At 41.9% G+C, this 70,393-nt stretch overlaps 1 protein-coding gene and 1 long non-coding RNA gene across 4 annotated transcripts; both read left to right on the top strand.

Annotated features, from left to right (window-relative positions):
- The first annotated feature begins 12,406 nt into the window (after nt 1-12,406).
- Nucleotides 12,407-15,197, top strand: LOC122032511 (cytochrome P450 90B2-like). Of its 2 annotated transcripts, none has more exons than XM_042591809.1 (8): nt 12,407-12,850; nt 12,934-13,249; nt 13,310-13,462; nt 13,753-14,007; nt 14,100-14,192; nt 14,263-14,341; nt 14,436-14,542; nt 14,846-15,197. In XM_042591809.1, the coding sequence occupies exons 1-8, from the start codon at nt 12,642-12,644 to the stop codon at nt 15,059-15,061; spliced, it is 1,428 nt and encodes a 475-aa protein (XP_042447743.1). In that variant the 5' UTR covers nt 12,407-12,641; the 3' UTR covers nt 15,062-15,197. The 2 variants fall into 2 exon arrangements, with proteins under 2 accessions (XP_042447743.1, XP_042447742.1); XM_042591808.1 differs by having other exon boundaries at nt 12,408-12,850; nt 14,843-15,197.
- A 21,191-nt stretch (nt 15,198-36,388) lies between these two features.
- Nucleotides 36,389-38,525, top strand: LOC122032738. 2 transcript variants are annotated; one of them, XR_006126209.1, is made up of 3 exons: nt 36,389-36,615; nt 36,711-38,134; nt 38,257-38,525. It is a non-coding gene; the product is annotated as an uncharacterized LOC122032738 (long non-coding RNA). The 2 variants fall into 2 exon arrangements; XR_006126208.1 differs by having other exon boundaries at nt 36,389-36,553; nt 36,658-38,134.
- The last annotated feature ends 31,868 nt before the right edge of the window (nt 38,526-70,393 follow it).

Below are 70,393 nucleotides of genomic sequence, written 5' to 3' on the forward strand. Positions count from 1 at the left end.
TAGGACTTCCTTCTGCCTGGCTTCACTTACCAGGACTTTTCTTCTGCCTGGCTTCACTTACCAGGACTTTCCTTCTGCCTGGCTTCACTTACCAGGACTTTCCTTCTGCCTGGCTTCACTCACCAGGACTTTCATACTGCCTAGCTTCACTCACTAGGTCTTTCATTTTGCCTAACATCCCAGTTAAGACTTCCCAGTCAAGTATCCGGTCAACCTTGACCTACTTGACTCTTCTTCAATCAATATCTTATTTTCAAACATCTAAACCCAAACCAAGACTCAGCTTGGTTACCCATGTCAACCTTGACCTGAGGGATATTGCACCAACAATCTCTCCCTTTTTGATGTTTGACAATACCACAATAACACTTACAATCCCATATGTAAGTTAGGCTAATCCCATAGCCTCCTTCTTCATGCCACTAGGTAATGAAAGCATAAATTAAGCTTTTCATTCTCCCCCTAAGAGGGCAAACTCCCTCTAGGTAATGAAAGCCTAACTTACTCCCTTTCATGAGTCCTTTCATTCTCCCCCTATGACCTTCCCATAGGTAATGAAGGCCTAAGCTTAACCATACATTCTCCCCCTATTGGCACACATCAACCCATCGTTGGACACACATCAACCTATGCTCCAATTCTGAGCACACTTCAACAAATCCATTTGTTGAAGACTCTCCCCCTGAAGAGTTGCTCATCGTGATCACAACTTCACTCATTGTGATCACCCGATAATGAGATCCCATACCCGTCATTATCACCTTAACTTCTCCCTCAATGTTGACAAATACCCAACCTTGAGCATTTTCAACCACTTGAGTGTCCACTTGAAATAATGAGGATATCCACTCCCCATTTCTCCCCATTTCAAGTTTAAATGCTCAACCTTAAGCAAGTCCACAACAGAAGGTTAACCACCTTCCAAGGTTCATGAAAAATAATTTTCATGTCTTTAAAGAGTCCCTCCCCCTAAAGACATGGTGGTAACTTCTGTCATTGCACCAACAATGACTTGGAATCCCTAAAACATTAGGAAACCCAAATTTAGAAGTTTTGAGGTTCAAATATTCAAAATTTGAAACAACCTCAACCTAAACTTCTACTTAGTCTTCGTTAACCAATCCATCCTTGTTTTCAACATGAAAACACCCTTTGTATGTATACAAATGTATTTAAGGGGTTTGGAATGGTTACCTAGACTCAAAGAGGTTCAAAGATGCTGAAATCAAGCCTTCCCAGCCAAAATCAGCAACTTGGATCGATTCAGACTACCTGAGGTTTAAAGATGTTTGAACCTTTCTGAATCGATCCACTGATCGATTCAGACTACCTGGATCGATCGGCTGATCGATCCAGCGAGCTTCTGCTCGCGGGAGACTTGCCTTCTGAATCGATCCACGGATCGATTCGGGCACTCCAATCGATCCATGGATCGATCGGAGCTCTGATAGTTGCTGAAATTCCATTTCAGTCAACTTCAGAAACCCCTAGAAAATTCTACAAAAATCCAAAAATCATGAAATTTCGTGCAGACATTATTTAGGGCATATACTATCAAAGAAAAATAGTTTTCTATGAAAATACATCATATTTTCAAAGATTGACACAAACTTGAAAACTTGCAAAACTTTAGTGTTTTTCTTCAAGTTTGTGTCTAACTATTCAATGGTGATTACTATCAAAAGATAGCCTTCACCAAGGTTTTCCAAAAACATTTTAAAAACATTTTCAAAACCAATATCCCATCACATTCCTTGGGCTTAATGCACATGACTTGTACATTAGCTTTCCCAATGATGGGAAAACACATAACTATGTGTTTTGATGAACCTAAAACTCAAAAGAATGCACTAAATCAACATCTTGAGTTTTGTTCATCTTCCTAACATCTCACTTGTATCTATTGTGGACAAAACACATACAAGTCATCTTAGAGGTCTTTGTGAGATGTAAAATTTGGTTTTGCCCTATTCTAGGGATCATGCATATCTATCTAGGCATTTTAGAGATATTAGACATCCACCCAGGATGTCACTTGTCAATAAGTGTCGTTAAATGCCATTCGTCCTTAATTACAAGGAATTAAACTTAATGCATGATTATGTTATGGCATACATCAAAAGAAAATAATTTTCAAAAGAAAATATCCTATTACTACATGATGTATGAATGTCATGACATGGTATTTTTGAATTTTCCATAATAAAACATGAATGCAAAAACTAGACATGATGTCATGGCATATGATGGGCAAACAATCATGGCAAGATTTAGCATAAATAAAATATACCTAGATTAACTATCTAAGTATCCTTAAAGTCTTAGCTAAACTTACACCTTAAACCTAGATTGCCCTAAAGTGCTACAAGAGAATGCCAAAGCCTAAATTGGCATTTCTAATTTCCTTGATTTAATGTATGCCAATTGAAAATAAACATGTCCTCAAATGTTGGCATATTCCATTTTTCCTCAAGAGTGATTACATAAATCAAGGCCCGGATTGCCTTAAATTTTCAAGAGAATACCAAAATCCCAACTCGGTATTTCTCAAGGTTTTCCCAATTTGTGCCATTTTAAGATAAAAATCAATTCTTCCACCATTAGGCACATTTTACTCTTTCAAGGAGTAAACAAAGATCCACTTCATTTTCAAAAGTTAACAAAAACCTTGAAAATGCTCCTTGAGTGTCAATTTCCTCAAAGTCAGGTTAACTACCCTTCTAATCGGAGTTGACACTCTCTAACCCATCTATGGGGTAGAGAAGATGCTCCTAGGAACCCAACACCTATTGGTGCTCCTTGGATGCTCTAGGTACTCACTAGGGATAACTTCCCTAGATACCTTCCTAGTGACCTTGTTGGGCTTCTTAGAAGCCTTGGTCACAGTTTCTAGGTCAACTCTAGGGATAACCTCCCTTGTGACCTTGTTTGTGACTTTCTTAGACTTCTTAGAAGTCTTAGTCACATTTATTACAAAAATACTCTTAGGGATGACTTCCCTAGTATTCTTTGCTTGACCACTAGACCTAGGGTTTGTTCCATAACTATATGAAACTCTATGGTAAGAGGGCACATCCTTCTTAGTCTTTGGTTTGTATCCCAACCCTCTATGGCCATTAGATGACCTTTGTGCTCCTAGACCTAGGCTATGCTCATTTTGCCCTTTTAGGATATTTTCCATCCTTTTTAGGGTCCTTTCCATTTTATCAAGCCTTGACCTCAAGACTTGATTTTCTATCACTAAGTCCTTAGTTTTAGATTTTTCATTTGATTCATGAGCATATTTGTTTTTGGGTTTGTATCTAAAATCTTTAGAGTTATTGTCCAAGTGTCTATCTACCTTCCTAACCTTAGGTTGGGTAGTTTTGGCATGTAGGGCCACATGTTTTTCCTTAAAGCTCTCATGCTTTCTATTCTTATGGTAAATTGCATTAAAATGATAAAAGTTAGAACTATCATGCTTTTTACCATAATGTAAAGGGGTAGGCTCAATAAATGTTACCTTCTTCTTTACCTTGGAGGCTCCCCCTTGACTAGTGCCTCCTTGAGCCTTGACCACCTTCTTCCCCTTGGGGCATTGACTTCGGTAATGCCCCTTTTGATTGCAAGAGAAGCATATAATATGCTCCTTGCTCTTCTTTGTGTTGGGGATGATCTCCTTGGGCTTCGCCTTGCCCTTTTGTGCCACTTGGCCCTTCTTCTTGGCCAATTTAGGGCACTTGCTCTTGTAGTGCCCATGTTCCCTACACTCAAAGCATATAATATGATTTTTATTTTTAATTGAAATATTTATACCTTTGCTTGTAGGGGTGGCATCTTTCCCTTTGGATCCGGAGGTAGAAGCTTCCTCTTGATCCGATCTTGATTCTCCTCCATTTGATTTTTCTTGACTCGTGGAGGTAGAAGCTTCTTCAATCTCTTCATCTCTTGACCCGGATGTAGAAGCTTCTCCTTCTTCTTGATCCGGTGGCACCAATGATCCCCCTCAATCCTAGAGGTGGAGGCTTCATCATCTTGAATATGAAACAAGGAGTATGCTCCTCCTTGTTCCCTTCGTTGCATTCCCTTGAAGATGAAGCTTCTTCTTGAACTTCTTCTTCGGAGGTTGAGCATCTCTCAACCTCGGAGTCCTCCTCTTGGTCTTGATCCAATGAGTCGCCCTCTTTGGATTCTCCTTGATCTGGTACAGTGGAGGGGATCTCATGAATTCTTGCCAATTTGCTCCAAAGCTCCTTGGCATCTTCAAATTCTCCAATTTCTTCCAAGATGTTGCTTGGCAATAAATTGACCAAAAGCTTGGTCACTTTGTCATTGGCCTCACATCTTTGGATTTGGTCTTTGCTCCACTTGCTCCTTTTGAGTACTTTGCCCTTGGAATTTGTGGGAGCTTCAAAACCTTCCATGAGAGCAAACCATTGCTCTATCTCCATCATAAGAAAATTTTCGATTCTTGATTTCCAAGAATCGAAACTCGTAGAAGTGTATGATGGAGCCACCCTTGTGTCAAATCCAAGTCCATCTTGGAATTGCATCTTGAAGTTGAGCCTTTTTAAGTCTTGAACTTGAAGAATTTGCTCCAACTTCTTCACCCTCTAGCTTTTCTTGTTATACTTGACCCTTCCGGCGATGATTCCGGTGAAGAGCGGCCTTGCTCTGATACCACTTGTTAGGACCAAAAGTAGCTAGAGGGGGGGTGAATAGCTCGTCGCGTTCGCTCGGTGCTTGGCGTTGCTTGTTTCTTCAAGAATATGCAGCGGAAAATACAGAAACAAATACAACCACGCTAACACGGTTGGTTTACTTGGTATCCACCTCACAAGAGGTGACTAATCCAAGGATCCACACCAACACACACACCCTCCACTAAATAAAACTCTCCTTTATGGTAACTACCAAGGGCGGAGACGCCCTACAAGACTCAATACAAGAAGAGAGGGAAAGGATACAAGAAATACAAGCTTACAAGCTTACAATGAGTATAAACCCTAACCCTAGCTTCTCTTCTTGGCTTTGATCCGCCTCTTGACTTGGAAAACTTCCAAGATCCTTCAAGAACTGGCGATCTGAGCTTTGTGAGTGCTGTGGAGGAGCTGGCGAGAAATCTGGAGTGAATCGGAGAAGAGATACCGCAGCCATCACACGCCTGCAGCTATAAACGACGTCAACGGTCGGATCCCGATCGATTCGAATATTCCCAATCGATCGGGGAGGCTTTGGATCGATCCACGGATCGATCCAGAGCGCCTCTGTGCTCGGGAAAAAGCGCCTGGATCGATCCACGGATCGATCCAACGCTTATCGCGCGAAGCAGCCGCGTCCCAATCGATCCACTGATCGATTGGGACCTCTGGATCGATCCGTTCGCTGGGACAGGTCTGGATCGATCCACTGATCGATCCAGAGCCTGGATCGATCCACTGATCGATCCAGAACTTGATTTTTGTCCAAAACCAAGTCCCAAACCTCCCAAACCAACATCCGGTCAACCTTGACCTGTTGGTATGTCATGCCTAGCATCTAGTCACTCCCTTGACCTGCTAGGACTCCCTTACCAAGTGTCCGGTCAATCCCTTTGACCCACTTGGACTTTTCTCTGTGCCAAGTATCCGGTCAATCCCTTTGACCTACTTGGACTTTTCTTTCATGCCAAGTATCCAGTCAATCCTTTGACCTACTTGGACTTCCCAACACCAGATGTCCAATCATCCTTGATCCATCTGGATTTTCCCTTGCCTGGCTTCACTCACCAGGACTTTCACCTAGCTTCACTCACTAGGGTTTTCCATCTGCCTAGCTTCACTCACTAGGACTTTCACCTGGCTTCACTCACCAGGATTTCCATCTGCCTAGCTTCACTCACTAGGACTTTCACCTGGCTTCACTCACCAGGATTTCCATCTGCCTAGCTTCACTCACTAGGACTTCCTTCTGCCTGGCTTCACTCACCAGGACTTTTCTTCTGCCTGGCTTCACTTACCAGGACTTTCCTTCTGCCTGGCTTCACTTACCAGGACTTTCCTTCTGCCTGGCTTCACTCACCAGGACTTTCCTTCTGCCTGGCTTCACTCACCAGGACTTTCATACTGCCTAGCTTCACTCACTAGGTCTTTCATTTTGCCTAACATCCCAGTTAGGACTTCCCAGTCAAGTATCCGGTCAACCTTGACCTACTTGACTCTTCTTCAATCAATATCTTATTTTCAAACATCTAAACCCAAACCAAGACTCAGCTTGGTTACCCAGGTCAACCTTGACCTGAGGGATATTGCACCAACAATCACCGGGGAACCCCTCCCCGGCTCGGCACTGTGTTTGCAGGTTCACGGCGACAGAGGATCTATATATTTGGAGTATTCGACCAGTCAACAGGAGCGCCACGTCCCCAGCGTCCATCAACTCAGCACTCGGACATGATCAAATGACTAATATTAATTTTATCACATTGGGTGGCTAAAAATTGTTGCTAGACGATTGCTTTAGTCTATGTATGGATTTACACTACCTTCAAGTATAAAATCTAGAGGGTCGCATGCATAACACGTAGACATCGACATTATCTATAATTGATTATTTTAGTGGATACTAAAATTAATCAATTGATTATTTTAGAATAAGAATTAATTAGATTATTAATTAATTCTGAAATATTGGAAGCTAATACGAGTCAAGATCAAATATGATTTTATTTAATTTAAAGAAGAGGGGGTAGAGAATTTGGATAGACATAATCATGGTGATGATCCTTAGAAATTTGAAGAGTCATAACTCTTCATCTTTCTTGAAGAATTAATAGAGGTCATAATTCTACTTAAATGAAGAATTAATGGAGGTCATAACTCTTTCTTTATCTTCCTAATTAATAGAGGTCATAAATGAAGAATTAATGGAGGTCATAACTCTTCATCTTCCTAATTAATGGAGGTTATAAATAAAGAATTAATGGAGACCTTAACTCTTCATCTTCCTTGGAGACTATAAATAGCCACCCTTGGAAAGGTTGTGATAAGCTCTTTTCACTTCTCTCCTTCCATCGAAAGAGATTTATAGTGCTTCCAAAAGTTTTGTTGATTCAGGAGGCTAGCACATAATAGACTGTATCAAGTTTGTGATCTAGTGAGCGTGGATACCGCTAGAGGAGTCAAACGTGGGGCTTATATTTGCTTGTGATATTATTCACGTCTATCGAGGACTCAACGTATATTTTTATATTATTTTATTTAAAACTATATGTACCATGAAGAGATCCATGATTTAAGGAAACATTTTGAATATATATATATATATTCCATTGCACTCCGATTCCAACAAAAACAAACTTGGATATTTTTGAAGAAACCCCCCCCCCCCCCCCCCCCCCCCCCCCCCCTACGCACATTGCAACCATCGTCGTGTCATGTGCCACCATCGTGTCTTCGCTCCGTCCTCTTTTATTTTTCCCTTTCTCATATTTCCTATTTCTTTCTTCTCATTCTTTTTTCCAAGGACAGTAAACCTATAGTTTCTTCTCTTCTCTTTCAAGCACATGAGCTTTCTTTTCTTCTCCTTTCTCTTCTCTAGCAAGTAAGAAATGCATCATTAGTTGCTGCCCTCTTTCATCAATAAGAGCTACCTTCAACCCTCGCATCTTCTTTCCTTCTCATGTTTTCCAAGGTTTTGAGGGATGAATGGTCCTGTTTTACTTTGTTTTGCTCTCTTTGTGTCATTGTCAAGCTCGCCGAAGCTAGTCAAGATTACTAACGAAGAAGGTAAAGTTCTCTTTTGCTTCGTCCTCCCTATCTTTTCTTTTCTATTTTTTTCTCAAAAACAATGGTCTTCCTTTTATTTTTTCAATGAAGAACTCTTTGCAAGCAACTTTTTTCCCCTTTGTCCAACCACAAAAAATAAGTTGTTCCTTTTTTCTTTAATGCTCATTAGTTGAAAGAGAGCTATATAATATAAATTTTATTTTATTAGGTTACTAATTAGGATGGTAGATCAAAATGAGGATCTTATATGTAAGAATATTAAATAATATAAGGAAGTGAGATCAAAAATGATTTTCAACTTTGAGTCATAGATAAACTTTGAAGATTGACATATCATTATTTCAACTAAAATAAAGGATTAAATATTTTGTGTTGTATTAATTTTAAAATTTTATTGAATTCGCCATTAAAATATTGTATTAATTGAAAATCCTAATTAAGCAATTTACTACGCTCTGAATTTTTTTATTATTAAATGTTAAACTTCTCATTAATAGGGGGTTAGTACTATAACTTATATCAAACTAAAATGAATTTAGCATTATAATTCAAAGTTATCATTATATCTATTTTTCATTGATAAATTGTTAACAATTACTCAATTAAGTTTTGTTTGGCCATATCTTTTAAACATTTGAATACAAGCATGTCGAAAAGACCTTTCAAAATCTTTGCATGACATGATAACTTTTCTGCCTTATGGATTTCATCACAGAATTGACAGACACATTGGTGTAAATATAAAAGACTAGAAAATTGAAACTTTGTTTGGTTGAATGAATAAATGTAAATATCTACCTAATAAGATATATCCGCAAACTTTACATTTTTAATGACTAAAACTAATATTGATCTCATTCCACTACATCCAACTCTAATTGGAAATATAAAATCTTCTTCTTTCAATGGTTGCAACCTTCTTGATCTCGCAAGTTGATGGTAAAGAAATTGAGAAAACATACACATTCCCTTCTCAAGATGTTTTTTTTTTTAAATTACTTGGGTAGTCACTATATTCTTGATTTGCCCTCATCTTAGCCAAGAAAATGTAATCACTTTTCATAATTAAAAAAAAAAAACCTTATCTCTGAAATCTCACTCATAAAGAAAATGGTATTTTTCCTGCACTTATCACTGTCTTCATGTCAGAGAGTGCATACCATCTCTTCCTGGGGCAGAGTGGCCGTCCCTCCATAATCATTATTCCTTCCTTTGGGATTATGCTTCTTTTCTGCAATGTCAAGACTGAGACACAATGATTCTTCTTGCAGGCACTAATCATCTAGGATACACAGATTATTTCCAGAGATTATTATTCATCCCGGATGACACTATTTATCTAGATGCCATGGTTAATCACCTATATTGCCATAAATGCTATTTGCAATTGCTAATCGTACCTATGAATGAATCTTGACTAAGGTGAAGGACAATGACTGACTGTATTCCAAGTACAATAGCCGAAGGTTTTATCGACAGAATATCTTAAGCAAATAGCTAGCATGCGTTGGCATAGAAATCACAAACTCTAAGAAGCAGCAGTTGGGAAAATATTTTTCATTTCCATCAGTACCAAACCCCATTCTTAATCAAAACCTCAGTCAAAGAAAGATGCGGTAGCTTGTTCAAAGATACGATTGCAGGTTTCAAATATCTTGATTTCTCCAAGGAGCAGAAACAGTCACAACTTTTACTCTCGAAAGGAGGAAAAGAAACTGCAAAAAGTTGCTGCTCTCAGGTGGGATGGTCGATGATACGATCACCATGTCTGCAGAACACTAATTCATTCAAAGGCATGGCCGCGATTCAGGGAAACCCTTCGCCTTCTCATGCACGCATGGCCTGTCTTCCTCTTCGGCGTTGACTGCATGATTGAGGTGAGGAAAAACAAATTGTAAATTAAATGCACGTGCGCTCGCAGCTAAAACACGTCTGAAGACCGGTTTTTGTCTTGGATCCTCGACGAGAGTCCATGCATCTGAGCTTAGACTTATGTAAGATTCAATTTAAATGTCTACCACGAGCGTTTCTTGTCTATTTTTATTATTATTATAGTAAATTATATATTCATTAGTGGGATGGTTCATGATACGATGCATGTTCGTGGAGTCAGTAAAATGATGTGATTAAGAGTCAAGATCATAAGATGATCAGAAGTCAAGCTTACGTGGAGGTCAGAAGGTCAGCCTACATGGCTGATCAGAAGTCAGGCTTACGTGGAGGTCAAAAGTTCAGCCTCCGTGGCTGGTCAGAAGTCAAACTTACATGACCAGGATCCAAGTCTGAGCTGATGGGACGATCAAAGGATGGGAATATAAGTCGGACAAGGGTCAGCCCTGATAGTGATCAAGGACAGGACTCACAGGCCAAGTACAGCTGAGGTGTGAGCCCACAAGCCAAGTGAAAGTAAAGGAAAGAAAGCCCTTGGCGCAGAATAAACTAGGTGTATAGGCCGGAACGTACAGACCGTAGATAATAGCGGATAGATGCGGGTCGAGAAACAGACCTGGTGTACAGATCGAGACGTACAAACCATGAATAATAGTAGGCAGAAGCAGGTCGGAAAACAGACCTGGCGTACAGGTCGAGGTGTACAAGTCATGGATAACAGTAAACAGAAGCAGGTCGAGAAACAGACCTGACGTACAGGTCGGGACGTACAAACCATGGATAATAGTAAGCAAAAGTAGGTCGAGAAACAGACCTGGCGTACAGGTCAGGACATACAAGCCAAGGATAACAGTAGACAGAAGTAGGTCGGGACATAGCTCTAGCGTACAGGTCAGGATGTACAAGCCATGGATAACAACAAATAGAAGCATGTCGGGAAACAGACCTGGTGTACAGGTTGGGATGTACAAGTCATGGATAACAGTAAACAGAAATAGGTTGGGAAATAGAACTGGCGTACAGGTCGGGATGTACAAATCATGGATAACAGTAGGCAGAAGCAAGTCGGGAAACAGACCTGGCGTACAGGTCAGGACATACAAGCCAAGGATAACAGTAGGCAGAAGCAGGTCGAGACATAGCTTTAGCATACAGGTCGGGACGTACAAGCCATGGATAACAGTAAATAGAAGCAGATCGAGACATAGCTCTAGTGTACAGGTCGGGATGTACAAACCATGGATAATAGTAAACAGATGCAGGTCGGGACACAGACCTAGCGTACAGGTCGGGACGTACAAGCCAAGGATAACGGTAAACAGAAGCAGGTCGAGATATAAGCCTAACGCACAGATCGGGACATACGAATCACGAATAATAGCATATAGAAGCAAGGCGGAGTACAAATCTCGGAATACAGACCCAGCGGTCAGTCACTACAAGACAAACAAGCTAAAGAATCGTAATTGCTTGTCAGAGAAGGTCAGAGAACAATCAATGTGTCAAGGAATATGCTAACAGTTGGGGCTCGCTACGCCGTTGGTTTCGCCGCCAGCCTATTAAGAAGAGCCACGTGTCAATCACCGCCAGACAAAACCTGACAGCCGACATTCCCTGACACTAGCCAGGTCCCAGAAATATCCACTGCAGTATAAAAAGGGATGTTTTGTCCTTTATGCAGGTACGCTCACTCGTCATTTTTCACTAATCTTTATTTTTCGTCTTTTTCCTGTATTTTTTGGAGAAAAAGTATCTGACTTGAGCATCGAAAAATCTGATCCGAGGATTTTTTTCTCTGATTTCTAATCTCTAACGACTTGTAGACTTCCGGACAAGATCGTTCACTTATTGGTCAACATGCATACCACCACACGGAGCAGAGGCTGGACAACGACTACTACTACTGCTGTAGCCACAACAACAGCATAAAGAGGGCGAAAAAGAAAGGGATATGGGATCATATGTGGGATGTGTGGAGCACGTGTGGTCACGTAGGTGGGGACGACGCAGGGGCACGAGGCCATCAGTGCGCGCAGTGGGCACGTTTCAGCTGGCCGCATGCATGAGCTCGCTGGTTGCTGATATGAAAATGGAGCAATTGCTGGTCCTCTGTTTCCATCGAGAAAGAAAGAGCAGCAGCAGCGATTATTCCTTTGGAATTGTGTAAGCCAAAACAAATGCAACGGGGTGTGAATTTCAAAGTTACTTCTCCCTCTCATAATGAGGCTCCTTCATTAGGGTCGGCAAATACCTAATGCCTGTCAACAATGGCCGGATAAAGTGAAAACTGAGAGGACATTGTTATTCTTATCATCCTTAATCATTGTTACATGGCGATAATCTTTTTTTATAGATATAATTAAGCAAAGTTGTTGATTGGCGTGGGGTAGGTGGAGAGAATGGCATCGATTCCAGCTCCTTTTTATGATGCAGCAGTCCATCTTATGATTCCATGAAATGCTCGTATGGAAATGGCTAACTTATACTTAAAACAAACGTCTGCGAGATGAGAAGGCGACATCAGACGGTAACTTGAATCTTTGCCTCGACAACGATTAATTACACACTAAACCTTAATTAATAAATAAAGAATAAAAAAAATCTTGGAATAAAAGAATTTATTAATTGAAATCGATTTTTAATCATATAGTATGATTGGCACCTTGCTGAGTTAGTCCAGTTGGTTTACTAGATTTTGCTAATAAAATATTCTGGCAGATAGAATTTATATGGATTCTTTCAGGTGATCTAACAAATCCTTCATCATTAATTTGTTTGTTGACATGATTGTTCTTCGCAGCTTCAATTTTTCCTCCATGAATAGTGGCCGATCGAGTCTTTCCTCAACTACTGGATTAATTAGCAAGAGACGGGAGACTTTCCAGCTAATTCCAATAAGGAGTTCGGTTATTTTTGTTCTATAAAGTAGTGGAATACCGACCCCTCCCCACTCCAGCAATAGTATGTATCCTTGTTATACATCAAAGATTCAGTGAGAGGCAAGCCATGTCCATGCTCAAATTCTCAGTAGAATTCCTACTCATCCTCCTGACTGTGGCCCTCTTTCTCTCTGTTAAACTCGTCAAATGGAAGAGAAAGCAGCTAAAGCTCCCACCTGGTCGACAAGGATGGCCTTTCGTCGGCGAAACCTTCGGATATCTCAAGCCTCATCCGGCTACTTCTGTCGGCCACTTCATGGAGCAACATGTGTCGAGGTATTAATTGCTTGCTAATCCGAGTTCCTGAATCGTAAAGTGAATGCAGCTAGCTGATGGCGAGGCGTGCGCTGAGGTTCCAGGTACGGGAAGATCTACCGGTCGAATCTCTTCGGCGAGCCGACGATCGTGTCGGCGGACGCAGGGCTGAACAGGTTCATACTGCAGAACGAGGGGAAGCTGTTCGAGTGCAGCTACCCTAGCAGCATCGGCGGCATCCTGGGAAAGTGGTCCATGCTGGTTCTAGTCGGCGACATGCATGCGAATTATCTCCTCAACTTCATGAGCAGCGTCAGGCTTCGATCGCACCTCTTGCCGGAGGTCGAGCGCCACTCCCTTCTCGTGCTTCGCTCTTGGATTCACGGCTCCCCTTTTTCAGCACTAGAAGAGGCTAAAAGGGTACTTATCATCTCTCTGTTTGTCCTTCTTTAACATGAATTGATTGGGTTTTATCTTCAGTTCACCTTCAATTTGATGGTCAAAAATATTATGAGCATGGAGCCATACGAAGCAAAGACAGAGAAGCTGAGATTGGAGTACATAACCTTCATGAAAGGAGTCATTTCGGCACCTCTGAATTTCCCGGGGACTCCATACTGGAAGGCCTTGAAGGCATGCATATCATCATCCATTGCCATGATCACCTGTTTTTAAAATTGCTAACACATTATCATAAATTAATTAATTTTTTTATAATTAATACATGGAAAGCTACGGTGACCTACTTATAATTAGACAGGATTGTGATGATTCAATGTGAGGTATATCTTTCATTTCCTTGGAAGCTAACAAGTCGATGGTCACTTTCATTGGCAGATCGGCCATACTGTGTATTAATTTTTCATCATTGTACCAGTTTGTTTTCCTTGACAAAAATAGTAGCAGCTCTCTTTGATTTGCAGTCGCGATCAAACATCCTCAATGTGATTGAACAAAAAATGCAAGAAAGGATGGAAGAGATGAGAGAGCAAGAGAGGGATGAGGAAGTGGATGATGATCTCCTTAGTTGGGTTCTAAAGCACTCAAAGTTGTCAAAAGAGCAGATCCTCGACCTTTTGCTCAGCCTACTCTTTGCAAGCCATGAAACCTCATCAGTCGCCTTGGCTTTAGCCATATTCTTCTTGGAGAGTTGCCCCAAAGCTGTTCAAAGACTCCAGGTAATTAATTAAGGAGCCATCAAATGATATATAATATAAAAATGTCTGTCTTATTACTTGTATAATAGTTTTATATGCCTAAATGTTGCTAGGAGGAGCACAAAGAAATACAACGCAAGAAGCTACAGAGAGCAGAATCTAGTTTAAATTGGGAAGACTACAAAGAGATGGAATTCACTCAATGCGTAAGCTCTTTCAGTAACCAAACTTCATTAATAGTCTTCTCCTTTGAGCTAATTTTGTTCATAAATGAAGGTGATAAATGAGACCCTACGACTGGGCAATGTTGTAAGGTTCGTGCATAGAAAAGTTCTTCAAGATGTAGAATATAAAGGTACGGCATCTAGAGAGATTTACTCGATTAGTTAATGTTCATGCATCAGTTGATGAGAGTAATTAACAAGTGTGCTGTTCACTTGAAAATTAAGGGTACAAGATTCCATGTGGATGGAAAATTCTACCTGTTTTCGCTACAGTTCATTTGGATGCTTCTCTGTATGATGATCCTCACCAATTCAACCCATGGAGGTGGCAAGTGAGTCCTAATTAATCTAGTTTATTGTCATTGTTTAAGGAATGGATTTTTTTGATGTTATGCTCTAAACTGTAATCAGCTTTTTGAGAGAATAATTAAAAGGAAGTTATTGGATCTTAAGATTAGAATATATAGATGCGGTACACGTTTGCGAAGATGGCACACCACTGACAACCAAGTGCTTAATCCCTGTCCTAAGCGACGACGTCCGCAAGACAATTTTTCCCAAGCGTCGTTATCCTTGTGCTTGGCACTTATCAGTCTATCTAACAAACAATGCGACGAACACTTTGCGTGCAGAAGAATGGCGTGACATCGGCGACGACGAACAACTTCATGCCTTACGGCGGCGGCCCCCGTCTATGCGCGGGCTCGGAGCTGGCGAAGCTGGAGCTGGCGGTCTTCTTGCACCACCTCCTGTTGAGCTACAGGTGGGAATTGGCCGAGCCGGATCAGCCGCTTGCATTCCCCTTCATCGAATTCCCGAGAGGACTCCCTATAAAAGTCTACCCCATCTGAGGATTCCAATGAAAAACGAATTTACTGGGACAAAATATATACTCAAAACTAATGTAAATTCGGGGCTGGCCATTGCTGATGAATGCAGACAAGTGAGGCTTCAACATTTGGGGAAATGATTATTGTTGTTAATTAATCTGATATTTTGTGTGTATTGTGTAAATAGGCGTAGGCGGATGAAGATGATACAGAGTGTTAAACAAAAATTATGTTGAAAAAAAAACATATATGGCTAATGTATTGATGAACTCCTGGGTAGCAAAAAAAGTTTCTTCAACTAAATCTTAACCTTAACATGCATGATGGTCGGACACAGGTATGTTTTCTTTTCCAAATGCATAAGGCTCTTTGATCAGTTTAATTAATCCTCTGTTTACACGAACAGAGGTGAGATGTGAGAAGAAGAGAGAGGATAATGAAAGGGTGAAGAGAGGAAGAATTCTTTGATTTTATGTTTACCCAACGATTAGACAAGGGAGAGGAATCCCTCTCAAATATCCCCATTGGAGGGGATGTTTGAGAGGTATTTAGAAATCATCGGCTTAGTGAAATATTTAATTATGAGTTTTGGAATATTCGAAGGATGAGGTATTCGATGTGAAAATAAGGAGCATAAATTTTGAGAGAAATATCTCCTACACAGTATTCTTAGTGCGTCGTTGGAAGTTATACTTGATAATCTTGATTATTCATCTAAAGTTATCAACGAAAATTATGTTTGATTTAGGTAATCGATGATTCTCGAGTAATGTTTTATGTATGACGCATCAGGAAAAGGGGCATGCAATCCGGAATTAAAAAACTTAGGGTGCGTTTAGTTTATACATGTTTCATTTTCATTTTCTAGAAAACATGCGTTTTCTAGAAAATAGAAAATGACTTTTACTCATTCTCTATTTTTTCAGAAAATATTATCTATTTATTTTAGAAAAACAGACATGGACAATGTAAATCAAACACCATTTTTCAAAAACGTGCATTTTTCAAAAAATGGAAATAAAAAATGTACAAACCAAACGTACCCTTAGGTTTTTCTTGATTTCGAGATTAACTAATTTTTTTTACTAAAAGTACCTACCTTTCTATAAGAGAAAAACATGAAAATTAAATAAAAAACTTTAAAAAATAAAAAAGACATAAAAATTAAAAACATTAAAAAATATGGTTGGTTTTGTAAATGAGGTAATACAGTAAAATATTAAACTAGTTTATTCATTAAACTATCAAACAAATAAGTTTTTATTGTATTACCTAGGTTGAATAAAATAATATTTTGATTATGTTTTATTCTTCATAATTTTGATTATGTGATTACCTTATAATCATATAATCAAAATCATATAGGATAATTTGAACTAAACGCATAGTCTCTTGCGACCATCTTCATCATCTCCTTTTAACGGGTTGCTTGGGACGTTAACTATATATGCTGTGAACTCTCAAATTGCTTGAGAAAAGACATGGCCAATTGTTTATCCACATTGCAGCCACCCACGCAATTGTAAAAGTGAATGTTTATTTTTTGGTATTGCTCGCAACCTTCTTCTTCTCCTCCCGCCTACTCTCGACTTGCTCTTTATCTTGTTTTCATCTTCCACGCATTTCATTGTCATCTTCTTTTTATCACTAGGTCATCCATCACAATAAGAAAATAGAGTTTCAGAAATGAAAATTCCGTCTTTAAAAATTATTTTTCCATCTCTTGATAATATTTGAGACGAAATATTTCATCTCAAAAATCCATTAGTGAAACTCTAGTGACTAATTTTGAGATAAAAATATTCCGTCTCTAATTTTAAAAATAAGTTAAAAAATTATCTATGAATCTATTTTTAATTTAACTAAATAAAATTAATTTCAAATATTTTTTTTCTAATTTAATTTTAAATCTGTGTTAGTTTCTCTTTCTATTTATAAATCCACTAGAAATTTATTTTCAAATTTAACATTAATTTTATTTATATTTCATATTTATATATTATTTTACCATAAACAATCACAAATTTCAAAAGTATTAAAAATAACTAATTCCTAAATCCAAAAGTATAATATAATTACCATTGAGATAAATAAATATTCACATCGTCTTCATATAAAAGTAATCACACATTACGATTCAATTTTCTTTTCTTTTTAATAATTTTCCCTACTATCTTCTTGCTAGTAGCATGAATGTCTTTAATTTCTTATGATAATTCTTTATTCTTCTAATTAGATTAAATATGTTGAAACTTTAATTGTTTGATCTTCTAAAATGTCAATCCCGTTAAAATCCATACACCCTCCCCTTATATGAGTCACTCATCACATCATATCATTGTAGTAAATATATCACCCTCTATTAAATTTGTCACCCATTACATCACATCATGATTGAAGATTGAATGAAGAATGTGTTGGCGTAGGTAGGCCAACAAGAGGGAGGAGGTGAATTGCCTGTGATGCGGATGTAGTCTGGGGCATAGGAGCAATTAGAGAAGGAAGGGAGGGCAGTTTTGTCATTTCATTGGGCGAGGGTCTTGTCTCCTCTCGAGCTTCGGCGTCGGCCGCCAGCCTTAGCATCTTCTCCTCTCCTTCCGGCCACCACAGCCCCCTCTTCTCGTGCATGCTGTCGCGCCACCTCCCTGTCATCAAACACCGTGGACAACCGCCCTCCTCGTCCAGCTCCCTACACCGGTGGCACCCTCCACCGGCAGCACCCCTCGCCGGCCCTCCTCCCTCAGTGCCGGCAATGCCAGTACTACGTCAGCTAGATGTCGCCCAGTCTTGCTGTCTTCAGTGCGGATGCGGAGGTCGCTGCCGCCTTTGGCCGTCACTGGCCCTCCTCCCCTTTCTTTCTCCACCAAATATGGTCGTCGCCACCTCTTCCAGCGTGAATATGGCTGCCGTTAGGTGTAGATCACGTTGGTATCATAGATCGGGCCCCCTCTTTGTGCATATCCGCTATATTCCAGCCTGCGAGCCGCTGCAGTGGTGCGGCCTTCATACCGCTCTTGTATTCCGGCCGGCGAGCCACGGTGGTATTCCGACCTTCATGCTGCTATTGTATTCCGGCCTTCGTGCCGATATTGTATTCCGGCCTACGAGCCATTGTAGATGGACCGCACACCGTCTTGCGGATCCACATCATGTCCGGTTCCGAGTCGCCTGAGTCAGCTCCTCAGCTGGCTCATACTCATCTACCCTTCACGGTCGCGACGACTCGATCAGCACCGCTACCAACTCATCCATCCATCTAAGGGCGCCCCCGTGGCCAGGGTACGTTACCGTACCTTTCTTGCATTTATTTCACTATTCTGTTATCAGTATTCGGCTGCTTATATATCTGTGGGATTCGCCTCGAGCACCGAGGTACCAGAGGCCGGGGCGACCTGGTCGCTGGATACAGGTACTGTTGATCGGAGGACTTCTGACGACGCGATCAACACAAAAGACAGCTCACCATCCGGTTCATGGGGATGCGGTCAACCTTCCAGACACGTCACACCGGCAGGTCCGTCTTCTCAGCTTCCCGATAGGATCAACCTGTAAAAAATAAAACTGAACCTTTCCCGATCTTTCAACTCATATTAGCAGCACAAATATAAAAAGAAAATTGAACAATTAAAAATAAAAGAGGCGGAAGAATTACTTGGTTACAACTTAAGTGGTTGTTAATCCAAAGTAAAATAAAGCACTAAAAAAGTCTCCTTCATTGAAGGTAAAGAAGTCTCTTACACTCGTTGAATGCTCAGAATTATATCAGGAAAATTAATACAAGAGTTGTTGAATATTTCCTAAGTCCAAGGGTCTTTTTATAGCTCTTGGAAAATATTATCCCCAGCTTGAAGGTGCCTTCAAAATTATCCAAGGCGCATTCCATAGGATAGATTTTATCTCCCAAGGATAAAATTTTATCCTCGGGTAACGGCTAAGGAAGGCACTTCTATGAAGCATTGAAGGCGTCTTTCAGCCCATGGAAGGCGCCTTCCACAAGGCAATCAGCTCAATAGCTGATTTCTTTGTGTCGGTGATTTTTCGGCTAATCGGAGTTGAGCTCACCAGAACTCAATTCTGACCTTCTCCTCGAGCAGACTTCATTCCCAGCTTATCGTCTCTCGAACGCCGCGCACATTCTTCTCATTTATAGGTGTATTCTTCCGCAGCATCTCGTCCCTCTGATGCACCGAGGTCGTCGGTTCCTTTTTTGTCATCATTTTCGCTAGCTATGTCTTCCGTTCGACTTATTATGTTTCTAAGCTCCTACATACTTAAACACAATGATCAAATACATAGAACATAACTTAATATAGTTGACCACATCAAAACTGACACAGGGTACTTGCAATCTCCCTTTTTATGATGTGCATCAACTTAAATTAAAGTTAGGGTTAAATAAAAAAAATAATAACATGATTAATATAATTATGTAAAGAAGTTGCAATTAGAATAAAATATTACAATGAATTAATCAAGTTTAATAAAATTGTAAAATTCGTACAAAGATAAAAATGTTCTCATTCCGCTTTAACTTGTATCTATTTCACCCTCTTTGATCACATAAAAAAATTTTGAGGAAAAATAAAATAAACTCTTAGAAAAATTTAAAATATTTTTTTAGGGGCACATAATAGAAATTATTAGTAAACTAATATTTTTGAGAAATAATTTTTAAAAATATTCTATTTTTAATAATTAATCTTCTATTTAACAAAAATAATGTTTAAAAATTAATTTTTGATTTTGAAAACTCATGTAACTTTTTGTCAAATATAAACAGAATAATTTATATGAGCAAAAAAATTATCACAAAAAAAAAAATTAGTTTAACGAACAGAATTGGTTAAGTTTATCAGAACATTCGAGTTTTTGAAAATAAATTTTAAAATTATTTTTCAACTATGAAGATGCTTCTAAAATTTTATGGATATGGAAAATAGATTGTTAAATGTGAGAAGAATCAAAGTTCCTAAATTTCTATTTTCCTCTATTTTTAATATTGAAAATTAACTTTTCAAAAAATAATTTGTAATAATTCAAATAAAATTCAAAAATATGTCACAAATTTTTTATTATCATAGAAGACATTATGTTTTATCAAAGAAAAAATAAAAGTTTTGAAAAATAAGTCTACAAAATATTTTAAAATTTTAAAATATCATTTTTGTTAATAAATTCATAGAAAAATAACTTAATGGTAAAAAAATTTTAATTTTTTTTTTGTAAAATATAGTAAAAATTTTTAACTCGAAATACTAAAATTAAGCATTTAAATAATTTGTTTAAATAATATGGAAGATAAAAGATATTAAAATTTAAAGCATGCATAAGATTAACTTAAATTATATTAGACATGTTTTGGGAATCTAATATAAGTTATTTTCTACTAGATTAATCAGGAATTTTGGTGTAACATAATTTTAGGAATTTTTCTAATTTGACCCCTATGGCTCCTGATATACCAATTGAGTCATCTGTAATTTCTATAATTTAAATTTTATAAATCTTTTGAAGTTGAATATGCATAGTCATTTTTTAAAGATTCTATTTGTCCTTTTAATTTATCATTTTTATTTTTGAATTTATCAAACAATTCTAGTGGGCATGCATTAGTTAATTTTCTTTTCAAATAAACATTTCTTTCATTAAATTATTATTTTTAAATTTTAGTTTACATAAAGATTTAGTAATTAATATTATTATAGAATAAAGTTGATTAGAAGGTAGAAGACATATCTCACTTACCATATCATGTTTGAAGTTGGACTCTCCCCACCTTCTCGGAACAATCGGAGGTGGAGAAATCTTGTACAAGACTCAACAACAAGATACAACTCAAACAAGAAGTAAATACACAAGAATACAGATAAAACTTTCTTCTTGCTTCATCTTGTTGATGAACATTGGCTCTTGATGTTTGGAAATGCAACAGCAACTTACTCAAAGCAACTTCAAGAACTGGCAGAAGAATGGGAGGTGTCGTGTAAGCACTCTGTCATTTGAACTCGTCGTCACCTTTATATATGCATTTTTAAGGCTCCCAATCAATTGGGTCTGCTCCCAATCGATTGTCACACCAGATCCCAACAATCCTAGCCATCCAAACCCTATATCCAGCGCAATGGTCATATCTCAATTGACCGACTGATCGATTGGGGAGGCTTTGATCAATCGACCGATCGATTCATAGTGTCTCTGTGTTATTACAGATAAACCTAGAATCGATTGACTGATCGATTTAGGCTGCCTCGTAATCTCACGAGAAATGAATGTTGAATGATGAAAGGTAAACTTGGGAGTACTATTTTTTTTTTGAGGATCATCTCTGATGAAGAAATCCTCCAACTATTTGTAATGACTTTGCAAAGGAACCAAGAAAACACACAGACACATTTAATGAGTTCAACTTAAATAGTGTTGAAAAATTATTCATACTTGAAGTAGCAGAGAACAAAGCCACATACTTTGCACACGAAATCAACAAAACTAAAGACAAGGACCCCATAACTCAAGAGGAAATATAACTATAAGTAAAAGATTGCAATTGCAGAATGATCTTAGTAACTAATTTAATACGTTATTCAAAAATCTTGTGAAATAAATGAAGGACACAAGTTAAATTAGTTTTCAAACCTTTGATAAGCAAGTTGGCACGCCATTGACAGTGAAATGAAGCAAAATAATTAAGCAGTTGCCTGTAAGCAAGGTTCTAGTGTGTGGAACTCATCCTATTGGAGAAGCAAAAGCCAAAATTTGTAAAAGGAAATGGAGACTAAAACCATAATCAACTAAGCAAAAAAGTACTAAAGAAATATTATGTTGAATAAGTGAAAGGAGAAGAAATGGAAGAGGAAAGAGGTTCCATTGTAAATGAGACTTTAGTCCCACATTGGAAGTTTCAAGGTATTTTTGTTCGTTTATATTGATTCACATACATTGAGGATGTGAACAAATGCATGGGGAGAGACTCTCTTTCACGCGTGGGTGCGCAGGGGGGTGCAAATTTAGGGTTCGGATTGTACTAAACCAAGTTGACTCGTGTGCGAGCGTGACCTGCGCACACGTAGATCTTTTGCAAACTCCTATATAAGGAGGCTCCGATCATAGGCAGATAATACACAGCAAAGCAAAGGCTCCAATCTCCTGCTCGGCGGAGCGCATTCAGGTACCACTCGTAGGCCTCGGTCAGCTCGCCCGGTCGGTCTCTTTGTCGGACTGATAGACTTCTCTGCCTGATCGGCTAGTCTCTTTGATAGCCCGACCTGTTTGCTCGACTCGGCCGACCTCTCTGACAACCCGACCTATCTGCCACCCGGTATGTCTGCTCGACCCGATTGCCCTCTCTTGCTCGGCCTGTCTGCCTCGTTCAACCGGCCTCTCTTACTCGGCCTGTCTGCCTCGTCTGACCGGCCTCTCCTGTTAGGCATGTCTGCCTCGTCCGACCGACCTCTTTGCTCACTCAGTCACTTTGAGGTTGACACTTGGATAAAAACCAGCCCCTGCTGGCAGCCTGAGATCATCTGCTCAAGTCAGTTCAATTGTAAGTTGAATTTAAATTCTGTGGAATTTTTTAAATTCAACTAAGTTTTCTAAAAATCTCCGACAACATATTGTTTGTATTCCAACATATTAATCAAGAAAATGGCACATTAGTAGAATCAAAATTGAAGTAAATAAGAAATGTCAAAGAATAAAAGGTTTGTCTCGACAACGAGCATTGCTATTTGAAATGGACGTATGCTGAAGTTTAAAATATGGAAAAAAATCAATCTTTAATTGGAAAGCAAGAAGAAATAGAAAATGTAGAGGAAGTAGATGTTGATCATCCAGTAGCCAACAAACACAGTAGCAATCACACCAAAATCAAATCCTAATCTAACACGAAAGGAAATGTCGCCCAACAAGATTTGTTCTTGGCGAAGGTGACGATGTTGAGTACTGGAGACTTACCAATGGCGATTTTAAATTGGTCGTGGGTGTCCTTGTTGCCGTCGGCATCCTTACCAGTATGACCCAAGTGTCCTCATTGCAACGTGAGGTGTGGGACCTTGTCCTCGAGTGAGGAGGCTCGGTTACGAAAAGGAATTAGGTTAAAAGTGAGATTTAAAGGGAAAGAGAAAAGAAATTGATTAGAGTTTAGTAAGTTAAAGGGAAAAATAAAATATTTATATTTATATGTATTTAATATTTATTTCTTTATAAATTTATATGAAATATTATTTTAAATTTGTTTTATATTTCATCTTAAATTCTTATTAGATATTATATTTTTTAAAATAAAAAATGTTTGTATTTTCCAACAATAAATTTGAAATTGATTTTTTTTCATCTCAAATTTTCAATAAATTATAAATGAATTTTTATAAAAATTATATGATTTCAAATTTTATTTGAAATTTATATTTATTAAAATTTAATTATAGTTTTGTATCAAATTCATTTCAATTTTTGTCCTATTTTTTTAAATATTATATTTTATAAACATATTACTAATTCGGTAGCAAATTCTTCTCTATTTATATAAATCTAAAATGAATTTTATTTCTATCATAAAAATTGTCTTTAATTTATATAAATTTAAAATAGAATTTCTTCTGTCTCAATTTTTATTAAATTGTAAATATTTTTTTTTGACAAAAATTATACCGTTTCAAATTTTATTTATAATCCATATATATTTTAATTTATAAAAAATTATTTGTAGTTCCATCTCAAATTATTTCAATTTATGTCTCAATTTATTTTTCAAATATTATTTATTATTAAATTGAAATAGATTAATAATTCTATAATAAATCCATCTCTAATCTAAATCTAAAATAAATTTTAATTAGGTCTTAAAAATTTATTTATTAAGCTTTGTTAAGACAATGAGAATTGTCTTTACATTGTACGCCCAAGGTCCCAAGCTCCACCCTCCATTACCCCCCAACTCCAGGTGCATGACATACCTCTTCTTCGAGTCCCTTTCACTGCCTCGTTGTGGCCCACAATCTAACAATGAACTAAGATCAAATCATGCTAGTACTCTTTCTATTAATAAAATATTACATTTGTAAGGCCTTTGGCTATAATCGAGTTGCTTAGAGCATCTATAACGCTATTAACATATGATGCATTAATGATAATATATTATTATATATATAATTTTTCAGTATTGTAGTCATTTTAACATGTTCAATTTGTTGAACGCGTTAATACTACAGTGCGTGAACAGTACAGCCACGTAATACTACAGTACGTGAACAGTACAACCATGTAAATATTAACGTTGAAATTTTAACAGCGTTGCAGATGCTCTTACACATAATATATTTATAGAAATGGACAACGATCTATTTTAACGAAGCTAATAGAAATACCCTCACCTCGATTTCATTTACCTCTGTAAAAAATGTGGGACGCATGAGGTCAGTATATGAACTTTTATAGAAATATTATATTTGTACACCCCACACTATTTGCATGAGTATTTATTGTAATAAATTTGAGATAAATTCTAAGTGAATGTGAAATTATCTTATTGGACGCATCTCCACCATGTAAAGGTTGATTGTGATTGAGGAAATGCCCTCTTGATTTATCTCTTTTCATGTGGGACTGTCTGTAGTTACTAGGAAGATGTTGATTTTATTTTTTACTATAATATTACATTCATATGATTTAGAGACATCCAAAGGCTCTGACACAATAGTGTTGTCTTCTTAGTTTTTTAAATATCTAATAATAGAGTTTTAATTTTGATGAATTAATATATAATTTTTTTTTATGAATAATTGATTTAATAATATTAAATTGATAGATTATATGTAGGAACACTTATTAATTTATCCTAATACATATTTAAAATATTAGATGTCCATTAAAAAAATATTACATTTGATGCCATTTTTAAAAAATATAAACTCTTTTTTAAAGAGTTTTTCATTCCTCTTAGTAGGATAAACAAGGAAAACTCTTATAAATCAAACCTGCTGTTTTCTCTGTCTAGAAGAATCCAACGAATAATTATAAAACAGTAGGGCATGAGTGACTTTAAATAAATCTGTCTTCTGTGTCTAGAATCCACTATGTATATTATTATTTGAAATATGATGGTACAAATAAATATATTCGTCTTTAACGCTCTTATCAAATCATCTCAGAATCAATACGGAAGAGATAAATTATGAAATTTTTAGAATAATGACTAATACATAAAGAAAATATTTACCTCGATTTTATTAAATTTGAATTCTAAATCTTATGATAATAATATTTCATGTACTAATCATTAGACTATTTAAAAAAAATATATTATTCAAAACATGTAATAAGGACAAATGACTTTAAATATAATAATATTCGACCACTAGATTTAGTACGGTGGTAAAAAAGTATAATGTATTTTTGATTTTTATAAAAATATTGAATCTGATAGCATTACATTTGGAGTAATCGATTGGTTCTGTATTTCTCAATCTGAGAGGAGATAAGTGAAGAGGAGAAAAAAATAAATAGAGGACGGATAATTTTTATTCTTATTTGAGAGGGAGCGAGTTATAAAGGAGAAAGGTCAAATTTACACCTGCATATTTAGAAATCAATGTAACATACAAATTTATTTTTTAGAAAAAGATAATTTTATAATTTTATATACTTAATGTTTATTGTCTTCCCGTTCATTCCGAATCAACCTTCCTCACCTCCTAAACACGAATATGATTAAATTCGTTACTTGCTCGTCCTTTTCTTCCCTTCCCCTTCCATTACTAAATGGTTTTTCATCCCACCATCTAAATAGAAAGTAAAATTTTCTATCGTTGAGATCCTTTAGACTATAATCCTAATTCACTTTTAGACTAGGGTTGTTCATAGGTAGAATTTTATAGATCTCACTTATATAGCAGGTGGGGTGTCACGCCCCAGAGAAATTCCTATTAAAAAATTTCGGCAGCATCTCCCCTGTATCGATGACAATCTGAAACAATAAATACATACATACTCAACATATAAACATAATTCACAGCCCACACGGCTGGATATAAGCACACAACCACGCAGTTTAAAAGATACAACCCACTCGACTGGACAGAAATGAAAAACACAACTACGCAGTATAAAAAGTAGCCTACACGGCTGAAAGTAAACTCAGCGGTAAAACACAAAATAGTACAAATAGAAAGTGAGCCAAGAGTGTACAGTCTTAAAAGAGGAATAGCAGATACTAAAATAAAATCATAATAAATGCTCATACCTGAAACCATATCCTAAGCTAGTAATAGAAGGTCAAAAGTAATACTAATTTGTTACAGTATTGCTCATAACTACAGAGAAATTATGTAAGATATATACAAACTTCCAATAAGTAAACTAAAGACTAAACACCTACATAGAGGGTATATCTCAACATAAGCAAGCATAGCAACATAAGTGAGCAACAACAGTAAGTAAGCAATAACAACATATGTAAACAGCAGCAGTCAAAGCAAGTATAACAACAGCGTATGCACGGATGGTCACTCCCACCCACCCCTCTGCACCATGACTCCTGTATGGTCGAGAGGCCGGGTCAGTGACAGACTGTACACCACTCCAGCTACCACTCTCTCAAGTGGCCGAGGGGACAGTTGCATAGTAGCTAACTAGTTACATCTGCGACGAGGGTCCATGCTGCTCGCAACTCCAACTATCACTACCTATGAGTGACCGAGTGGAAGCACGACAGGACAAGCGGCATCATCTCCAGCTACCACTCTCTCGAGTGGCCGAGGATGCGGCCCTGGTCAACGACTCTCTGGCCGCAAGGGAGAATTGGTCGTTGACATGCATGCCATGATATGATGCGCCAATTGCAACAATCATCATACAAATATAAGCAGAAATTAGGTATGTTACATGAAGCCAGCATGCTCAATATGGTACATAAACAAACAACAGTCATTATACCTGATCCTGTCCGAACCAGGGGTCAACGAACGCTGGGGATGTGGCGCTCCCTACTAGATCCTCAGGTGCTCCGGCGAACCTGCAACAAAACCGAGCCGGGAGGGGTGTCCCGGCGACGGCCCTCCGACGCTCAAGTCAGGCGAGGAAATAGATGAAGTGGCTTCAGAGATCCAGACGCGCGTACCTCCGGTGAAGAAATGGAGGCCTTATATAGAACTATCGAAAGAGCCCGGGCACGCCAATCGAAGCAGTCATCTGCTTTAGACCATACCCAAGTATGGGCCTGTCAGAAGAGCATATATGAGGCCATACTGCTACTGTATCCACCTCTCCCTGATGTGACGGCGAGATCTTCCATCGTGCAATCTTGTGTACGGCCTAATCATCAAACATGCCTTCTCTGACATCCCATATCCCGAGACAAGCGCATAGGCCGCTCGGCTACCTTTGTATCCTCGCCCTTATCTTGGCCGAACGGACCACCCGCTCGGCCCTTCGATCCTCCTGCCTTGGCGTCGGAAACCCAAGCCCATGGATGGGTTATCTCTAGCTCCGCTCGGACCATTACTAGCCTTCCGTCCGTCCTTAGGCTGGGACCATTCAGAGGGTGGGCCCCCCATTCTTACCGCCGGATCACTTGCCTTCCCTTCAAGTCTAGTCGAAAGAGGCAGTGAGTCCGACTGACTGGACTATGTGTCCGAGCGGGCGGTCGCCGCCTTTCAGTCGCTTATAATATCCCTGGGGCCGATCCGCTCGGCTCTTAGTTATAGTTGTCTTGTCGCTCAGCGTGGATGTTTGCTTGTCTAAATCTTCTCGAAAATCACGCAAATCCTCTTCATTAAGGCGAAGCATGCGTGGTATGGGCGCATTAATTGCGCTTGGTGACAGCGCCACGTGGCCCCCGTTTAAAATGGACGGCCCGATGGCGTCCTTGTCTGTCGTGACCTGGATCGGACGGCGGAGGCCGACTGATCCCGGCTGTATAAAGCCTCAGTTCTCCTCCTCTGCCGCACGCTCGCTCGTGCTTTCTCCTTCTGCCTCCTCTGCCGCTGCAGCCTCCGGCGATCCAGTTCCACTTTCCGGCTGCTACCTTCTCCCCGGTGATCTTTTCCGCCCATTTCCTTCTCAGTGAGTCTTCTTCCTTCACTTACTGAGTTTTCCCTGCTCATTTCGCCTCTTTCGTTCCCATTCCTTCGATTTCTTGCTATCCTTTTGCCTCTCCAAGATGGCAAGCTCCTCTGAACCCGCCACCAACGTTCACGGTCCCTGGTATGTGACCATGGAGAGTCGGTTTGATGAAGAGGGCGCTCGGCGTCTTGTTCGGACGTATGGGATCCCTGATAACCATGAAATAATTATAGCCGACCCGTCCGATCGGCCCCATAACCCGCCGATCGGCACCATTTACTTTTTTCTAGACCAATTTCAGGGCGGCCTTAGATTTCCTACCCATCCCTTTATTTTGGAGGTTTGTAATTATTTCCGCATCCCGCTCGGCCAACTTGTGCCGAACTCCTTTAGGTTGCTGAGCGGGGTGGTTGTCCTCTTTAAGCTGCACAGTATCCCACTTGACCCCAAAATATTCCACTTTTTCTTCTACCCCAAACAATCCGAGCCGGACACTTTCATTTTCCAAAGTAGAATAGGCTTTAAATTTTTTGATAATATGCCGACCTCTAACAAGCATTGGAAGGAGTTCTTCTTCTACATACGACTTCCCGAGCGGTCAGCATTCAGAACCAAATGGCAGACCGCTGTGCCGACCCAGCCGGAGCTCGGTAAATTCAGAAGAAACCCGACTTACCTTCATGCGGCGAACTGGTTGTCCGGTCAGCGGTACAAGATAGACCAGTTGCTTCTCAAGGGGGTGTTGTATATTTTCGGATTATCACCCGTTCGGGCCAATCTCCCCTACCGCATGAGTAAGGACTTTTTACTCTCCTCGCCTTTTTTGTTTAACTAATTTTAATTTCTTCCATTACAGCTGAAGTCATGTGGCGCTCCAAGGCCACCGATCATCTGAAGTTGAAGTCCGTGGAAATTGAAGCGGCGACTAAAAAAGAACTCGCCGAGCGGGGTCTTATCCCCAGCCGCCCGGCAGCTACAGGAGAGGGGGGGACGCAGTCTGCCCCTGAAACAGAGGATCCTGTTTCCTCTGCTCCAGCAAAGCTGGGAGTCCCCCAGGTCGGGGATCCCCCACTGGAAGTTCGGCGGAAACGTCGAAGAGACCCCAGCCTTCTGACGACTCAAGGCGAACCACAAGCGCCGATCGGGGTAGATTCGCCGGACCGCACACCGCCGCAGATCAGGACCCCCGTGGCTTCGCCTACCGCACAGCCCTCTGGCTCTCCTCCCCAAACTCGTCGTCGCTTACGACGGTTGGGCGAAACCTTTACCATAGGGGAGTCCTCAGGCCAGGCGACTGCGGCTGAGGAAGCGCCGGCCGGCCACCCGACCGTCAAGACTACCCTTCGATTCCCGTCGGAGGAATATTTATTGTCTGCTGATCGGCCATCAAGCCCCGTTCATGAAATAACCCTAACGGGCCCGCTCGCCAAGCTCTTCGAGGACGCCCAAATTCAAGTGGCCCTCATGACGCCTAAGCAGCTCGGCGATAACAACATGCAGCAGGTCACTCAGGTAAATTCATTTTTCTTTCTGTGCTATGCTACTGTCCGGTTCCTCATTTTATTATTTCCCTTACAGCGCTGGACTGAGTAAATCGCCACTAGCCATCGGCTAGCCGAGCTGGAGGATCTCCTGGAGAAACTCCAAGTGTCAGGGGGTCCATCGGCCGAGCGGGAGAAACAAACCCTTGAGGCCGAACAGAAGAAGTCCGCCGAACTGGCTACAGAGGTGGCTCGGCTAGAGGGCCAAGTCAAGAAGCGCGAAGCGGATGCCAAATGCGCTACTGCCCGGAAGAAGCAGGCGATTGCTGATCTGGACAAAATGAAAGTTGAAGTCCGAGCCCTAGATCAGCAGTCTAAGAATCTGGAAGCCCAACTAGCTGCCGAACGGGATGGACGCTCAGCTGAACGCACCAAAGCGGAGGTGGACCAGAAAGTTCTTCAAGATTCGCTGATTGCCTCCCGGGCGGCGCTCAGACAATATAAGGAGGGAGAGTCGAGTCGCCTAGCAGCAGCTCGCCAAGAATACCTCCGCTCGGAGCGATTCGGCGCAAAATTCGGTGGCAACGTCTCCTCAACTTTCCTCGAGGTGGTCAAGGTCACAACGACATATTTTAAGAAGGGGGGGCACCTTCCTGCTGACCTGAGCATTCCCCCTCCTGATCTGGCGGCCATGATTGACGACATCCCGGACGCCTTTTTTAATTTTGAGGATCCGGAGTGATGCGGGTTCCTTTTCAAGTACTTCCTGTATTTCATCCGCTCGGCGGATGTAAACTTTTTGTACATGCCGGTCGGCATAATTTTTCTTCTAATGAGACGCTGCTCCTTTGCCTTTGTCTTCGTACTCATTATCTATAATATTCTTCTGTTTGCTTAACGTTTATGCTTAGAGTCAGTCATGCTCTTAAGCGTTCTCCGTCACGCGGCCGATCGGCTTAACCCATTAAACAAATTTCGAGCGGGGAAGACTACTCGCGCTGCACGTATCTGGCTTACATGAATTCAGCTAACGCTAAGTATCGAAGGACCAACCCCCGATCGGGCCTGAATGTTTTAATATTCGTAGTTTCCGCGGTTTCTTATTCTGATATTCGTTCATCCACCCGGGGTATTATAGTCGCCGGACCGACTCGATGTTTAATGACGGGGCTCGTCGGCGCGCATATTTATAGCCGGTCGGCGCGGCTCTCGATTTTTAACGACGGAGCTCGTCGGCTTTTCCGCTCGGATCATTTATAGATGCCGGCTCGTCTCTCGATTTTTAACGATGGGGCTCATCGGCGCGGATATTTATAGCCGGTCGGCGCGGCTCTCGATTTTTAACGACGGAGCTCGTCGGCGCGGATGTTTATAGCCGATCGACGCGGCTCTCGATCTTTAACGACGGTGCTCGTCGGCGCGGATGTTTATAGTCGATCGACGCGGCTCTCGATCTTTAACGACGGTGCTCGTCGGCGCGGATGTTTATAGCCGGTCGGCGCGGCTCTCGATTTTTAACGACGGAGCTCGTCGGCTTTTCCGCTCGGATCATTTATAGACGCCGGCTCGTCTCTCGATTTTTAACGACGGGGCTCGTCGACGCGGATATTTATAGCCGATCGCGCGACTCTCGATCTTTAACGACGGTGCTCGTCGGCGCGGATGTTTATAGCCGATAGACGCAGCTCTCGATCTTTAACGACGGTGCTCGTCGGCGCGGATGTTTATAGCCGATCGGCGCGGCTCTCGATCTTTAACGACGGTGCTCGTCGGCGCGGATGTTTATAGCCGATCGGCGCGGCTCTCGATCTTTAACGACGGTGCTCGTCGGCGCGGATGTTTATAGCCGATCGGCGCGGCTCTCGATCTTTAATGACGGTGCTCGTCGGCGCGAATGTTTATAGCCGGTCGGCGCGGCTCTCGATTTTTAACGACGGAGCTCGTCGGCTTTTCGGCTCGGATCATTTATAGACGCCGGCTCGTCTCTCGATTTTTAACGACGGGGCTCGTCGGCGCGGATATTTATAACCGATCGCGCGGCTCTCGATCTTTAACGACGGTGTTCGTCGGCGCGGATGTTTATAGCCGATCGGCGCGGCTCTCGATCTTTAACGACGGTGCTCGTCGGCACGGATGTTTATAGCCGATCGGCGCGGCTCTCGATCTTTAACGACGGTGCTCGTCGGCGCGGATGTTTATAGCCGATCGGCGCGGCTCTCGATCTTTAACGACGGGGCTCGTCGGCGCGGATGTTTATAGCCGATCGGCGCGGCTCTCGATCTTTAACGACGGTGCTCGTCGGCTTTTCCGCTCGGATCATTTATAGGCGCCGGCTCGTCTCTCGATTTTTACGCGCGGATATTTATAGCCGGTCGGCGCGGCTCTCGATTTTTAACGACGGGGCTCGTCGGCGCGTATATTTATAACCGGTCGGCGGGGCTCTCGATCTTTAACGACGGTGCTCGTCGGCTTTTCCGCTCGGATCATTTATAGGCGCCGGCTCGTCTCTCGATTTTTAACAACGGGGCTCGTCGGCGCGGATATTTATAGCCGGTCGGCGCGGCTCTCGATTTTTAACGATGGGGCTCGTCGGCGCGTATATTTATAGCCGGTCGGCGCGGCTCTCGATTTTTAACGACGGAGCTCGTCCGCGCGGATGTTTATAGCCGATCGGCGCAGCTATCGATCTTTAACAACGGTGCTCGTTGGCTCGGATGTTTATAGCCGATCGGCGCGGCTCTCGATCTTTAACGACGGGGCTCGTCGGCACGGATGTTTATAGCCGATCGGCGCGGCTCTACGGTTTAACGTCTGGGCTAGACGGCCTTGAAGGCTAACTCCTTACCAGGTCGAGCGACCTTGGCCTTCATAACTTTTCTCGCGCTTGGACAGTCTTTGTGCCCGGCCGAACGGCACGGGTCGTTTGCTTGCGAATCCGATCGGCTGGGAGGCCTTTACTATTCGGGTGCTTGGTTCGGATAATCCATATGCCCTTTTCACCTAGCTTGGAGAACGTACTCCTGGCAAAACGGCTTAGGGTCTGCTTCGTCGAGCATTTTGGCTCGGATAATTTACCTCCATCCGGAGGTAAAGGGCCCACGAGCCGATCGGCCGGGAGGTTTATATCCGAACCAGGGGTCAACGAACGCTGGGGATGTGGCGCTCCCTACTAGATCCTCAGGTGCTCCGGCGAACCTGCAACAAAACCGAGCCGGGAGGGATGTCCCGGCGACGGCCCTCCGACGCTCAAGTCAGGCGAGGAAATAGATGAAGTGGCTTCAGAGATCCAGACGCGCGTACCTCCGGTGAAGAAATGGAGGCCTTATATAGAACTATCGAAAGAGCCCGGGCACGCCAATCGAAGCAGTCATCTGCTTTAGACCATACCCAAGTATGGGCCTGTCAGAAGAGCATATATGAGGCCATACTGCTACTGTATCCACCTCTCCCTGATGTGACGGCGAGATCTTCCATCGTGCAATCTTGTGTACGGCCTAATCATCAAACATGCCTTCTCTGACATCCCATATCCCGAGACAAGCGCATAGGCCGCTCGGCTACCTTTGTATCCTCGCCCTTATCTTGGCCGAACGGACCACCCGCTCGGCCCTTCGGTCCCAGCCGATCGGGATCCCGCTCGGCCCTTCGATCCTCCTGCCTTGGCGTCGGAAACCCAAGCCCATGGATGGGTTATCTCTAGCTCCGCTCGGACCATTACCAGCCTTCCGTCCGTCCTTAGGCTGGGACCCTTCAGAGGGTGGGCCCCCCATTCTTACCGCCGGATCAATACCAATATAAGTAAAAATTAGGTATGCTACATGAAGCCAGCATGCTCAATATAGTACATAAATAAACAACAATCAAAGCATACAAACATGATATCTAGTATCTGCTACTTATCATAGACGACAACAAGAGACTGTATAGATATGGAAACGAGTTTCTTAAAGATCATGTGGAAGTATCAAGCGCAGGAAAATAAAAGTGGAGTCAAGGTAAAAAACAGTTTCTTATCAAAAATAGTTCATGCACTAAGGTCAAAGTACTAAAAGAAACAAAGCAAGAAGTATCCGCCTTTATTGTAGATCGCGCCGGAATATCTTCACACCCTAGAGTTCGTTTCAAATCAGAGTCAAAACCCTACAATATAGGATATATATCATAACTAGATTCTACCATACATCAAGTAGAAAGCCAAATCTAAATCTAATTACGTAACACCAATTAATCCCACTCATAACATAGATCAAATACTACATTTATCTCTAACCAACTTAACAATTAGCTAGACTACCATAACCTAAACATGAAATTGATTACAACCAATTAACTTGCAATCAATCTTATACCTTGATTAATCCACCAAATCCAATTTTACAATTTGATCCCTCTCAAGGTAGCAATTAAATCGATCTGCCAATTCCCTAAACAAATTGATTCAACATCACTGATACAACATGAGATCAAATAAGACTCTAGTTGAATCTATCTCATTTCCTTCTATTTTGTTAACCTATGAACCTACGTCTCCACAGGAAATTAATGAACAACACATAGAAGGTAGGAAGGTTTTATTACCAATGCTTCTCCACTTTAGCGAAAGTTCACAGAGGCAACGAAGATGAAGGTTGTCTAGATCCGATGAAAGGTTATCGGTGGTCACGCGGCTGGCCACCGCTGGGTGCTGGCACTGGCGACCGGGATACCACTTCAATGAAGGAGGAGCAAGGCGGTGGGGTGAGCGATGTCCCAAGGCAGCGCTAGAGCAAGGCTCGAAGGAGAATCGAGGGAAACAGGAGCTGGTCGGTCGACACTAGGGCAGAGGCGGGGAAGGAGGTGGTAGCTAGGGCATGCTTGGAGAACTTCTTGGTGCTCGCGTGAGGAGGAGAGCCGGCAGCGTCTTGGTGCTCTCGTGAGGAGGGTCGGCGGCTAGGTTGCAGGAGATCGCGAGAGGGGAAGGGAAGAGAGGAGTCGACGTGGATTTTGAGAGCTAGGGCACGGGAATGTTTTTATAACTTAGGGAAATTTTGATTAAACCCTAAGCATGTTTCTCAATCAATTTCCACCTCCGGATATTCCAAACAGACTTTTTCTCTGGCCATTAGTGCATCCCCTCTAAGTACGCTATCCGAACTCCGATTAAATCCTAGAAAATTTCTAAAAATTTCATTAAAGCTATTAGCCTATTAAACCTTGTTATTTAATTATTATCTAGTACCGTATTTTACATTAATTTCTATTGTTGAGATCCCTTGGACTGTAATCCTAGTTCACTGCTAGTCTAGGGTTGTTCGTAGGTAGAATTTTATGGATCCCACTTATATAGCAGGTGGGGTCTATGAAACCCTACCAATAAGTGAGTTAGTCCATCCTCTGGATCATACTTTACGGTCCAGAGAATTCGTGGTCTCATTAACTATTTTGGGGGTGAACGGTCCGATCCACGGAAATTTTCCATTGATGATCTGGATAAATCAAGAAGTGCACATGACAACTAATCCATAAACTCAATATCCTCTTAGTTGCGTCGTCATTTAGAGGAAATTTTTTTATAAATATACCATAACTGAGGATCGAATCACTTGCACCTGAGTGACAATCTAAATATTATACGATGATACTATAGCTCCGGGGATGAACATCTACGAGTCCGAGATCTTATTTGCATGTCCTATTTAAAGATAAAATTTTTATAAATATATCGTAGCTAATTCTGGACATCTTTTTAATTTTCATGGCGGATATCTTTACAATGATTAAATGGTTGATAATGTGATCAATATGTTCAGCCTTTATATTTTTGTGAAATGAGCCTGGCTTTCTCAAAATTAAGGTCGGATCCTCTGAACCGCAAAGTGCGATTCAGAGGATGGATCACTTCATTCATAGATAGGATATCATGGACCCTGCCTGCTATATAGATAGGACCCATGAGATTCCACCTATTAGCAACCATTAGTTCAGGAATAGATCAAGAATTACGATCCAAGGATCCTGACGACTTAAAATTAACGAGATCGCAAAAATACCTTATTTTGAATATATATATATATATATATATATATATATATATATATATATATATATATTACTATTCCAAGTATTTAAAATATTCAAATTTTTTGTGTGCACGTCTTATACAATTTTATTTAATCAATTTTAATATATTGCCATGTGATTGAAATTATTTTTTAAAATAATATTATAATAAATTCTTAAATTAAGCTAATGTTTTAACAAATCTTGTAGTTCGCGGCGCCCCATTTTCTTATTTTTTTCTTCATTTTTAATAATAATGTTATTTAATTATATTTAATATTCAAAATTTAAATTATGGTAATTTATAATTTTTTTGATCGTTTTTTTATTGAAATAATCTAATTGTTGGCTCCGCATTGGTTGCGGATGCAAAAACGAAATTGCTTTCTTTCGTTGCCGTGGGTCCAAAGAAATTATGGCCGGTAGACGCAGGTGACAACTATATTCGTCTGATTTTAGCATCGTATAGCAACACAAAACAGCTTATCTCACTTATCACATCCGACAGTCATCTGAGATCACGCCCATCCCTTGGTCGAAAGAAGAACTGGTATGTTGCCATCGCACTGCATCCTAGCATCAGACGTGCGTAAGCAATGACGCAATTGTGCAAAGTGGTCCCCGAGAGCGTCGGCGTACAACCCACGCGAAGAAAGACCTCCGCTGGCGCAACCAATAATAATGAGCCACGTGTAAACATCTCATCCGTTCCTCAAAACAGATCTAGCATCCAACCGTCCACTTCCTATCCCTGGTCAATAAATAACCATGGGACGGCACGCCTTTCTTTGCATTCGCTTCGTTGCTTTTTAGGTTTTCGTCTATTGCACGCCTTTGTGCCTCTGATACGTCGTCCGGTGATTTCTTCCTGCTATGTGTTTCCTCTTTGGAGTTTGGTCTCCTCTGTTCGCCGATCGTGTACTCTATTGATTCGTCGGTGAGTCGGATCGTTTGTTCTTCTGTTATGGCGATTTTTCTCCCGGCTATTTCCTAGATAGAGTAAGTTTGTTTGGTTTATCTTGCTTCGTGCTGGTTTTGTAGGATTTCTGTTTTGGATAGAATAAATCAGCATATCTGTTGATTGCCTTGGACAGCATGAGCTTTTGAATTTTCAAATTGGTTTTGCGTCTTACCCTCGTAAGATCACGGCGTGGATGGCCTTCTGGTGTTATCTACTTGCGGAGGTTGCCCATCTGCTGCGAGCAGCGAATCCTGGGCGATGAAGGCTTACGAGGTTGTGGATGGATGGATTTCATGACGTCTCTCGTTTTAAGTACTTAGAACTTGAGATGTGAATATGGGATTCTGTCGTTGAGTGCCATTTGGGAATTGTGGATCAGCATGGATGGTAAGGTACAATTTAGGATATTTGTTAGTTGCTTCCTGTTCTCTGTTACCACGACCTTTGCCAAGTTGGGTGCGCTCGCTTGGCAGGTCAAAAAAATAATAAAGACATTTTTTTTGTTTTTTGGGGGCTCGCATGGGGTGATTTTGAACCCCGGGTTCCCCCTGTGTGCCTTGCGTTGTTGCTGTTCTCTACTTGCTCCATTGTACGCCGGATTTATCTACAAATGCATCTGCAACGAAACTACGATCGATTCCTCAAGGTACAAAGCAATACGATCTTTCCAAATCCACCAGGTATTAATTTATTTCTTTTGGTCAAAAGAAACAGCAGCAAATCCAAATCCAAGGAAATCATGGTCAATTCCACAAGGTACCAAGCAATTTTATCTTCCCATTCACTGAGGTATAGATTTTAGCTTATGATTAATTGAAATAGAAGCGCAAGTGTCAATTTCGTCATCTTAACTTATTGTTACCAAACGTTCCTACGGCGTTCATTTACACAATATAAGTATCATTGACATTTGTGCAGTGTTTTTAGTAAAGGTTAATATTGTCTAATTTACATTTGCTGAATCTTTGCATATTATTTTCCTCAGTAACGATTGTTTATTTAGAGACCCAAGTTCACTGTCCCAAGTTATTTAATTTGGTATGTAACTCTTATCGCAAAGAAACATTTATTTAGCTATGTAAGACTAGATGTTGGTGTTTTTTAGTGTTGCGTATTTGGATACGCTTGCTTGCCTGTCGTACATGTATTTGTAGATTATACACTGCACGTAGAAGGATTTGGAGATTGACGGTTATAACAATGGGTGACATTGAAGAACTGCGTTGACGACTCATCCTAGATTCAGATCCAGAGATCCAGTCGTGGCTTGTTGCTTGTGTTTGTCATCATCCTTGCCGTTGACGGAGATTTAAAGATCAAGGAAGTTGAATCTAATGAAGTTGATCAGTGATAATTATAGATTTGTATGGAAGGCTCATCCAAGTTCTACTACTGGCTCGATGGTTCTGTATGTCAATCTTCTTATGTCTAGGTGTTGGCCGAATTTATCTATCTGCCCAGTCGAATGATGAAATTTACAATTATCTGTGGTTGCTCCATCGGAAACCAGATTTAACCAACTGTCAATCTTCAACAAAAGCTGACCATTTCCCCGAGGTACAATGCAATCGTTGAGGGTATAAATTTATTGGCTGTTCAAATGAAATCGCTGCAATCTATTTGTTAGTCATCTTTTCAATCTACCGTTTCCGTTGTTCATTTTCTTTACTTTTCATCAGCCGTGTTGAAGTAATTGCTCAGTAATTTCTTTGCTCATTCATCATGGTGAACGGCTTCTGGTGCACATGCTGATCATACCGCAATTATGGTTTGTGTTCAACTATAAGTAATTGAGATTTTGCACATGTATTAGTTTTCTTATTTTAGATGTTCCTTCTAAGATGGAACATGCTTTAGTTTTTAATGGATCCCAGGGAAGTGATAGTTTTGAACTCCTTGAAAAACATCATCACGTGCTATATACAATTTGTATGAGTTAAAATTCTGACATGCGGCTCACTAGGTCTTGATTCATTTGCGTTGTCAACAAATTTCGGGTAATGACGAGTATTTATTTGGCTTGCTCAACTTTATACAAATTGTTGTAATTTTCCCAAGCTTTGTTGTTGTACTTAATGTTAAATTTTATCAAAGGATTTCTTGGCGTTCTTAGTGATAACATTTTTTATAAACTGCTGGCGAGTTTATTTTGACATTTACTTCAACAGAGCTTGGTTGTTGTTTTTTATTTTATTAGCCGTTTGACAATAAAATTGCTTGCCTGTTTTTATTCTTTCTAAAGTTTTTATTGGAATCAGAGATATTTATTGCGATTCAGCCAATTTTTTCGGGATAGGCTGTTTCATAGCTAGATTAGTCGTATCTGTTACATTTGATGAACTTGCAGTTTAATTGAATGTTTATTTCTGGTGGAAAATTAATTTATTTAAATAACAGAACTTGTTTAGGAAAAAAAAAATATAATTATAGGATTATTGGACGCCGTTAAATTAAGAATAAAGTTCGGAAAAACTCGAGATTATGGGAGCTCGGTTATTATGTGAATTTAGTTTAATGTATCTACAAAATTAATTTTATTGGTTTACCTTGGATTTGAAATTTGAAATTTTTGGCAATTCGATCTATCTTCCAAAAATTGCTTATGATCGGCTTGCTGGCTTACGTTGTTATTGAAGGCGGTATTTCGTTTATAAACATGGTTTATTTTTGTTTAAATAATTGGAGCAAGTATAATTGTGAATTGTTTTGAAATATTTTTATCAAAATTTATTTTGATAATATTTTGTATTTAAATTATCCTTCCTATGGTTTATTCGTGTTTGTTTTCGGCATAGTTCAATTCCGTCTGATGTTTTTGAAAAACAGAATTCGAGCCGATGTAAAGCGGACAGATGTGAGTTTTTTAATCTGTTTAAAGTGCTTAGTATGCTTTTCTAATGTGTTCATTTGCTGTAGATTTTGGTGTGTGCAATTTCTAGTTTATTGTCGGAATGGCATATAGGCTTTTTCCCATTCGAATAACAATGGCCAGCTTCTCTTACGTTGGATCTTTAAGCTCAAAATGGTAGAGCGCTCGGTCTGATTACCCGAGAGGATGATGGTTCGACTCCATCAAGATCCGTGTGCTAAAAATGGTTAGAAAATTGTTAATGTAGGTTTAGATTTGTTTTAAAATATGCAATTTAGTTGAACTTCAGGAAAATACTGGAATATAGTTTATAAAAAATTGTTCAAGTTTAAATTTTCTCGCGTTCGAAAACGCACAATGGACTTTGCTACTTTCTCTTTCAGAGCCATTTTCTAAATTTATTTTTGTAAGTAATTATAATTATCTCAAATGTTTTTTTATTACGTTAGTTTCTGATTTCATAATACTATTTTTCCTTGTAATACGACAAAAAAACAGGATACTTGCAATCGTGACAGATTTGATAGTTATGTTAACAAAATAGTATCTCTAATCTTTCCTTTATTAGAATTATATTCATTGTTTTTGAATTATGACAGAATTTTTTAAAAATATTTTCTGTGTAAAAACAAATGTAGATTAATTCGTTAATATGACAAAAGAAAATATAAATAAATTATATATATTTATTGATAAATTAACATTATAATATAATAAGATTCAGAAATAAATTACGAAAATGGCTAAAAATTCTATCGGAAAACTTTGTTCCAGTAAGTTTTCTATGCTGCGCCGATATTTATTCTAAACTTCCTCGCTTTTAGCTTCAGTAACTAGAGGCTCTATGTCACTTTCAATTTATCTAATGTCCCTTTGTCTTCTTTGTTGTGCTGGTTCATCTTTTTTAACGTTTATGGGATACGGTGCTAAAAAGTAATCTACCTTTACTCACCGGTGGAGGTCGGCCAGTCTAGTATATCAAACAACACTAACTGAGGGATCTCTCCTCAAGAGCGACCATTGCCCATGGGGAGTGAGTGGTGATGCCCTGCAGCTGGTGTATTCCATTCTAGAGCTCCTACTCTTCATATTAGTATTAGAAATAACTGGTGATACTTTTTCTATTCGCTCGGGTTTCCTTTCCAGAAAGATTAGATGACCTCCTCCACTTATGGGATCCGGCAAACTAAGAGATAGCAAGTTAGTGCTTAGCAGGCTCTATTAGCACTGTCACCCCGACGTTCATATTAATCATCAGTACAAGAGATTTAGGATTTTGCAGAGATATGGAACTAGAGGAGGAAGAAGAAGAGGGTTTAGTGGAGAAGAGTTGTCTTTCTTACGAAAGAGAGATTATCATAATTGTGACCTACATCTCCACGTCAGCTACCTCGTACTTCTCCCTTATTGTATAAAATGGTGAAAGGACCACATCTGATACTCATTAATTGTCTCTTCACTCATTAACAGGGTCGGCCCTGAGATATATCATCAGGGGTGACGGTCAAAGACTCCCAATTTTTAGAGGACCCTTAATTTGACATACATATATAATATATATTATATATAATTAGATTGTTTTAATAAAATCTCTCAAAAAATTTATTGGATTAATAGAAAAAAATAAAATAAATGATCATTTTTTCTCTTTCCAAGATTTTATTATTTGTACAATTCTTTCTTCATTAATTTATTTACAGAAGTCATTAGATTTTAAAGAGTAAAGTGTAAATCATGAATGTTAATTTTCTCCTTTTTTCTTCTTCGAATCTATTTTAATTAAATTAGAAAAGTTTATTCTCTAATTGAAATGTTAGTTTCATCAATATCATCATTCAGCAATATATAAACTTACAACGTAAGTTACCTACTTACCTAGATTTTTTTCTTATTGTCAATATTCAATATTGATTTTTAATATTGTATTGGAGCCTTTTTATGATTTTTTTTTATAGATTTGAAAGAGTTAAAATAAATCATCCCAATTTTAACCATCATAGAATATATTATATCGATTGCTTCAAGTATAAACCAAGTTTTATTGTTCTTCAACTATTATTTTCACTACTTGTGTTTATTTCATTGTTAGCTTTGTTGCTGGTTTTGTGTGTTTTATTTTTACACTTGAAATTAGTAGTACAAATATGTTTTCAAAGAAATATTAACCTTGGAGTCAGAAAAGAAACAAAAGAAAAAGAGTGGAACATATTATTAAAACTCACAAATGTATTGTTTGTAAATTTTTTAAAGCTAACTCTTCAATTGAAGATTCAATTGATGAATTACAAGAAAAAAGTCAAGAAGAACTAAATGATCATATAACAAATGAGTAGCAATTGAGTAATTAAAAAGAACTAAATGATAATACAATTAATAAACGAGAAGAATTGAGAAAAAATGATGATCATAATCATGCAACGAATGAGCAGGAAGAATTGAGAGAAGATGATGATAATGATTTGCATATAAATAGCTTAACAATTTTATATATCGAAAATAAGGTGCTAGAAAATTTTGATTTTGAAAACCGAATTGATGATTTTACTTCTCAAAATACTAGAAGATATATATTTTTTTCAATGATTATTTCATACTTATTTTTTTTTGTATTCATAGGTATTATATTTTTTTGGAGAAACTTAAGAAATATATTTTGTACGGTGTTGTACTTTTCGAAGAATCTTGAGAAATATATTTTGTATGAAGTTTATCATATTTTAAATGAAATATATTAATTTTTAAATTTTCTTATTAAACTTATTCAGATTGTATGTTAGTATATATTTTTTTTTTCCTATAGAAGTCCATTTTTTTTTCACTCAAGGGCCCCAAAAAATCAAGACCGGCCCTGCTCATTAAGCGTCACATATTTCATAGGAGGCATCTAGAAGAAGACTAGATCTGATATCCATTACCATCCCCTTCATTCAATGAATGCCACATATTCTTCTATAGTAAATTAGGAGACTAGCTCTGACATCCACTGCCTCCCCCTATTCAGGAGGCGTGACATACTCACTCATAGGTGGTTCGAGAGTTGACCTAGAATATTGAATCCAAATGCATAGTGTAAGTTGGTTTTAGTGCTTGGTGACACCCTTGCCTAATATCCAATACAAGCTGGATCTAGGCACCAAGGTTGAGTGTTCGTTAGAAACTGGATATGTGCCTTAAGGTTGGTGCCCGGAGGAACCTTTATTTGGTGCTCGGTGTAACCTGGTTTTGGTGCTCGATGTAAGTCAAACCTAGTGCTCAGTGTAAGCTGGTCCTGGTGCTCAATGTAAGCTGGTTTTGATGCAAGGTGTAAGCTAGTTCTGGTGCTCGATGTAAGTACGTGCTAGTGCTTGATGTAAGCTAGTCTTGATGCTCAGTGTAAGCCGGTCCTAGTGCTCAGTGTAAGCTAGTCCTGGTGCTAATGTAAGATGGTTCTGGTGCTGACAAATCACCTGAGTATCATCACATGTTCCTCCTTTAAGAGGGGGTTGAATGCTCAGTATGAGCTTGTTCTGGTGCTTGACAAATCACTTGGGTATCATCATATGTCCCTCCTTTAAGTCAGACTGAAGAGTATAATCAACTAAAATTTGATTAAGTATGAGGTCCACCAAGGGTTGAATGCTCGGTATGAGCTAGTTCTAGTGCTCGGTAAAGCACCCGGGTACCATTAAGTCAGACTGAAGAGTATAATTAAATGAAATCCGATTAAAAAAGGTTAAGCAGGACAAAGAACACTAAAAAAAATATAGCATTAGAGATGAATTTTCCCGTCACTAGATGAGCTTAGCGACTGAATAGAGCAAGAAAAATCATGTCGATACTAGTTTTGTCCCTGACTGTATTTAGAGATGGAATTTTAACTTCCATTGCTAATTAGCTATAGAACATAAATTCCATCTCTAAAATTAGAGATGGAATATTACAACTATATATGTAAACGATGTTAGTTGGCATTAGTGACTGAATATTAATATTTCGTCGCTAACTAGAGACGAATTTTTAATAGTTGGTCGCAAAATATGTCGATTACGGAAGTTAAAATTTCATCGCTAATTAGAGATGGAATTTTAATATTCCGTCACTAACTAAAGATAGAAATTTAATATTTGGTCACAATATATGGTGATTCCATGTATTCTGGTGCCAAGATTAGCGACGGAATATTTAACTTCCGTCGATAATTAAAGACAAAAATTAGTTGGTCATAATATATCGTGATTCCAGGTATTTTCGTTGTCCAGATTAACGATGAAATTTAATTTTTCATCGTAAATTAGCGACGAAATATTAAATATCTATCGCTAAATACTAAAAATTTGAAATCCAAATCAGTTTCTACATTTATCTTTGTTTACATTTCATATCAATCTAAACCATCACATATGATGATTTTCAGACAACACAATACATTCATAATTAAACAAACACAACACAAAATATTATCTGAATGTAAATATCCAAACACAAGTATAATACTATAACATCTGCAACAACAATAATCCAAGCACAAAACTAAAACTAAATATCCAAGCAAAAAACAAAGGTAAATATCCACACATTTCCAACAACATCTGAATGTATAGTACTACAACATCTAAATTTTAAAAACACAATACAACACCTCCTAGCAAAGAAAATATAATCCAAAACTAGCAAATAGTAATCAATCCTGTAGAAATTTTAATATAATAGATTATTAATAAAATAAAGAACAAACTATACACAATTATGAATAGCATATTAAATTTAATAATATGAAATTATTTTACATACCTAAATGCTAATTTGGATATCTGATGATGGTATTATATAGAATATATATCAAAGTTCTTAAAAAGATATAATATAACGTTAGATATAGTTTATTAGTGAACAAAAAGAGAGAGTAAAAGTTCAAGACACTTATGACAATCTACTGATCAGGGAGTTATTAAGGTCCTGAGTCTCCTGAGAGACAAAATGATACGACATTGCACTCATTTGAGCCAAGAAATTCCGCATATCCCGCCCAATTTGCTCAAGATCCATTCGGGATTACCGCTCCACTTGAAATTCTCTCTCTAGGCTCGAGAGTCGGTCTTCAAATCTATGTTTTCTTGCTCTAATGCTCTGTTTACTCTAAAGCGCGGATGAGGAACGGAAAGGAATCTATGGTGGAAAATTATCCACGGAGGGAGAAGAGAAAGGGTAAATAAATCTCTTATTTGCATTCTTGTTTATCTTGATAAAAGAAGGTGGATACATGCGATGTAATTTTATAAATAAAAAAAGGTACATGTGCCATTTTTTAGATACATGGTGTAATTTTATACGTTAAAAAGGGTACATGCGTCATTTTTTGATATATGGTATAATTTTGTGAATGGAAAGGGGTATATGCATCATTTTCTTTTCCATCTGCTGTTTTCCGTCCGATTTTGAGGTGATCAATTTTAGCTCTAAAACTATCCATTGATGGATTACGTTTCTCTTCTATCTAAAAATTTTAATGAAGTAAACGATAGAAACTTTTTTACTGTGGAAACTTTTCCTTAGTTTTGCTTTCCGCTCTCCCAAGTAAACTGACCATAAGGCATTTACTTTAGCAGATGATACAGATGCGCTAGATGATGTGCTGGGACGACCCCTAACCCTAGGAGTCATCCCCTGATCATATACGACTATCGCTTAGGGCCCAAGACCATAGAGGGTGGAGGTCTTTTTCCTTCCACCGACCACATCATAATAAATATCATTTATTTGGTTAGTGGATAAAGTCTGCTCCTCACCTCCCTCTAAACTAGGCCGAGATGCGTGTGCAACCTTAGCAGCAATTTGTTCCTATTTATATTAAAAAAAGCATGCTTGACAATCGATCAGGATCTAGCGGTATGTTTTGTGGATCCGGTACTAGGGCCAACAGCTCACTCTTTCTATTGGCTTAAGCTATTCTTGCATTTTCCTACCATATGTTTGCAGCCAGATGGCTCGCAATGCATTCCAAATATCCTCAGGTACATAGGATGATTTTATTCTCTTTTGTCTTGCTTTGTATAGTATGTCTTTGTAGAGTTTGGCACAAGCTGCGCTCTAGGTGGCATAAAATTCTGCCTCGTCCCCTGACTCTCAAGTATATCTTTTCTGCAATAATATGTGTTACAAATTATTATAAAAATATAAAAAATCATGATGATTAAAATTGCTTACCAAAAACTCAGTGTAATAAAATTTCTTCATTTCCTGGTTTACCCACTTCTATATAGTACCGACAGGGCTAAATCGCTCTTTAAATTTGAATGTGATGTAGGCAGCTACTCTAAGACCATCTGGGGTAAAACTGCATTAAACAAATAAAAATATTAGAAATATTTTTTTAAAAAATAGATACAGTGAATAATACAAATAAAACCAATACTTACTAACCTCCAATAATCCATAAAACAGTCTGGTCACCAACATCAGACATGTATATATCTGCACAATTACATTATAACACACACACATGCACACTAATTTTAATTATAAAAATAATAATGACTAATAGAGTAAGACTAGTGATATAACCAGGAATATTTAGATCTAAATAGAAATTTACCTTAACATTAATGAATAATAGAGTATAACTAGTGAGATATAAGAATCTTAATCATTAACATTAACATTTTCTAGGTTCTCCTCATTAGACTCTGTTAGTTCAATAAGCTCCTCATTGTTGGACATCTCTCTATCATTTATTTCCTCATAAGGTACATTAACATCTATAAATAATTGAGATGTTAATTGAATATAAGAATCTACTGAATGTATCTCCACTATATTATTTTGAAATACATCATGGTTTTGGGTCTTGATAGAGTTTGACATTTCTATGGTAGAGCGAGACTTTGTTCGGCAAACTGCTAATCATTCACTAGCTCTTCTCTTCATGGGATATTCAAGATAAAAAACCTGCCCTACTTGTACCGCGAAAATGAAAGATTTATACTTGTTGAAGCTTTTGTTTGCATTTACCTCAACTAAATTCTAGTTTGGATGTATTCTGGTACCTGTTCTTGGAGTTGGATCATACCAAGAACATTTAAATAACACATATCTTTTGATAGGTAAGGTAGGATATTCAACTTCTATGATTTTTTTAAGTCTTCCATAATAATCAAACTCAAAATTATGTTAATAGATCCTTTCACACAAACTCTCAAATTAAAAGTTAGTCTGTGTGAATCTCGTTGTGTCACGTAAAATTTAAAGTCATTAACATAGTAGTCAGAGTACACTATTATCTTATGGAGAGGTCCAGATGCAAGATTGATTATCCTGAAATCTTTCACATTAGATATTCTCTGATCGGACACCTATAAAAATAGTTATAATATAAATTAAGCCTCTAATAATTTAACATGGATGTAAAAAATTAAAATTATCCTCTAACTTACATAGATTTAAAATCATAATATAAATTTGGTCTCTAACTTTTCAGCTATCTCACTTGCATGAATTGATGAATTTTGTATTTGTAGTTGTTGTTCATACAAGCTGGAAAATAAGGTAATTTTAAGAAAATTGGGATATCGACAAACAACTTAAATTGGATAAATATTTGATTAAAAAAGTTAACTTACTTTATGTTGGGTTTGACTTCATTATAGTTTAAGAGTATGTATGTCCTTGTAGTATGATATTTTTGTTGAATTAACCATCTAGAAACAAATGCTCTCATTAGCTTACTATGAAACTTGAAAATAGAAAGCATAGATTGATCTATCGGTTGAGCATCATCAGAATTTTTGGGACACTTATGATATCTGTTTTTCATATTATCAGTAAAATAATAGGAGCAGAAAGAGGATGCTTCTTCAAGCAGATAAGTATTACATATTGACCCCTCAACTCTTGCTTTGTTACAAATATTATTCTTGAATTTCTTTAAAAATCATTCGAATGGATAAATCCATCTGTATTGCACAGGACCAGCTATTCGTGTTTGGTATGCTAACTGTACTGTAGATGTTCCATTGAATGGAAAAAATTGGGTGGAAAAATGCGCTCTAGCTTACATCGTATGAGAGGAATGTCTACTTCTAGTTGAAGCATATCATCCATCATAATACGCCTCGCTGTCAAATCTCTAAAATATAGACTCAATTCTGTGAGTGCTTGCTAAACATTTTGAGGAAGTAAGTCATTGAAAACTATTAGAATAAGTCTTTACATGAAAACATGACAGTCATCTCTTGAGTGTATTTCGTCTGATGGACATAGATTCCATCTTGAGTTGTTTGATTTCAAGTCCAAGGAAGAATGTCAATTCTCCCACCAGACTCATCTCAAACTCACTTTCCATGTGAGTGATAAATTCATTCAAATAGCCCTTGTTATTTGAGCCACGAATTATGTCATCGACATACACCTGGGCTACAAATATGTTTTCACCATCTCTACGCAGAAATAGTGTTGGATCTATTTGACCTCTTGCAAAGCCCTTTTCTAGTAAATAAGTTGACAACCTTTCGTACCAAGCTCGAGGTGCTTGTTTAAGCCCATAAAGAGCTTTCTTGAGTTTGTACACGTGGTTTGGAGCTTCGGTATTTACAAACCCCGGTGGTTGTTCAACATAGACCTCTTCCTTAATGAAACCGTTTAAGAAGGCCGATTTAACATCCATTTGATAGAGCTTGAAGCCTCTATGTGCAGCAAAAGCTAGTGATCCTGTCCGAACCAGGGGTCAACGAACGCTGGGGATGTGGCGCTCCTTGCTAGATCCTCGAGTGCTCCGGCGAACCTGCAACAAAACCGAGCCGGGAGGGGTGTCCCGGCGATGACCCTCCGACGCTCAAGTCAGGCGAGGAATAACAAAGAGGTGGCTCAGAAACAGAAGACTCGTGTACCTCCGGTGAAGAAATGGAGACCTTATATAGACCTCTCGAAGGAGCCTGGGCACGCCAATCAAAGCAATCACCTGCTTTCGACCATGCCCAGGTATGGGTCTGTCAGAAGGGCATCCATAAGGCCATACCGCTACTGTATCAACCTCTCCATGATGTGACGGCAAGATCCTCTATCGTGAAATCTTGTGTACGGCATAATCATTAGACATGCCTTTGCTGACATCCTATATCCCGAGCCGAACGAATAGGCCGTTCGGCTAACCTTTGTATGCTCGCCCTTATCCTGGCCGAACGGACCACCCGCTCGGCCCTTCAGTTCCAGCCGGGCAGACACCCGCTCGACCCTTCGGTTCCAGCCGGGCAGACACCCGCCTTGGCGTCGGAAACCCAAGCCGATGGCTGGGTTATATCTGGCTCCGCTTGGACCCGCTCAACTGCCCGACGCGGCCCTTACCCGCTTAGTCAACCCTCCATCTGTCTTCAGGCTGGGACCCTTCAGGAAGTGGGTCCCCCATTCTTACCGTCGGATCACTTGCCTCCCCTTCAAGTCTAGTCGAAGGAGGTAGTGAGTCCGACTGACTGGACTATGTGTCCGAGCGGGCGGTCGTCACCTTACCGTCGCTTATAATATCCCTTGAGCCGTTCGGCCCTTATGCCAAATTCAGCCGCTCGGCTCTTCGTTTTGAATGTCTTGGCGCTCAACGTAGATGTTTGCTTGTCTAAATCTTCTCGAAAATCACGCAAATCCTTTTCATTAAGTCGAAGCATGCGCGGTATGGGCGCATTAATTGCGCCTGGTGACAGAGCGCCACGTGGCTCTTCTCGCGTGGCGGTGATGATCCGTACGATGGGACGCCGATTGTTTTGAAATGGACGGCCCGATGGCGTCCTTGTTTCCCGTGACCTGGATCGGACGGTGGAGGCCAATCGACTTCGGCCGTATAAAGCCTTAGTCCTCCTCCTTCGCCGCATCTTTGCTCGTGCTTTGTCCTCCTGACTCCTCTGCTGCTGCGGCCTCCGGCGATCCAGTTCCCGTTTTTCGGCGGCTACCATCTCACCGGCGATCTTCTCCGCCCATCTCCTTCTTAGTGAGCCTTCTTTCCTCGCTTACCGGGTCTTTCCTAATCGTTTCACCTCTCTTTCGCTGCTATCCTTTTGTCTCTTCGAGATGACGAGCTCTTCCGAACCCGCTACCCATGTTCACGGTCCATGGTATATGAGTATGGAAAGTAAATTTGACAAGGAGGGCGCTCGGCGTCTTGTTCGGACGTACGGGATCCCGGACGACCATGAAATAGTTATAGCCGACCCGACCGATCGGCCCCATAACCTGCCGATCGGTACCATTTGCTTTTTTCTAGACCAATTCCAGGGCGGCCTTAGATTTCCTACCCATCCATTTATTTTGGAAGTTTGTAATTATTTCCGCATCCCGCTCGGCCAACTTGTGCTGAATTCCTTTAGGCTGCTGAGTGGGGTGGTCGTCCTCTTTAGGCTGCATAGTATTCCACTTGACCCCAAAATATTCCACTTCTTCTTCTATCCCAAACAATCCGAATTGGGCACCTTTATTTTCCAAAGTAGAATAGGCTTCAAATTTTTTGATAATATGCCGACCTCCAACAAGCACTGGAAGGAGTTTTTCTTCTATATACGACTTCCCGAGCGGCCAGCATTCCGAACTAAATGGCAGACCGCTGTGCCAACCCAGCCGGAGCTCGGCAAATTCAGAAGCAATCCAGCCTACCTTCATACGGCAAACTGGTTGTCCGGTCAGCGGTACAAAATCGACCAGTTGCTTCTCAAGGGGGTGTTGTACATTTTTGGATTATCTCCCGTTCGGGCCAATCTCCCCTACCGTATGGGTAAGGATCTTTTACTCTCTTCGCCTTTTTTGTCTAACTGATTTTAATTTCTTCCCTTGCAGCTGAAGTCATGTGGCGCTCCAAGGCTACTGATCATCTGAAATTGAAAGCCGTGGAGATTGAGGCGGCTACCAAAAAAGAACTCGCCGAGCGGGGTCTAATCCCCAGCCGCCCGGCAGCTACAGGAGAGGGGGGGACGCAGTCTGCCCCTGAAACAGAAGTTACTCCATCCGCTTCAACAGAGGTTGAGGCGGATCCTGTTTCCTCTGCCCCAGCCGAGCTGGGAGTCCCCCAGGCCGGGGATTCACCACGGGAAGTTCGGCGGAAACGTCGAAGAGACCCCAGCCTTCCGCCGACCCAAGAAGGCGAACCACAGGCGCCGATCGAGGTCGCCTCACCAGATCGCACGCCTTCGCAGATCGGGACCTCGGTGGCCTCGCCCACCGCACAGCCCTCTGGTTCTCCTCCACTGACTTGTCGTCGTTTACGACGGTTGGGCGAAACTTCAACCATTGGGGAGTCCTCGGGCCAGGCGACTGAGGCTGAGGAAGTGCCGGCCGGCCACCCGACCGTCAAGACTACCCTTCGATTCCCATCGGAGGAATATTTATTGTCTGTCGATCGGCCTTCAAGCCCCATTCATGAGATAACCTTGAGGGGTCCGCTCGCCAAGCTTTTTGAGGACGCTCAGATTAGGGTGGCCCTCATGACGCCCAAGCAGCTTGGTGATAACCACATGCAGCAGGCCACTCAGGTAGGTTCATTTTTCTTCTCGTGCCCTGCTACTGTTTGGTTTCTGATTTTATTATTTCCCTTACAGCATTGGGCCGAGCAAATCGCCACTAGCCATCGGCTGGCCGAGCTGGAGGATCTCATGGAAAAACTCCAAGTCTCGGGGGGTCCATCGGCCGAGCGGGAGAAACAAGCCCGTGAGGCCGAACAGAAGAAGGCCGCCGACCTGGCTACAGAGGTGGCTCGACTTGAAGGCCTGGTGAAGAAACGCGACGCAGACGTGAAGCGCGCCAGTAGCCGGAAGAAGCGGGCGATTGCTGATCTGGACAAGATGAAAGTTGAAGTCCGAGCCCTAGATCAGCAATCTAAGAATCTGGAAGCCCAACTAGCTGCCGAACGGGATGGGCGCTCCGCTGAACGCACTAAAGCGGAGGTGGACCAGAAAGTCCTCCAAGATTCACTAATTGCTTCCCGAGCGGCTTTCAGAAAGTACAAGGAAGGGGAGCCGAGTCGCCTAGCAGCAGCGCGCCAAGAATACCTCCGCTCGGAGCGGTTCGGCGAAAAGTTCGGTGGCAACGTCTCCTCCACTTTCGCCGAGGCGGTCAAGGTCACCATGGCGTACTTGAAGAAGGGGGGGCACCTTCCTGCTGACCTGAGCATTCCCTCTTCAGATCTGGCGGCTATGATTGACGATATCCCGGACGCCTTTTTTAATTTTGAGGACCCGGAGTGAAGCGAGTTCTTCCCAGTACTTTCTGTATTTCATCTGCTGATGTAAAATTTTTGCATGAGCCGATCGGCGTAATTGTCTTCTTTTGCCTCTATTTTTGCTTGCCCTTCATTGCCGTCTTTTGTCTGTTTGGTGCTTATTCGTAGAGTCAGTTAAGCTCGACGTGTTCCCCACTAGACGACCGATCGGGTTAATCAGTTGACTTGTTTTCCTCGAAATCGTTTAGCGCTTGGCTATGCTGTTTGCATTCAGTGAATGCGAAGTATTGGCAAACTGATGGCCGATCGGACTTAATCAATTTAGTACTTGCGAACGCTCGTTATTTGGCGTCCTTAGTTTCGTCCAGTAAGCTCACAGTCGCGGGTTTGACTCTCGATCTTTAACGTCGGATCTCGACGGCTTTCCGCTCGGACGTTTATAGACGCCGGCTCGTCTCTCGATATTTAACGTCGGTGCTCGACGGCGCGGTTATTTATAGCCGGTCGGCGCGGCTCTCGATTTTTAACGACGGGGCTCGTCGGTCTTCTGCTCGGACGTTTATAGACGCCGGCTCGTCTCCTGGTTTCCCGGCCGGAGGGTTTATAGACGCCGGACCGTCTCTCGATCTTTAACGTCGGAGCTCGACGGCGCGGATATTTATAGCCGGTCGGCGCGGCTCTCGATTTTTAACGACGGAGCTCGTCGGTCTTCTGCTCGGAGGTTTATAGACGCCGGCTCGTCTCTCGATCTTTATCGTCGGTGCTCGACGGCTCTCCGCTCGGAGATTTATAGACGCCGGCTCGTCTCCCGATTTCCCGGCCGGAGGGTTTATAGACGCCGGACCGTCTCTCGATCTTTAACGTCGGAGCTCGACGGCGCGGATATTTATAGCCGGTCGGCGCGGCTCTCGATTTTTAACGACGGGGCTCATCGGTCTTCTGCTCGGAGGTTTATAGACGCCGGCTCGTCTCTCGATCTTTAACGTCGGTGCTCGACGGCGCGGTTATTTATAGCCGGTCGGCGCGGCTCTAGATTTTTAACGACGGGGCTCGTCGGTCTTCTGCTCGGAGGTTTATAGACGCCGGCTCATCTCTCGATCTTTAACGTCGGTGCTCGACGGCGCGGTTATTTATAGCCGGTCGGCGCGGCTCTCGATTTTTAACGACGGGGCTCGTCGGTCTTCTGCTCGGAGGACGCCGGCTCGTCTCTCGATCTTTAACATCGGTGCTCGACGGCTCGGTTATTTATAGCCGGTCGGCGCGGCTCTACGGTTTAGCGTCTGGGCTAGACGGCCTTCAAGGCTAACTCCTTACCAGGTCGAGCGACCTTGGCCTTCATAACTTATCTCGCGCTTGAACAGTCTTTGTGCCCGGCCGAACAGCACGGGTCATTTGCTTGCGAATCCAATCGGCTGGGAGGCCTTCGCTATTCGGGCGCTTGGCTCGGATAATCCATATGCCCCTTTCAACCAGCTTGGAGAACGTACTCCTGGCCGAACGACTCAGGGTCTGCTTCGTCGAGCATTTTGGCTCGGATAATTTACCTCCGTCCGGAAGGTACTGGGTCTTCGATCCTCGAGCGCTAGGCTCGACCCATTTACCTCCGGCCTAACGGCGCGGGGCCTTCGTTCCTCGTTGACGATGCCTTATATTTGTTCTCTTGATTTTTCATTTCTGCATTTCAAGTATTCAGACGAAAAAAGTACACAGGATGATTTACATTGGCACACCTTTCACCCCGCCCGGTAAGGCTGGAGGTGGTTCGCGCTCCACGGCCTATCTAACTGCCGACCGTCCTCATCCTCCAAATAATACGCACCCGAGCAGAGCTTTTCGATAATTTTGAAGGGCCCTGCCCACGGAGCTTCAAGCTTGCCGACGTCGCCGACCGGTTTGACTTTCTTCCAGACAAGGTCGCCGACCTGGAATGACGCGGCGGTTGTAGTTTTGCTTCATTCGTTGACGGTATGCCATCAGCCGAACGGATGCCTTGGCTCGCTCCTCGTCAATCATATCCAGCTCCATGTTCCTCCGATCGGCGTTGCCTTCATCGTACAATTGGACCCGGACGGACTCGACGCCGACTTCAACCGGAATGACTGCTTCGCCGCCGTACACCAGATGAAAAGGTGTGACGCCCGTTGCTTCCTTAGGAGTCGTCCGGATGGCCCATAAAACGCCCGGCACTTCATCCGGCCAACTTCCTCCCACGTGGTCGAGCCGAGCGCGCAGAATACGGAGAATTTCCCGGTTGGCTACTTCGGCTTGACCGTTGCTTTGGGGGTAAGCCACGGACGTGAAGTGTTGCTCGATGCCGTAGCTTTTGCACCAATCTTCTAGCACCTTCCCTGTGAATTGCCGCCCATTGTCGGAAACCAATCGGCGAGGGATACCGAACCTACAGATGATGTGTTGCCAGATGAATTTTTTGACCATATGCTCGGTGATCCTGGCTAGTGGCTCGGCCTCCACCCACTTGGAAAAATAATCGACCGCCACCAGCAAAAATTTCCTCTGCCCGGTCGCCATCGGAAATGGACCCACAATATCCATTCCCCATTGATCGAAAGGACATGAAACGGCTGATGTCTTCATCTCCTCTGCCGGTCGGTGCGAGAAGTTGTGATACTTCTGGCATGAAAGGCACGTAGATACTGTCCGAGCGGCGTCCATTTGTAAGGTCGGCCAAAAGTATCCAGCTAGCAAAATCTTCTTGGCTAGTGATCGTCCGCCCGGATGTCCTCCGCACGATCCTTGATGTACCTCTTGGAGGATGTAAGCCGAGTCTTCCGAGCTCACACACTTCAACAGCGGGCGAGAGAAAGCCTTCTTGTAGAGCTGATCGCCGATGAGTGTGAACCGACCGGCCCTCCTCCTGAGCAGCTGGGCTTCATCCCGATCGGCAGGAGTGGTGCCCGAGCGCAAAAACTCCATGATGGGTGTCCTCCAGTCGTCCGGAAACATGAGGCCTTCCATCCGGTCAACATGTGCCACCAAAGATACTTGTTCAATTGGCTTCGGGATAATGACCGGCGTTATAGAACTTGCTAGTTTGGCCAACTCATCGGCTGCCTGGTTCTCCGTTCGGGGAATCTTCTGAATAAGAACCTCGCGGAAATTAGCTTTGAGTTTTTCAAAGGCCTCAGCGTAGAGTTTAAGCCTAGTGTTGATTTCAAAGGTGACAGATAGTTGCTGAGCGGCCAACTGACCGGCTCCCACATGCCGTGCTGCCTGTAATCCGGCTATGAGGGCCTCATACTCTGCTTCATTGTTGGTAGCTTTGTAATCCAGTAGGACGGATAAGTGCATCTTTTCTTCTTGAGGCGAGAGCAGCAATATTCTTCCGAGCTGAGTGGAAGACCCATCCACATATATTCTCCACAGGCTTCTGGCCTTTGCACTTCGGTCACAAAATCAGACAAGGATTGCGATTTGATCGCCGAGCGGGGATGGTATTGGAAGTCAAATTCACTTAGTTCTGTCGTCAATTTGATCAACCGACCGGACACTTCTAGATTCAACAACTCTTCCTAGTGGACTGTTCGTCCGGACAATGATAGTGTGAGCCAAGAAATATGGTCGGAGGCGCCGAGCGGCTAGAACCAAAGCAAAGGCCAACTTCTCGAGCCCGGTGTAACGAGATTCAGCATCTTTTAAAATGTGGCTCAGAAAATACACCGGCTGCTCTTCGCCGCTCGCCCTCACAAGTGCTGAGCCTACAGCATGCTCAGTTGATGACAGATAAATATAAAGTGACTCACCCCCGATCGGCTTGGCAAGTACAGGCAGAGAATTGAGATATGTTTTCAATTCTCCGAACGCTCGGTCACATTCTTCATCCCACTAGAACTTAGTAGCCTTGCGCAAGATTTTGAAGAATGGTAGGCTCCGGTCGGCGGTTTTGGAGATGAATCTGGACAAAGCAGTTATCCGACCGGTCAACCGCTGCACTTCCCTTGTATTTCTGGGAGGCGGCATGTCTTGTAGAGCTTTCACTTTGCTGGGATTTGCTTCAATTCCCCGTTCGGTCACTATGTACCCCAAGAAACGCCCTCCTTTTGCTCCGAACAGGCACTTCTGGGGATTTAGTCTGACTCCATATTTGCGTAGCGTTCGGAAGGTTTCTTCCATGTCCTTGAAGAGATCGGCCGCTCGGACTGATTTGATAAGAATGTCGTCCACATAGACTTCCAGATTCAGCCCGATCTGCTCCCTGAACACTTTGTTCATCAAGCGTTGATAGGTGGCCCCGACATTCTTCAATCCGAACGGCATCACATTGTAGCAATATGTGCCGTCGGCAGTCACGAAGCTAACTTTTTCTTGATCTTCACGGGCGAGCGGCACTTGATGATAGCCTTGGTAGGCGTCGAGCATACATATTAACTCGCAACCGGCCGTAGAGTCCACCAGCTGATCTATCCGGGGCAGGGGATAAAAATCTTTGGGGCATGCTTTGTTTAAGTCCCGAAAGTCGATGCAGACTCTCCACTTGCCGCCCGGCTTGGAGACTAATACTACGTTAGCCAGCCAGCTCGGGAACTGCACCTCGCGTATGTGGCCGGCCTCCAGAAGTTTCTCTACTTCCGCCCGGATGATGGCATTCTGCTCGGCACTGAAATCCCTTTTTCTCTGCTTCACTGGCCGAGCGTCCGGTCGGACATGCAACTCATGCTGCGCTATGCTCGGCGAAATTCCGGGCAACTCATGTGTCGACCAGACGAAGACATCATGATTTCGTTGGAGGCATTGGATCAGCTCCTCCTTCTGCTCCTCCTCCAGATCAGAGGCGATAAAAGTCGTGGCCTCCGATCGGGTCAGATGGATTTGAACCTCCTCTTTTTCATCATAAATTAAAGCAGGAGGTTTCTCGGTTATGGCGTGTACCTCGATCCGGGGCGCCTTCCGAGCGGAACAGGCTTCTGCTCGGATCATTTCTATATAGCATCGCCGAGCCGCTAACTGATCTCCCCATACCTCTCCCACCTTGTCTTCGACGGGGAACTTCATCTTCTGGTGGAAGGTTGAGATGACCGCTCGGAATTCACCGAGCGCCGGTCGTCCCAAAATGACGTTGTAGGACGAGGGAGAGTCGACCACCACGAAATTTATTGTCCTGGTCCTCCTGAGCGGCTCTTCTCCCAGTGAGGTAGCCAACCGATCTGTCCGACCGGCTGCACTTCGTTACCCGTGAACCCGTAGAGCGGCGTTGTCATGGGTAGCAGCTCGGCTCGATCAATTTGCAGCTAATCGAATGCCTTCTTGAATATAATGTTGACCGAGCTCCCTGTGTCAACAAATATGCGGTGAATAGTGTAATTTGCTATTACCGCTTTAATGAGCAGAGCGTCGTCGTGGGGCACTTCTACTCCTTCTAAGTCTCCGGGCCCGAAAGTGATTTCCGGTCCACTTGCCCGCTCTTGGCTACAACCGACTGCGTGGATCTGTAGTTGCCGGACGCCCGCCTTTCTGGCTCGGTTGGAGTCTCCTCCGGTCGGCCCACCAGCAATAACGTTGATCTCGCCTCGGGAAGTATTGCTTCTATTTTCCTCTTCCCGAGCGGACGGCCGGGATCGTTCTCTTGACGCTCGGCGATTCTCCTGCCTTGGAGATCGATGCCGATCGGGCGTCTGTTGATGTCGCCTCTCGGTGCGGGTCCGGTCGGCTTCATGGGTCCTTTGCCTCCTGTCGATGGAAGGAGACCGTCGTTCGGCCTTCCTGGGAACGGGATTAGCCACGAAGGGAAGACTTCGACAATCCCTTGTGTTGTGCGTATCCGTCCGGTGGAAGGAGCAGAACATAGGGGTCCATTTCTTCTTTGGCTTGCTTCGAGCGGCAGCTACTTCTTGTACTTGGGACCTTACACGAGGGGAGCGGATTGCTTCGGCCCTTGGTCCCCTCGGCGGTTGATGAGCGGCGTGCTGTTTCCGTTCGGCCTGAATAGGTGCCCGCTCGGTTGGAGTTTCCTTTTTCCGGGCGGCTTGCGCTTCTTCCACGTTAATGTACTCGTTGGCCCGATGTAGCATGTGATCATAATCCCGGGGCGGCTTTCGGATGAGCGATCGGAAGAAATCTCCATCCACTAGGCCTTGTGTGAAGGCATTCATCATGGTTTCCGAAGTGGCCGTTGGAATGTCCATCGCCACTTGGTTGAATCGCTGGATGTAAGCTCGAAGCGATTCCCGGGCCTCTTGCTTGATGGCGAACAGACTTACGCTTGTTTTTTGATAACGCCGACTGCTGGCGAAGTGGTGGAGGAAGGCCGTTCGGAAGTCCTTGAAGCTTGTGATGGATCCGTCCGGCAGCCTCCGAAACCACCGTTGAGCCGATCCCGAGAGAGTGGTAAGAAAGACTCGGCACTTTACTCCATCGGTGTATTGATGGAGCGTGGCTGTGTTATCAAACTTACCCAGATGATCATCCGGGTCCATTGTTCCATTGTACTCGCCGATCGTCGGAGGCACGTAGTGCTTGGGCAGAGGGTCTTGTAGAATAGCCTCTGAAAATTGACGATTGATCCGCTCGGGAGATGAGTCCGCTCGGAGAGCTTTCCCCTTTCTGTCATCTCGCCTAGGCATCTCGTCTGAAGAAGATCCTCTATCCCTTCGAGCTGGTACGGCTTCAGGGGTACAGAATAAGGCTCGATGGAATGCGACAGTGGCTGGAGGTGCTTCCGCTCGGCCACCCGACGCAGACGTTGCTTGTTGCTCCGGTCGTTCGGCTGCTGCTTTCTGTTTTTGCTCCACAAGTTTGACGGCCCTTATCTCGACCAGAGCGTCCAACTCTTCTTGTGAGAGTGCTACGGTATGTATTCTTCCAGCCTCGTCCATTGCCTCTGCTCAGATGCAGGTGCGTTCCCACAGACGGCGCCAAATTGATCCTGTCCGAACCAGGGGTCAACGAACGCTGGGGATGTGGCGCTCCCTACTAGATCCTCGAGTGCTCCGGCGAACCTGCAACAAAACCGAGCCGGGAGGGGTGTCCCGGCGACGGCCCTCCGACGCTCAAGTCAGGCGAGGAATAACAAAGAGGTGGCTCAGAAACAGAAGACTCGTGTACCTCCGGTGAAGAAATGGAGACCTTATATAGACCTCTCGAAGGAGCCTAGGCACGCCAATCAAAGCAATCACCTACTTTCGACCATGCCCAGGTATGAGTCTGTCAGAAAGGCATCCATAAGGCCATACCGCTACTGTATCAACCTCTCCATGATGTGACGGCAAGATCCTCTATCGTGAAATCTTGTGTACGGCATAATCATTAGACATGCCTTTGCTGACATCCCATATCCCGAGCCGAACGAATAGGCCGTTCGGCTAACCTTTGTATGCTCGCCCTTATCCTGGCCGAACGGACCACCCGCTCGGCCCTACGGTTCCAGCCGGGCAGACACCCGCTCGGCCCTTCGGTTCCAGCCGGGCAGACACCCGCCTTGGCGTCGGAAACCCAAGCCGATGGCTGGGTTATATCTGGCTCCGCTTGGACCCGCTCAACTGCCCGACGCGGCCCTTACCCGCTTAGTCAGCCCTCCATCTGTCTTCAGGCTGGGACCCTTCAGGAAGTGGGTCCCCCATTCTTACCGCCGGATCAGCTAGCATCAAACGAATGGACTCTAATCAGGCCACGGGAGCATAAGTCTCATCATAATCGAGGCATTCGACTTGACTATAGCCCTTGGCTACAAGTCTTGCCTTGTTTCTTACGACTTCTCCCTTTTGGTTTAGCTTATTTTTGAAGACTCATTTGGTTCCAATAATGGTGGTTTTCTTAGGTCTAGGAACTAAGTCCCACACTTGGCTCCTTTCAAATTGACCTAACTCATCTTACATAGCTATGACCCAATCAGGATCGTGCAATGACTCATCAACTAATTTTGGTTCAATTTCTGAGATCAAGGCGACCTCATTAGACTCATTTCGAAAGAATGATCTAGTCCTAACCCCTTGTTGGATGTTTCCAACAATCTGGTCTTGGGGATGACTAGAGGCTATCCTGGATTGCCTTGGCGTCGGCGGTGCCTCATGAGTGGTCTCACTAGGCACAAGCAAAGACTCAGTATCAGGCAAAGGATCAGCCTGAGCCTTTTGTTGCCTTTGCTCATCGTCATCGGAGTCAACTTCGACTCTTTCTATGTTTTGATCATTCAGACTTAGCTTTCTAAGTTCAAATTGAATTTCTTCTACATCCCTCGATTGATTATTTGATTTAGGGATTTCTTCAAATGCTACATCCGAGGACTCTTCAATCAATTTAGTCCTATTGTTGTAGACTCGATAGGCTTTGCTGATGAGAGAGTACCCGACCAGTATCCCTTCATCAGCCTTAGCCGCAAACTTTTCAAGATAATCCTTGGTGTTCAAGATAAACACCTTACAACCAAACACCCTAAGATGTTTAATTGTAGGGGGTTTTCCAAACCAAAGTTCATGGGGAGTCTTTCCTAAAAACCTATGTATCAAGACTCGGTTTTGCACATAGCAAGTTGTATTTACAGCTTCAGCCCATAAGTAGCTTAGTAGTGAGTACTCATTGAGCATGCTTCGTGCAGCCTCTTGCAAGACTCGATTCTTTCTCTCCACAACCCCATTTTGCTGTGGGGTCCTTGGAGTAGAGAACTCATGCCTATATCCTTTTTCTTGACAAAATTCTAAAAATCTATGATTTTAAAATTCTCCACCATGATCACTTCTAATTGTTTTAATTGTTGTTGATTTTTCATTTTCAGTTCTTCTACAAAAGGAAACAAAAATATCTATGGTTTGATCCTTATTTTTCAAAAAGAAAGTCCATGTATATCTAGTAAAGTCATCAATGATCACTAAGCAATATCTACTTCCATTCAATGAAATGACATTACTACAATCAAATAAGTCCATATGCAATAAATCTAAAGCAGTAGAGGTACTTACAGTGCTTTTACCTTTATGAGACGTTTTTTTTTGCTTACCCTTTTGACATGCATCACATAATTTTGTCTTTTGGTACTTGATGCTTGGTAGGCCTCGCACTAATCCTTTGTTGGCTAGCTTTCGAATATTCTTCATGTTCACATGGGCCAACCTCCTATGCCAAAGTCATGATTCTTCTTCTTTTGACATGAAGCACTTAGCAGAGGCATTAGTAGCACTTTTAAAAGATACTTGATAAATGTTATCTACTCTTGTGCCTACTAGTACCGTGTCAATGTGTTTGACCAGACATTGACTTGGATGAAACTCAATTGTGTAACCCGTATCACACAATTGGCTGACACTTAGGAGATTAAAGGTCATCCCCTTGACTAGAAGAACATTCTTGATTTGGAGACATTCGGATATATGAATGTCTCCAACTCCTATAACCTTAAGGCTACCATTATTACCAAATGACACATTACCTCTATTTTTGTTTTGAAGGGTGGTAAAGAGTGACTTGTCCCCGGTCATGTGCTTGGAGCATCCACTATCAACAAACCAAGTTGATAGATGCTCCCCCTTGACCAATGCCTACAAGACACGAAAAATAGACGTTTTAGGTACCCAAATCTTGGGACCTAATGCATCTACAATGAAAGACCTAGGAACCCATGCCTTGGTCACAACCTTCCTAGTCTCATGAACCCTAGAAGCATGTGATCTATGAAATTGGATTCTAGACACTAGTGAAATAAAACTAGACTCCTTAGGTTGATATCCTAACCCAGCCTTGTTGTAGACCGCCCTTTGGGCATTTAGAATCATATCTAAGGTCTTAGAGCTAGTTGAGAATTTTTCAAGCATTTTCTTGAGTTTCTCAACTTCACCCTTTAAGGCTTTGTTTTCATCCTCAAGGACCTCTAGATGTAGGTCATCAACCTCATCTTCCCTAAGGACCCTCAAGTGCTCTACTTCATCTTTTAATGATTTAATTTGAGTTTTTGATTTCTTAAGCAAAGTAGATAAATGTGCAATGGTTTTATAACATTTCTCTAAATGAGGAGATGTTACCTCTTCATCATCCGAAGATGATGAAGTCGCGGTTGAGGTGTCACTTGTGTCACCATCACGCCCGGAATCCGGTTCCTCCCTTGCCATGAACGCTAATTGACGTGTGCTTTTCTCCTTCTTCTCTTCCTCCGATGAGCTTGAGGAGGATTCATCCCAAGTAGCCTTGAGAGCTTTTTTCTTCTTGGCCCTTTCCTCCTTCTTCTTGAGTTTTGGACACTTGCTCCGATAGTGTCCTTTCTTGCTACACTCATAACAAGTAACATTAGTTTTATCAACATTTTGATCGATAGGTTTACTTTTCCCTTTGTATCTCCGGCTTCTTCTCATGATTCTCCTTACAAAGTTGGCCATCTCGCTTGATGATGATCCACCTTCATCATCGGACTCGGAGGAGGATGAGGATGAGGGAATCTCTTTTTACTTCTTCCTTTCTTTCATCCTTCTTCCATCTTTGCTCTTTTCTCCTGCAACTAAGGCAATACCTTTCTCTTTTTAACCCTTGTTAGCAAACTCATGGAGTTCCATTTCACAAAAAAATTCATCTACTTTAACAATTGAAAGGTCCTTGGAGACCTTGTAGGCATCTATCATAGATGACCACAGGGCATTCCTAGGAAAGGCTTTGAGAGCATACCTTACGAGTTCGTGATTCTCTACGCGTTCATCTACGGAATGAAGACCATTGATAATTGTTAGGGTTGCAAGGTTGCAAACATAGTCCCATATTGAAAACACATGGAAAAGATCATGGGTTTATAAGAAAAAGATATCTCTATTGGCATGAGACCTTTTGGGGAGAGCCCAAGAGCAAAGCCATGAGGGTCTAGGCCCAAAGTGGACAATATTATGCTATTGTGGAGATATCTAAATTCTTTTCGATCCTACAATTGGTATTAGAGCCCGGACTGCCAGAAGGTTTAACCGCCGACTGTGCACAAGAGCTATGGTCTGATTGAACCATGTGAGTACAATATTGACCTCGAACAAAGAAAGTGGGGGCTCCTATGTTCGGATCAAGAGGACCAGACACCAGGCAGGAAGTCCTAGTAGGTCGGGTGGACCGAGGGGCAGGAAGTCCTAGTTGCGGCTAGGCAAGGAAGTCCTAGTAGGTCGGATAGACCGAGGGGCAGGAAGTCCTAGTAGGTCGAGTAGACCGAGGGGCAGGAAGACCTGGTGGGTCGAGGATCGGACGTGGGAAGCCCATGGTCCTTTGTTTGAGGGGGGGATTGTTAGGGTTGCAAGGTTGCAAACATAGTCCCATATTGAAAACACATGGAAAAGATCATGGGTTTATAAGAAAAAGATATCTCCATTGGCATGAGGCCTTTTGGGGAGAGCCCAAGAGCAAAGCCATGAGGGTCTAGGCCCAAAGTGGACAATATCATGCTATTGTGGAGATATCTAAATTCTTTTCGATCCTACAATAATTTCTTTGAACCTTTCGTGTAGTTCACTTATCGTCTCGTTCTCCTTCATGGTGAGGTTTTATAGTTGATTTAAGAATAAATCTCTCTTGACGATCCGTGAGTCTCGAGTTCCTTCTTGGAGCTCGATGAGCTTGTTCCACAAGTCTTTTGTGCTCGTGAATGGACCTACCTTGACGAGTTGATCCTTGGCTATCCCACATTATAAAGTGACCACTGCCTTGGCATCAGCTTGTCCTTTGCGAGTTTGCTCGGTGGACCACCTTGATGAGTCAAGTTCCTTACCTTCTTCGTCCTTCGGAGGTGTAAACCCTTCCTTGACGGAGAACCACATTGAGATGTCGGTCTTGAGATAATATTCCATGCGGCTCTTCCAGTATTGAAAGTCTGCTCCGTCGAAGTAGGGTGGATGATTGGTGCTAAACCCTTCCTTCATAGCCATCTTCTTGCTCTTTAGGGTGTTAATCCGGATGAAGAGCACCTTGCTCTGATACAACTTGTTAGGCTCTTCGGATGGCTAGAGAGGGGGGGGGGGTGCGAATAGCCTCCTCTAAAACTTAACTAAATTCTTCAATCAGATCGTTAGCGCAGCGGAAATATGCACATGAAAATCTAATACAAGGAAAAGAAAAACACACACCACTAACACCAGTATATACGAGGTTCGGGGATAACTTGCCCCTACTCCTTAGCGTGTCCGTAAGGTGGACGATCCCTTGATCTTTCAGTAGATCACACCCCGGATAGATACCGGCTAAAGATTTCTCCTTCTCGGTGGAGTAACCTCTCCACAAAGTCTCAGAAAATATGTAAAAATTAAGCACAAGACTTACAGATTAGTGGCTAAAGAGAATGAGGAAGGACGTTCACAGCCACGCAAAGACAACAGTTAAACAGAGCACAAGAAGGAAGCACAGCCAAGAACTCAAAGCTCAGCACCCTTGCTTGATCGACCGAGAGTTCTCTCCTAGAACCTCTCTTCATCCTTCTTCTTATGCCTCTGCTTCCACTGCGTTCAGCCTGTCCCGAATTGCTGTCAACCTGCACCAAATCCCTGCTGCAAGCTACGACATCGCCAATCACTCTTCCTCCTCCTCTGGTTCTCTGAACTCACACCAATAGAACCCATGGTCTTTACTGGGGTCTCTGAGCTCGAACCAATGAGCAAGAGTCAAGCTGATTCCCAACTGATCGCAGCCAGATCACAGCCTGATCGCAGCCAGTAACCGTTGATGCTCTAATTTCACCATTTGCAGCGAAACACAGCAGAAAGAACCCTTTGTCTTATTCTTCTGATGGAGCTTAATTTGAATTTGAGCATTGGCATGATACCTGCAATATGCAACTTAAAAAGCTAACAACAGATGGTTAAATCAGATGAATCAGAAGTTGCAGAGAAACAGCAGAAACTTCAGACAGCTTTGTGGATCGATCACCAGATCGATCCATAGCTTGTTGGACTGATCAGGCTATGGCCTGATCGGTCCAGGAGAGTTCTGATCGGTCTGTGGACCGATCAGGCTATAGGTGGATTGGTCCACAGACCGATCCCCTATACTCTCTCCCGAACTTCATTGCCTCCAGATCGGTCTCCAGACCGATCAGTAAATCTCACAGAATGTTACTGATTGGTTACTGATCGGTCTACAGACCGATCAGTAATTCTCACAGTGAGTTACTGATTGGTTACTGATCGGTCTGGTGACCGATCAGATAACCATAGTATCACTGGATCGGTTAACAGACCGATCAGATATCCATAGTATCACTGGATCGGTCAACAGACCGATCCAATGCCTATGTAGGTAGGTTTAGAACTTCCCAGTCCTAAACCCTAAAGCCTTCCTGGTCTAGAGAACGAGCTACCGAGCCCTCTCTGACCTAGTCCGAAGAACGAGCTACCGAGCCCTCTCCGACTTCGTCCGGTCCAGAGAACGAGCTACCGAGCCCTCTCTGACCTAGTCCGGAGAACGAGCTACCGAGCCCTCTCCGACTTCGTCCGGTCCAGAGAACGAGCTACCGAGCCCTCTCTGACCTCGTCCAGTCCAGAGAACGAGCTACCGAGCCCTCTCTGACCTAGTCCGGAGAACGAGCTACCTGTTGGTGCAACATCCCTCAGGTCAAGGTTGATCTGGTTGACCAAGCTTGAGTCTTGGTTTGGGTTTCGATGTTTGACAATGCAAGGTTGATTGAAGAAGAGTCAAGTAGGTCAAGGATGACCGGATACTTGACTGGGAAGTCCTAGTGAGTGAAGCTAGGCAGGAGGAAAATCCTGGTGAGTGAAGTCAGGTGAAAGACCTAGTGAGTGAAGCTAGGCAGGAGGAAAATCCTGGTGAGTGAAGCTAGGCAATTGGAAAAGTCCTGGAGAGTGAAGCCAGGCAAGAGAAATCCAGATGGGTCAAGGTTGACCAGACATCTGGTGAGAGTCCAAGTAGGTCAAAGGGATTGACCGGATACTTGGCACGAGGAAGAAAAGTCCAAGTAGGTCTTAGGGAGTGACCGGATACTTGGCACAAAGAGAAAAGTCCAAGTGGGTCAAAGGGATTGACCGGATACTTGGTGGGGAGTCTTGGCAGGTCAAGCTAGTGACCAGATGCTAGGCATGATATACCAACAGGTCAAGGTTGACCGAATGTTGGTTTGAGAGGCTTGGGACTTGGTTTTGGGCAAAAACCAAGAGCTGGATCAATCAGTGGATCGATCCAGGAGCTGGATCGATCAGTGGATCGATCCAGGCCTTTCCCAGCGAACAGAGAGCCTCTGGATCGATCAGTGGATCGATCCAGAGGTCCCAATCGATCAGCCGATCGATTGGGACGCTGCTGGTTCGCGCGATAGGCGCTGGATCGATCCGTGGATCGATCCAAGCGTTTTCTCCAGAGTACAAAGGCGCTCTGGATCGATCCGTGGATCGATCCAAAGCCTCCCCGATCGATTGGGAGTTTTCGAATCGATCGGGATCCGACCGTTGCGTCGTATTTGAGCTGCAGGCGTGCGATGGCTGTAGCACATCTCTTCACCGATTCATTCCAGATTCATCACAGCTCCTCCCCAGCACTCTCTAAGCTCCTCACCGCCAGTTCTTGAAGGTTCTTGGATGTTCATCCAAGTCAAGAGGCGAGTTGCAACGAGAAGAAGAAGAAGCTAGGGTTTTTTACTGCGTCTCTTGTAAGCTTTTGCTTATTCTTTACTACCCCTTCTTCTACTTGTATTGAGAGTCTTGTAGGGCTTCTCCGCCTTCGGTAGTTACCGAAAAGGAGTGTTTATTAGTGGAGGTGTGTGTGCGTGCGTGGATCCTTGGACTAGTCACCTCTTGTGAGGTGGATACCAAGTAAAATCCTATTGTTAGCATTGTTGTAGTTTGTTTCTTTGTATTCCGCTGTGCATCACTTTGAAGAAACGAGCAACGCCGACGACGAGCACGCGAAGAGCTATTCACCCCCCCTCTAGCTACTTTTCGGTCCTAACAAGTGGTATCAGAGCAAGGTTGCTCTTCACCGGAATCACCGCCGGAAGGGGCAAACATAACAAGCAAAGCTAGAGGGTGAAGAAGTTGGAGCAAATTCATCAAAGTCAAAGAATTCAAGAAGCTCAACTTCAAGATGCAATTCCAAGATGGACTTGGATTTGATACAAGGGTGGCTCCACCATACATATCCACAAGCTTCGATTCTTGGAGATCAAGAATTGAAAATTTCTTGATGATGGAGATAGAGCAATGATTTGCTCTAATGGAAGGTTTTAAGGCTCCAAGGAATTCAAAGGGAAAAGTTCTCAAAAGGAGTAAATGGAGCCAAGAACAAATCCAAAGATGTGAGGCCAATGACAAAGTGACCAAGCTTTTGGTCAATCTATTGCCGAGCAACATCTTGGAGAAAATTGGAGAAGTTGAAGATGCCAAAGAGCTATGGAGAAAATTGGAAAAGGCTCATGAGATACCCTCCACTGTACCTAACCAAGAAGAATCCAAAGAGGGTGACTCATTGGAGCAAGATCAAGAGGAGGACTCCGAAGTTGAGAGATGCTCAACTTCCGAAGAAGAGGAAATCCAAGAAGCTTCATTCTCAAGGGGGTGTAATCAAAAGAGCAAGGAAGGAGCATATTCCTTGTTTCATGTACAAGAGGATGAAGAAGAAGGTGAAGCCTCCACCTCTAGGATTGAGGGAGAGCAACTCTTGGTGACACCGGATCAAGAAGAAGGAGAATCCTCCACATCCGGGTCAAGAGAAGAAGAGGATGAAGAAGCTTCCACCTCCACAAGTCAAGATAAATCAATTGGAGGGAAATCGAATTCGGATCAAGAGGAAGCCTCTACATTCATATCAAATGGAGGAGCAAGTGCCACCCCTACACAAGAAGGTATAAATAGTTCAATTAATAATAAGAATCATATTATATGTTTTGAATGTAGGGAACATGGGCACTACAAAAGCAAGTGCCCTAAATTGGCCAAGAAGAAGGGCCAAGTGGCACCTAAGGGCAAGGAGAAGACAAAGGAAACCATCCCCGGAACAAAGAAGAGCAAGGAGCACATTGTGTGCTTCTCTTGCAATCAAAAGGGGCATTACCGGAGTCAATGCCCTAAGGGGAAGAAGATGGTCAAGGCTCAAGGAGGAAGCTCAAGTCAAGGGGGAGCCTCTAAGGTAAAAAGGAAGGTAACTTTTATTGAGTCTACCCCTTTACATTATGGTAAAAAGCATGCTAGTTCTAACTTATATCATTCTAGTGCTATTTATCATAAGAATAGAGAGCATGGTAAAATTAAGGAAAATAATGTAGCTTACCATGCTAAAACTACCACACCTAGGATTAGGAAGGTAGATAAAAATCTAGGCAATCACACTAAGGACCTTAGCTACAAGCCTAGAAATAAAAATACTCATAAATTTAATGGAAAACCAAAAACTAAGGACTTAGTGATAGAAAATCAAGTCTTGAGGTCAAGGCTTGATAAAATGGAAAAGACCCTAAAAAGGATGAAAAATATCCTAAAAGGGCAAAATGAGTGTAGCCTAGGTCTAGGAGCACAAAGGTCATCTAATGGCCATAGGGGTTTGGGATACAAACCAAAGGCTAAGAAGGATGTAATCTCTTACCATAGGGTTCCATATAGTTATGGAACCAACCCTAGGTCTAGAGGTCAAGTCAAGGATACAAGGGAAGATATCCCTAGAAGTATCTTTGCAACCAAAGTGACTAAGACTTCTAAGAAGTCTAAGAAAGTCACTAACAAGGTCACAAGGGAGGCTATCCCTAGAGTTGACCTAGAAAATGTGACCAAGGCTTCTAAGAAGCCCAACAAGGTCACTAGGAAGGTATCTAGGGAAGTTATCCCTACTGAGTACCTAGAGCATCCAAGGAGCACCAATAGGTGTTGGGTTCCTAGGAGCATCTTCTCTACCCCATAGATGGGTTAGAGAGTATCAACTCCGATTAGAAGGGTAGTTAACCCAATTTTGAGGAAATTGACACTCAAGGAGCAGTTTCAAGGTTTTTGTTAACCTTTGAAAATGAAATGGAATTATCATTTACTCCTTGGAAGAGTAAAATGTGCCAAAATTTGAGAAGTATTAATTTTATTTAAAAAAAAATGGCAAAATTAAGGAAAACATAAGAAATACCAAGTTGGGATTTTGGTATTTTCTTAATAATTTAAGGCAAATCTAAGCCTTAAATTAAAGTGCTTCTCTTGTGGAACAATGAAATATGCCAACACTTGGGGAATATGCTTAATTTCACTTGGCATAAAGTAATCAAGAGAATTAGAAATGTCAAATTAGGTTTTGACACTTTCTTGAAGCACTTTGGGCAAATCTAGGGTTTAAGTTTTAGGATTAGCTAAGCCTAAGGATACTTAGATAGATAATCTAGGTATATTTTATTTATGCTGAATCTTGCCATGATTGTTTGCCCATTATATGTCATGACATCATGTTTATTTTTGCACTCATACCTTATTATGAAAATACAAAAATACCATGTCATGTCATACATACATCATGTAATTATAGGAGTCTTTTTTTTTAAAGTTATTTCATTTTGATGTATGTCATAGCATAATCATGCATTAAGTTTAATTCCTTGTAATTAAGGACAAATGACATTTAACAACACTTATTAACAAGTGAGATCCTGGGTGGATGTCTAATATCTCTAAAATGCCTAGATAAATATGCATGATCCCTAGAATAGGGCAAAACCAAATTTTACATCTCACAAAGACCTATAAGATGACTTGTATGTGTTTTGTCCACAATAGATACAAGTGAGATGTTAGGATGATGAACAAAACTCAACATGTTGATTTAGTGCATTCTTTTGAGTTTTAGGTTCATCAAAACACATAGTTATGTGTTTTCCCATCATTGGGAAAGCTAATGTACAAGTCATGTGCTTTAAGCCCTAGGAATGTGATGGGATATTGGTTTTGAAAATTATTTTAAAAGACTTTTGGAAAACCTTGGTGAAGGCTATCTTTTGATAGTAATCACCATTGAATAGTTCGACACAAACTTGAAGAAAACACTAAAGTTTTAACAAGTTTTCAAGCTTGTGTCAATCTTTGAAGATATGATATATTTTCATAGAAAACTATTTTTCCATGATAAAGTATGCCCTAAATAATGTCTACATGAAATTTCATGATTTTTGGATTTTTGTAGAATTTTCTAGGGGTTTCTGAAGTTGGCTGAATTTGAAATTCAGCAACTATCAGAGCTCCGATCGATCCATGGATCGATTGGAGTGTCTGAATCGATCAGTGGATCGATTCAGAAGGCAATTCTAGCGAGCAGAAGCTCGCTGGATCGATTAGCCGATCGATCCAAGAAGACTGAATCGATCGGTGGATCGATTCAGCCGGGTTCAATCGATTGGAACCCAACTCCAATCGATCGAAGATGCTGATTTTGACTGGGAAAGCTTATTTTCAGCATATTGAACCTATTTTAGTCTAGGTAATCATTCCTAACCCCTCAAAATACATTTGTATACATAAAAAGGGTGTTTTCGTGTGAAAAACAAGGATGGATTGGTTAAGGAAGGCTAAGTTGAAGTTTAGGTTGAGGTTTGTTTCAAATTTTGAATATTTGAACCTCAAAACTTCTAAAATTGGGTTTCCTAAAGTTTTAGGGATTCCAAGTCATTGTTGGTGCAATGACAGAAGTTACCACCATGTCTTTAGGGGGAGGGACTCTTTAAAGACATGAAAATTATTTTTTCATGAACCTTGGAAGGTGGTTAACCTTCCGTTAAGAACATGCTCAAGGTTGAGCGTTTGAACTTTAATGGGGAGTGGATATTCTCATTGTTCAAGTGGCTTCAAGTGGATGATGCTCAAGGATGGGCATTTGCCTACATTGGGGGAGAATGTAGGGTTAAGGATAATGAAGG

The sequence above is a fragment of the Zingiber officinale genome, chromosome 11A (genome assembly GCF_018446385.1).
Source record: "Zingiber officinale cultivar Zhangliang chromosome 11A, Zo_v1.1, whole genome shotgun sequence".
Classification (NCBI taxonomy): domain Eukaryota; kingdom Viridiplantae; phylum Streptophyta; class Magnoliopsida; order Zingiberales; family Zingiberaceae; genus Zingiber; species Zingiber officinale.

Bases quoted from the DNA above. Each gene is read 5' to 3' on its own strand.
- LOC122032511 (XM_042591808.1), top strand. From the start codon at position 12,642: ATGTCCATGCTCAAATTCTCAGTAGAATTCCTACTCATCCTCCTGACT. The intron at 12,851-12,933 runs GTATTAATTGCT...CTGAGGTTCCAG, and splicing joins ATGGAGCAACATGTGTCGAG to GTACGGGAAGATCTACCGGT. The intron at 13,250-13,309 runs GTACTTATCATC...TTTTATCTTCAG, and splicing joins CACTAGAAGAGGCTAAAAGG to TTCACCTTCAATTTGATGGT.